Source organism: Nerophis lumbriciformis, linkage group LG34 (genome assembly GCF_033978685.3).
Source record: "Nerophis lumbriciformis linkage group LG34, RoL_Nlum_v2.1, whole genome shotgun sequence".
Taxonomy (NCBI): Eukaryota; Metazoa; Chordata; class Actinopteri; order Syngnathiformes; family Syngnathidae; genus Nerophis; species Nerophis lumbriciformis.
The window spans coordinates 1066166-1132500 of NC_084581.2; the positions used below are offsets into that span (position 1 = coordinate 1066166).

Here is a 66335-nt window from a genome sequence, read left to right on the forward strand (position 1 = left end):
GTGACGTCCAAAAAGAGTCATGATACGGGAAGGGAGGGGGCGCACCGTGCGGGGGTGTGGGGGGGTTAATGTTGTAACAAATAATATTTCTATTATATAGGCTTTACTTTGCATTTTAATTAACGAGGGATTATTTTTTGTATTTAGAAATAATAGTACCAACTTTTTTTTTTTCTCCAACATTTGTGGCACTGGCGTGGCGCCCCCTGATGGACGGCGCCCTTAGCATTTGCCTATACGGCCTATGCCACGGGCCGGCCCTGCTGAATCGTATCGGCAACCAACCACAAACATCAAATCGAACTGTTACACCCCTACTTGTGTCCCACTAATGCCTTCTCCTCTGCTGTGATATATGTCCAGTCTCATCACAATTAAAACTTACTGTGGAACGCTTCGCCTGCTTCATCAATTGCTCCATACTTGTGAGCGCCATTTATGTACTTTTTGCAAATAGTCTTTTTTTTTTTTTTTTTTTTTTTTTTTTTACTACACAGCGATTGCCTACCTATTTTCTATTCCGTTGTCTTTTTGGCACTCATATTGATTTACCCAGTGCTTCTCAATTATTTTCTGTTACGGTGTGACAACAAATGGTATCCTTTGTCTATAAAATTGTTATAAGTACACCTCTGCATAACATTCTATCCTTATGAACATAAAAAAGAAAAACAGAAAAAATATAGATCAACTTACAACAAAAAATAAGTTATTTAACTGTCTTTAACAGAAAAGATTTTAAGTGCATCAATTTGCCTGAAAAAAAAAAAAAAAGCACCCTTATTTTAACTTTAAACATCTTTTGGCCGACTTGAACCATTTGATACTGAAAAATAAAATAGAATTAAATCAATTAATGATGATACATTCAAATTAATCAGCTGAGCTGGAGCTCAGCGAACTACAAGGATCTGGCGAGAGTCAGGTTAGGGAGTCAAAGTGAAGGACACAAAAAAGCAAACTGACAGGTAAAAAGGAGCAACATATAACAGTTGCTATTTTACAAGAGAACAATATGTTGTTGCTTGTAGTAAGTGCAGTTCAGTGGCATTGTGTGACATTTTGCAGCACCCAAAATTCATGGACACTGAAGTTCTGTCAAGGATCAATACTGTACACAATACACTTGTGCCAGCTTTTTTGAAACATGTTGGAGGCCTCAAATTCCAAATAAGCTAATATTTGCAAACAATAACACATTTTACCAGTTCAAACGTAAAATATCTTGTCTTTGCCGTGTATTCAATTGAATGTAGGTTGAAAAGGATTAGCAAATCATTGTGTTCTTTATGATTATTTACGATTTACACAATGTGCCAACTTCACTGGTTTTGGGTGTATATATATATATATATATATATATATATATATATACACACACACACACACACTATATTGCCAAAAGTATTTGGCCACCTGCCTTGACTCACATATGAACTTGAAGTGCCATTCCATTCCTAACCCATAGGGTTCAAAATTATGTCTGCCCACCTTTTGCAGCTATTACAGCTTCAACTCTTCTGGGAAGGCTGTCCACAAGGTTGCGGAGTGTGTTTATAGGAATTTTCGACCATTCTTCCAAAAGCGCATTGGTAAAGTCACACACTGATGTTGGTCAAAAAGGCCTGGCTCTCAGTCTCCGTTCTAATTCATCCCAAAGATGTTCTATTGGGTTCAGGTCAGGACTTTGTGCAGGCCAGTCAAGTTCATCCATCCACACCAGACTCTGTCATTCATGTCTTTATGCTTGCTTTGTGCACTGGTGCAGTCATGTTTGAAGAAGAAGGGGCCCACTCCAAACTGTTCCCACAAGTTTGGGAGCATTGAATTGTCCAAAATATTTTGGTATCCTGGAGCATTCAAAGTTCCTTTCACTGGAACTAAGGGTCCAAGCCCACCCATCCATCCATTTTCTACCGCTTATTCCCTTTGGGGTCGCGGGGGGCGCTGGAGCCTATCTCAGCTACAATCGGGCGGAAGGCGGGGTACACAGCCCAACTCCTAAAAACCAACCCCACACCATTATTCCTCCTCCACCAAATTTCACACTCGGCACAATGCAGTCTGAAATGTACCGTTCTCCTGGCAACCTCCAAACCCAGACTCATCCATTAGATTGCCAGATGGAAAAGTGTGATTTGTCACTCTAGAGAACACGTCTCCACTGCTCTAGAGTCCAGTGGCGACGTGATTTACACAACTGCATCTGACTCTTTGCATTGGACTTGGTGATGTATGGCTTAGATGCAGCTGCTCTGCCATGGAAACCCATTCCATGAAGCTCTCTGCGTACTGTACGTGGGCTAATTGGAAGGTCACATGAAGTTTGGAGCTCTGTAGCAACTGACTGAGCTGAAAGTCGGCGACTTTTTTGCATTATGCGCTAACCCCTCTCTGGGTCAGGGGCCTACCACTTCATGGCTGAGTTGCTGTTGTTCCCAAACGCTTCCATTTTCTTATAATAAAGCCGACAGTTGACTTTGGAATATTTAGGAGCGAGGGCATTTCACAACTGGATTTGTTGCACAGGTGGCATCCTATGACAGTTCCACACTAGAAATCACTGAGCTCCTGAGAGCGGCCCATTCTTTCACAAATGTTTGTAGAAACAGTCTCCATGCCTAAGTGCTTGATTTTATACACCTGTGACCGGGCCAACTGATTAGGACACCTGATTCTGATCATTTGGATGGGTGGCCAAATACTTTTGGCAATATAGTGTGTGTATATATATATATATATATATTTAGTTCTGCATGTGCATTAAAACATTGCTATATGTATGTATGTATATGTATATAATATATATATATATATATAGCAATGTTTTATTGCGCACGATCATCAGTACACACACACATATATATACATGTATATATATATATATGTATGTATGTATGTATGTATATATGTATGTATATATATTTATATGTATGTATATATATATGTGTGTATATGTATGTATATATATGTATATGTGTGTGTGTGTGTGTGTATATATATATATATATATATATATATATATATATATACATAGAGAGAGAGAGTAAGCAATGTTTTAATGTGCATGCAGAACTAGATAAAGCTGTTGGATGCCGACCATATTTAAAAAAACAAAAAACAACTTGAGGTTGTCAAAAAACAATGGCATTAGCAGCTACGACTGTAATGGCAATGTTTTTTGACAGAGTTAGAGACCCTGGCGGTTATTTTCTTTTGTAGACACTCACTATAGGTGACTGGTTAGTTGAAAAGATTTAATTGCAACCTTCTTGTTAATTTTTCTACATGAATAAACTTGTTTGTGTTTTCAGAGCTGCCCACAAAGAAACAGCAGCTGCAGGCTCTTAACCTGCTTCTTCTTTTGTTGCCTGAGGCCAATCGGGATAGTTTAAAGGTAGCGGAATAAACGATTCTTTGATTTTGTCTGTTAAGTGCTCTATGTTTAATAGCAAGCTGTTTCCCTTGGCAGGCCCTGATGGAGTTCTTCCAGTGTGTGATTGACCACCAGGCCAACAACAAAATGACCCTCAATAACGTCTCGGTCGTCATGGCGCCCAATATCTTCATGTTCAAGGGCTGCCGTTCAAAGGTCACAGAGCAGCAGGAGTTCTCCATGGCGACAGGCACTGCCAACATCGTGCGGCTGCTCATTAGATACCAGAACCTGCTGTGGACTGTAAGGTTCTAAAGGGCCTTCAATGTGTTGTTGCATACCATGAGTCTTACGTGTGTATGTGCATGTGTGGTAGATCCCCAAGTTTATCCTGACACAGGTGCGACGGCAGAACATGGAGAGCCAGCGCAAGCAGAACAAAGAGCGAGCGATGAGGAAACTACTGAAGAAGATCACCCCTGAGAAACCACCTGACAAATCTATACCCGAGGTAGGCAGGGCTACTGCTTAAAAGCGATCACATTTGATCAGTAGCATTAAAACAATCTGCCAGTCTTGGTATTGAAGGTATAATGCTGTGTGAACTGTTTGATATAATCATAGGACATAACATTAAATACAATCCAATACAACAAGATTTGTGTAAAAAATTCAAACATCTTTTATATGCCAATGAACCATATTCGTAACTTGAATTTAGGTCAAAATGTACACCTCAGTTTGTAAAGCCATGTAATTTTCCCCAGTCAATCAGCAAAGAAAGAGGTTATTACCAGATACACTGTAAATCAGATAATAAAAGTAAAATACTAAAGAAAAAAATTCTGAATAAAAAGTTGTATATTATAAATACAATAGTCAAATAAAAATACACAAATATTGTATTTATTAAATTACAAATAAATTGTCCGAGTATACCTATAACTAAAGGAAAGGTCATGGTGATTAAAAACTTTATAGTAAAAATACTGCTATATCGGTGATTTAATTATTTTCAAACGTTCTTCAGTAAAATAAATCAAATTTTTATAAAGTGTCCTATAACTACTATATAGCGTTGTGGATATCAGTGACATCTAGTGGCCAGGCATAAACAAGCATGTTATATTTTAATTATGTACATCAGAATCAGAATCAGCTTTATTGTCATTACGCAAGGTAACGAGATTGAGGCCATGCCATACAGTGCGATGTGTGCATGCTAGAAAAACAATGTGCAAATATATAAAAATATAAAAAATGTAGAAGTGCAATGAATATGGTGTGAAATGAATATATACATGAAAAAAACAAAACAAAAACAGGGTGGTTGGTGGAATGGGTTATTGCACCGAAGAGAAGGCAGTTATGAGGGACAATGGGGCAGTCCGTTCAGGATGGTTATGGCCCTGGGGAAGAAGCTGTTCTTTAGCCTGTTTGTTTTGGTTTTAATGCACCTGTAGCGCTTCCCAGAGGACAGCAGGTGGAACAGGTCAGGTCATGAAATGTAATGTTGCAAATATACAGAATAACATTAAATAGGTCATATTATGATTTTTTTTATACATTTATAACACTTTCTTGTGGTTGAAAATATGTAATTGTGGTTCTATCGTCAAACCGTTTTCTGGCCGGTCTTATTCACGTGCCTTCACTTGACCAATGTCATCTCCCTGTCAGCAATGTTGTAATTTTTAGCGCCTCCATATTGAGTCTACTGTTCAATAAAAGTTAGGACAATACGCTACTTTCTATTAGAAATTACAACAGTGGCGGATGCATGTGCATGTACAAGCCAGTCTACCCCACAACAAGAGGATAGAGAAAAAGAAGGAACTTACTGACCTCAGTGGCAGACTTGCGCAAAGCTCCCTGGATACAATTTTACCATACATGGAGATATCCGTTGATGTCACATGTTGGACAAACATCCCAAATGTGTCAAATTCCAAACGGCTCAGTTGGAGGAATGCGAAGGCAAGATTGTTTTATAAATATCTTTACCATGCCACCATGGTTTGATTTCAAATTTTTGGGACTTATGCAGATCCCAAATGCACAAAAACATGTTCCAATCCGTAAGAAAAGTTGGTCTTGCATAATAGGTGCCCTTTAACTAGAATGTAAAAATATATTTAAATTTTGGGTGTTTTCTGTCATTGAATGGTGAATTCCTCTGCACTTCAATGCTTAAACTGCACTTAACTGGTTGAAGGAACTCACCGTTTGTCACTGTGTGTGTTTGTATGACAGCAGGAGAGCTCGCAGGGCTTCATCCGCGTCCATGCGCCACAGTTCAGCAAAGTGTCCATGGCTGTTCAGCTCACTGAAGACTTGCAGGCGGCCGACGTCCTTACGCGCTTTCTCAGCCAGGACAGGTAGCGTGTTGACCTTCAACTTTAACTTAACTTCATACAAGATCTCATTTGCATATGTCACCATCTCTGTTCTGTGTTGACATAGTTCTGTGGCGGTGAAGCAAGAGGAGCTTTGTCTATACGAGATTGGCGGAAACATCAGTAAGTCCGGCTGCCATTGCAAAGAGCAATTAGTGGTTAAATGATTCTGCTAGTTTAAATAACAAATGTCAAACGTGTTGCTTCCCCTGAGCAGAAGAGCGATGCCTGGATGGAGAAACTTACATGAAAGACCTCTTCCAACTCAACCCTGCAGCGGAGTGGGTTATTAAATCAGCACAGTGACGACCCCTCACACCAAAATATGCAGATTCCAGAACAAGACGTCCTCTAATTGCTCATTTACTTTTAATGCCTTTAAACCATTTGAACCGTTTTTTTAAACAAAATATTATTAAAAGGGAGGGTCAGGTCACTCTTTTCTAAATCTTAGCCCTTAACACTTGAGCCATCCTATTTTGATTGTGAAAATGTAAAATTACCACTAATCTTGTTTTTTGTGGACATGAATGGTACGCACACACCTTTTGGAGGTTGGAAGCAGTGACCTGCTGGTCGTGTTACTCACAAGAATGCACCACTTCATCTCAGCAGTGAGCTTCAATCTTAAAAAACTGTCTCCATTAAAAGGAGCATGCAGTGAATATTTTGCAAATTGATCATAACACACTGCAGGAGGCAAACCAACAACAATTTATGTTCAAAATAATGATCGAAATAAGCCTTGTATAACTTGTTTACTGCGATTTATATTGTCTTTTATCTGCTTTTGAAACAACCACTTAACTGCCTGTGAATAAATATTTACTTATTCCAAAGTGTCTTGTGTTTTTTTGTGATTTGTCAATAATTAGGTCTTGCACATAATTAATGTGGGTGTGAATGATTTACAGCTTTGGATAGATAGACAAATAGTTGCCTAATGTAAAACTCACACGTATAAAGGGACTTTTTAAAACGTTTTACAAAAAAAATGTTTTAACATCTTGAATGCTATTTTTTTGGCAGCAAGGTAGAGCAGTGGAGTGGTTTGAGCCCATGTCTCACAGCGGCTTCCTGGGTCCTGGATATTAAGGTGTGATATGTTCATGTTCTCCACGTGACTGAGTGGGTTCTCCGGCTTTCTCCCACCGCCAGAGACATGCACCTGAGGATAGGCTGATTGGCAACACTAAATTAGCCCTAGTGCGTGAATGGGAACCTGAATGCTTGTCTTGTGTTAACCGTGCGACGAGATGGCAACGTGTCCAGGGTGTAAACTGCCTTCCGTCCGAGTGCGGCTGGGACAGCGGGAGGAACAAGCGGTAGAACATGGGTGGAATAACCGTCCCTAATGTGTATTGTGTAACACTATTTAATACATTTTTCACCAGCGTGTTCGCAGTTTTGGGACTAACGCGTTACAAAGTAACACGTTACTGTAACGCCGTTAGTTTCGGCGGTAACTAGTAATCTAACGCGTTATTTTTTTATATTCAGTAACTCAGTTACCGTTACTACATGATGCGTTACTGCGTTATTTTACGTTACTTTTTATGTAGTATAAAGTGTGTTTTATCGGAGCGCTGCGTTCTGATTCTTCTTGTGTCACAAGCCGGAGAAGAGAGAGAGACATGCGCTCTGTGTGGGTGTGTCTGAGTGTGAGTGTGGGGAGCGAGGGGGGGGGGGGCGTGTCTGATCATGGCGGAGCCAGAAGTCGAGTTTGCTAACATGGAGATATTTTCACTACTTTTCTTTTGTCGAGCACAAAGAAAATAACATTTTAGTTAAATGTAAATTGTGCTTTGGATCAAAGATGCCATCTACTGCCCAAAACAGCAATTCAAATCTGCTGAAACAAGCTACATAGCAACATGCTTCGACGAAGCTAGTAAAGAGAGACAGAGACTCTGATGCCACTTCACCTCCACCACCACCACCATTCACCGCTGAAGGTACACACTCTGTCAATCAATGTTCCCTCTAATTGTTCATGTCTGAGCAAACGCAAAAAGTCCCTGAGCATTGAGTGGAGTCCATGTGAGCAACTTTAGACGTGCACACTGTGGCTACACCAGCAGCACACCTGTCCCAAACCTCACTAAATAACAACTTACATCTCCATCCATCCATCCATTTCCTACCGCTTGTCCCTTTCGGGGTCGCTGGAGCCTATCTCAGCTGCATTCGGGCGGAAGGCAGGGTACACCCTGGACAAGTCCCCACCTCATCACAGGGCCAACACAGATAGACAGACAACATTCTCTTATTATTATAATCAAATGACAGCAGTCATTTCCATTTCTAATATAAGTGTTTAGGCCCACTTATAATGACAATAACAAAAAATATTGTTTTTCATGAACTGTGTACTTGTATTGTTTGTCTGGGTGGAGGTCCTGCTTTGGAAATAATTTGTACCCCTTTCAGACATTGCATTTAGTTCCCATTAAAACATTCACATGTTGCACAATGAGATGTAAGTAGGGGATCATGTGTACATTCCTGCAACTTCCTGTTTGTAAAAAATATATTTTTATTAGTATTTATTTAATATACTAACAGCATTTATTGATTAATATTTATAAATTAAGATTCCTAATAAATGACACTAGAATAAGCACACATTTGATTGGTAAATCATAGTGTAACGACCTGGAATGACACTTTATGTGTGGTGTTGGAGTTGTCCGACTTTTTGTGTGGCTGTAAACGCATCACTGGCTAAGTGCCATATGTGCAAGTGTTGGCGCACGTGAGAGAGCGAGCGGCTGCTGTTGATATAACAAAGTTGCTTTTGGTCTGGTTTGTACTGCAGAAAATGACCAGTTTTGCTAGATATCACGCGAGGGGGAGGGGCGGGGCGTAAAGTGTAGGGCAGGCTGTTTGAGAAGATTTAAAATAAAAATAAGAACTAATGTATGTATAGGCTATTATTTATCTTGATTTTTATATTATTTAAGCTATTTATTTTCTTTTTTATTGCATATTTAAGTTAATATTTCCATTTTTATATTTTTAAATGTAAGCTACAGAAATTTTAGTTTTAATGTTGGCTTTTCTGGCACTTGGTTTAATATTTGTTTAGTTTTATTTAAGGTAGCCTATTTATTTTCTTTTTGTTTGCACATTTAAGTTAATATTTTCTTTGTTATATTTTTAAACGTAGGCTACAGAACATTTAGTTTTTATGTTGGCATTTCTGGCTCTTAATTTATTTGTTTTATTTTAAAGGAATTTATTTTCTTTTTGTTTGCATATTTACAGAACTGCTGCTGCAGAAGTGATTCGGTGATTCGCCGACCTGCGCACAGAACTGGAACTGCAGAAGTGATTCGGTGATTCGCCGACCTGCGCGCAGAACTGGAACTGCAGAAGTGATTCGGTGATTCGCCGACCTGCGCACAGAACTGGAACTGCAGAAGTGATTCGGTGATTCGCCGACCTGCGCACAGAACTGGAACTGCAGAAGTGATTCGCTGATTCGCCGACCTGCGCACAGAACTGGAACTGCAGAAGTGATTCGGTGATTCGCCGACCTGCGCACAGAACTGGAACTGCAGAAGTGATTCGGTGATTCGCCGACCTGCGCACAGAACTGCTGCTGCAGAAGTGATTCGGTGATTCGCCGACCTGCGCACACTGTACTGCAGTGCCGGCCCAAGCCTCCATGGGGCCCTAAGCAAAATTTGATTTTGGGGCCCTCTATTTCTGCCAATAATATATAAATAATATATAAACTCATTGCGGCTCTGGCAGTGTTGTTTACATTATCCTATTGTCAGCCTGGCATGTCTTTACAAATGACATGTCATTTATAAAGATATGGGGGTGGCCCAGTTAAGAACATAAATAATACCAATGAATGAACGAATGATGTCCAGAGTGCCACATATGGTTCCTAATCTTAAAATGTAGAAAACATTCAGCTACAAGAGTGGCCTGGGGTTGAACAGTCCAAGTGATAAAGCTTTGTATTTACAGTAAACGTGTCATCTTGTCTCATCAGTCTTGTACATATTAGTCTTTAATTACTAGTTTATATTTTTAGATAATTGTTCATATTTAATGTTTACTTTGTACAAAGAGAGCGCAGTCTACTGAAGTTAAATTCCATGTGTGTTAAACACAGTGTTGGGACTAACGCGTTACAAAGTAACGCGTTACTGTAACGCCGTTAGTTTCGGCGGTAACTAGTAATCTAACGCGTTATTTTTTTTTATTCAGTAATTTAGTTACCGTTACTACATGATGCGTTACTGCGTTATTTTACGTTACTTTTGATGTAGTATCGGCTAGAAACAGAAGCGCTGCGGTGTCGTTCTTCTGAATCTTCCTCTGTCACAAGCCGGAGAGAAGAAAAGAGGCGCGGTCTATGTGTGTGTGGGTGTGGGTGTGGGGAGGGGAGGCACACAAGTGATCCGCGGTTTGATATATGAAACAAACAAAAAACGTTGTTGGCACGTTCAGTCCACACACAGCGTGGTCATGGCGAGCAGAGTAACGGAGGAGCTTGAAAGCCCCACGCCATTGAATCGGTGTGTTTATAAGTGCAGACTCGGTTGTGCAAAACGAGAGTTTTAAACACATGCTGAACGTGCTTGAACCACGTTACGACATCCCGTCGCGCACCCACTTCAGCAATAAGATTGTGCCAGATCTTTATGAGCAGGAGAAGAAAAAAGTTGTGGATGAACTATCCCGAGCATCATCTGTTGCGCTCATGACAGACGGGTGGACGTCCAGCGGAACTATAAGCGCTCACTTCATCACAGCAGACTGGGAGATGAGAAGACACGCCCCCTCTACGAGAGTCACCTTGCGCAGGTACTGACACAAGCAGTGGAGGAATGGAAGATAAAGATATCCCAGTCACACGAGATAATGCCAAAAATCAAATAATTACAGAGAATGAGGCAGGACTGGGACCACAGATAGGTGCTTTGCACATGTAGTGAATTTGGCATCACAGAAGGGAATCTCAGTCAATAGGATGGAGCGCCTCTTTGGGAGGATCAGGAAGGTTTCCTACTTCCACCCAAGCACAACAGCTGCTCATGTGCTTAAGACAAAGCAAGAAATGCTAAAGCTGCCTGCTCATACATGATGTCCCAACGAGGTGGAACTCCACTTATGATATGTTGGAGCAGCAGGCAGCTATATACTCTGCATTGACCCACAACACCCTGAAGACAAATGTCACCCTGTCTGATGATGATGTGAGAGTGGCAGATGAGGTCCTCCAGGTGCTTAAACCCCTCAAAAGTGTTCCATCTCTACTGAGCACTGGTACTTCACCATCTGTGTCAATGATCCTGCCACTGAAAACAAGTATTCTACAATCCATGGCTCCAAGTGTGGAAGACAGCAGCATCACTCCAGATGTCAGCCTTTATTTCACTACCTATGTTTCAAGGAAGATGATGTTTCTTCTTATGTTGCACTTAAACTTGTTTGTATTAATGGTCATTGGTCCAAGTTTAAAGAAAGGAGGAATGCCTTTTTATGTTGCACTGTTTTTCATTAATTATGTTAAAAGGAAAATAAAAATGCATGTCAAGTTGATCAACAGATTGTATTATTCTCCAGTGCAATAACAGTACTGAAATGAAGGCAAAAAGGGCATTAATGGGAGCTTTAAAAAAAAAAGAAGAAAAAAAGAAGTAACTAAATAGTTACTTTTCACAGTAACGCATTACTTTTTGGTGTAAGTAACTGAGTTAGTAACTGAGTTACTTTTGAAATAAAGTAACTAGTAACTGTAACTAGTTACTGGTTTTCAGTAACTAACCCAACACTGGTTAAACATAACTGGACAATAAAGCTGATTCTGATTCACTTTATTATTTTTGGTAACAAAAACCTGAAACAGCAATGTGCAAAAATGTTTACCTAAAATTGTGTTTTTGTACAATAATATATCTTTGATCATTTAGAAATCATCAGTCAGACTCGTACATGCAAAAAATAAAAAATAATAATTTTTTGTTAATTGCTTTTGGGGGCCCCCTGGTGGCCGCGGGGCCCTAAGCAAGCGCTTAGTACGCTTATGCCTTGGGCCGGCTCTGCACTGTACTGTACTACGCACCCCCCTCCTATTTTGAACGAATCAATTTAAGGAACTGATTGTAGTGATTCAGTACAGTCAAAAGAACTGCCGATCCCATCACTAATGTGGTGGACCCACCCACCTGCTGGAAGTATAACTGTGTACTTACCCAATTGGCCAATAAATGACTATATTCTCCTGATTGGCTACTGTCCCACATACTGTGCAATGATTGGTCAAAATAATGGGAACCGGAAGTGCCGCTCTAATGTAGTAAGAGCTTAGTAGGAGCTAAGTAGTATGTTGCTACACGTCAATTTGCATGCTCTTTAGCTCCACGTCGTTAAACGTGGACATTTAAAAGCGCGACGAAGTAGCCGGTAACGTATTTACAATTGAGCCGTGACGCCAATGTACCGCTTCGTACGGCAAATGTATTAGCCTGTTTGCTAAACGTCACTCCTGCGTGCGTTAGCATCTTTTTTGACAGCTACAGCGGCCGGTTAACATTTAACCAATGTTACACATTGAGAAGAGCGTGTTAGTACCTTTCCTAAATTGAATGTGCGGTAGAGATAGAGACAGAAGCAGCTACACCTAGTAGCTTGTGCTGTTAGCTAGCCGCCGAAATAGCAATGGCTTCTTTAAAAGGAGGTTTAAACTCCTTGAGAGCGATTTATTTCTGCGCCTTTCTGCTCGTAGTCTTCGCCAATGCAGCAACATCTGGTGAGTGTATCACGTTAGACTTATCTGGGTTTGTTGGCAGTGGCTGACGTGATAAGCGAGCAGCTGGCATACAACGGTGTTTATCAAGGTTGAACTGTCAGATTTAAACTAAGTTGGTTTGTTGGTGTTTTCCAGACGAGGAACAAGACGGCAATGAAAGACCAGAGCTGAAGGTAAGCCTGTGTCATGTTTTATTCCGCACAACGATGATTATGCAATTTTCCTGCAAACAATATTTTGCCATGCACTTGTATATCATGTCTGCAGCCCTACCATGATCCAGAATCTGAGGAGGATGACGTTCACTTGGGTTCGAATATTGTAACTGGAACATCTACCACCTCCGGTCATGAAGCGTCTGTACCACAAGAAGAAAAAGACAGCAAGCAGCCAGCTGAAGTTGCTCTGCTGGGAGAAAAGAAGGAAGAGCTGCCAGAACAACATGTATCTTTGGACAGCCCTAAGAAAGGCAAGGGAAAACTAATAACTGACACTCAGTGCAGCATGCATGAGGGTCAGTGTATTTTGGTCATTGAATTTTTGTTTCATAAATGGGAAGTGAAAAACAAAATAACTATGAAAATTAAAATTACAAATAAAATATTATTTTTCAGTGTTTAACAACTAAATAAAACAAAGTCATACAACAAATCACCAGTCGGCAGAAATGGAAAATAAATAATCAAAACCAGATTTTTTTTTAAAAACAAGACTGCAGACTGACCTGTGTGTGGAAACGCAGTGGTGTTGTATCCTGTGTTTATATATAAAAACATATTGATCCACTTCACTTTTACAACCCGAGGGTCCCTGGTTCAATCCCCACCTAGTACCAACCTCGTCATGTCTGTTGTGTCCTGAGCAAGACACTTCACCCTTGCTCCTGATGGGTGCTGGTTAGCGCCTTGCATGGCAGCTCCCTCCATCAGTGTGTGAATGTGTGTGTGAATGGGTAAATGTGGAAGTAGTGTCAAAGCGCTTTGAGTACCTTGAAGGTAGAAAAGCGCTATACAAGTACAACCCATTTATTATTTATTTACCTGTATAATGGATGTTCTGATCTTGTTTGCTGCAAAACCAAGGTTACTTTCAGATACCAATAAAATAACCTAATCATCTGATCGTTCTGACGCGGGATACAACACCATTGTTTTTTCCCCCTATAGGCCAGTTCGCGTTCTAGTCTTTGAATAGCAACTTTCAGTTCTGGTGTAAATATATGAAACGCTATACACATATTAATTGGGAAAAGTGGCCCTAGTGTGCGAATGTAAGTGAATGTTACCTGTCTGTGTTGCCCCTGCGATAAGGTGGCGGCTTGTCCGGGGTGTAACCCGCCTTCCACCCGAAGGCAGCTGGGATTGGCTCCAGCACCCCCGTGACCCCGAAAGAGACAAGTGGTAGAAAAGGATTGGAATTTTTACACAAGTCAATTCAAAGTTATGTACAGAAAATCACAAGAAGGCAAAACCAAAATAAAATTGATAATAAAATTAATCATAATTCAAATTAAAAACAAGATAAGATCATCATAACAACTATTATAATTCAAATTAAAATCAAAGAGTAGATATAGTACTGTCAGTTATATGCACAATTAAAGGTGTTTTTACCCTGGATTTGAACATTTCCAACGTCTCACATCTTTAGGAATACTATTCCATATTTTTGAAGCATACAACTAAAACACACAGCCTCACCACGTTTGGTCCTGACTTTGGGCACCAGCAGGACGACTCCCTGAGGTTTCTCAGAGCTTGAGATGATTCATTATGGTTCTAACATGTCAGAGATGTACTTTGGCACAATATCATTAAATTACTTGTACACAAGGAGAGCTGTTTTAAAGTATATTCTCTGAGCAACAAGAAGCCAGTGCAATGACCTAAGCACTGGACCAATGTGGTCGTATTTCCTGGTTCTAGTCCGGATTCAAGCAGCAGCTCGTTTAGAGAGAGCCCAGTGAGAAGGCCATTACAGTAATCTAACCTGCTGGAGACAAAGGCATTGATTAGTCCTACTAAGTCTGATTTAGACAATATTCATCTGATTTTGGTAACGTTAAACAGGTGGTAAAAAGATGCTAATCTTATTGGCTTAATGTGGCTGTTAAAGTTTAAGTCTGAGTCCATATTACACCTAAAATTATAACCTGATCATTATGTTTTAGAGAGAAGATCTCAAGGTGACTAATAATTATGTGGGCCCAAGACAATGATTTCAGTTTAGTCTGAGTTTAGCTAAAGAAAATTGTTTTGCATCCACACACTGATCTGTTTGATGCAGCGACAAAGTAAATCAACAGGCCAATGTTCACCTTCCGTCAGTGACACGTATATCTGAGTGTCATCTGCATAGTTGTGGTATGACACATTGAAGCTGCGTATTAGCTGACCTAGTGGCAGCATATACAAGTTGAACAATAAGGGGTCCCAGTATCGAACCCTGAGGAACCCCACAGGCCATAGCCTTTGGTCAGAGACACAGTTACCAATTTCAACAAAGTATGTCTTGTGATCAAGATAAGACTTGAACCAGTTAAGTTAGGGCAGGGTGATAGGGCTGAAAACTGTATCACAGTATAAGTTTTATTTTATATTGGTTGATATCAATAAGTGTTGATATTTTATGACCTATGAAAAATATGGACCAGGAGAAATATGTATTAAATGTTAAGGTTTTTATTTCAAATATAACTTCCATCTGATTATATTCCTCTCAACTATCAAGGCAAGAAATGAAATGTCAACACAACCATGGAAAATACTCAATCAATGTAAACAAAATTCTAAAATAATAAACGTAAAAATAACCTCTTCTAGTTCATTTAGTGTGACTGTCACCCATATTCAATGAAAAAATGTGATATTCTAGGGACACAAATTACTGCCAGGACATTAAAATGTCACTTTTAGCTAATAGGTGAAAAGCTTCTAATATAATGAAATTTTTTTGTCACAGTTCCTGTGGTAAACGGCGGTACAGCCGACGGAGAGCCTTGCATGTTCCCCTTCACCTTCCAAGGCAAAGAGTACGCCGACTGCACCACCAACGGACGAGGCGACAATCGACTATGGTGTTCCACCACTTACGACTACGACCAGGACAAGAAGTGGGGGTTCTGTGAGAGTAAGTGTGTGTTGCAACATCTTTTTGAGTTGTTTTTTTTTCTTTCCTTAATGGCTTTCCTGTGCTTTTTTACTGTAGCTGAGCAGCAGGCACAGCAAAGGCTACAGGCGGAGGAAGCGGAGGATCAGTACCAGACGGTCATGCACATGCTCAATGCTACCAGCAAGAAGAGCTGGAAGAGGGAGTGAGTGCCCCAAGTTACTGTTCCATCCATCCATCTATCTATCCATTTTCTACTGCTTGTCCCTTTTTAAGTTTGTGTTAACAGTGATGCCATCTACTCGCCTGACAATCATTGTACAGCACCATAAATTACATTTCTGTCAAGGCTGTTATCATGCAAAGTTGCACTAAAATATTCTGATAAGACTGTAGACTGTGCAGCATTCAACCTGGGAAGCATCACTAGCTGAGATGTCGACAAAAAAAAATAAAAAATAAAATTGTGTGTGTGTATATATATATATATATATATATATATATATATATATATATATATATATATATATATATATATATATTTTTTTTTTTTTACGGTATTTTAACTTTTGATTTCTGACATACTGTCCAGAAATATAATTAAACACATGTCAAATGTTATTTTTTCTCTCTAACTAGCACATTTTTAAACTATAATCAAAAAAGCTTCAGGTTAGTTTGATAGTGAAATATGAGGATGAACCCAAAGCTTACTGTTAGAAAAGCTCTCTCTTTGCTGTGTTTCTATTATTACCTGCATACATCAACATTTTACTGTGCTTATATCACCCAGTTTGCTCTGTCTGGTTGTGTTGTATTGTAATTTGTCTTTTTTTATGTGTGCAGTGGTATTTGTCAAAATAATGCTGACTTTTGCTACCCCAGTCTGTACGAGAAGCTGCTGAAAGTGGCAGAGAAAGGCCACCAGAAGGCTACGGAGAAGGTGGCGTATGCCATGTTGTTTGGAGACTTCATGAGCCAGAACATCAGCAGAGCCAAGGAGATGTTTGAGAAGCTTGCTATGGACGGTTCCCCCAAAGGGCAAACGGTACATCCTAGTTGTACATCACATGACAACAATTTGATTTGGGATCTTGTTAAACTCTCTTTATTTCAATTCTCCTCGCCATTCTATGGAAAAATTTATTACTTACAATATAAAAAAATATATAAATATTTTGTATGTATTATTTGCATCAAAATAATGGACTACAGTACCATAATAAACAATTTGGGATATAGTAAGATGTTTCCCACAGAACAACAATTTATTAGTATCGAGATGATTTCAAGAGGAGTATTTCACACTTTTGTACAGCAAATATTACCAACTACGTAACAATATTATTTGCTTGAGCGGCTGAACTGGACAGATTTAAAAAATTAAAAAAATGTACTTTATGCGTCCCCGCGAGCTGGGTTATGGACGCTGGCGATTTGGCCGTGGTTTGGGGACCCCTGTAGTGTATACTGACTGGTCACTAGGTGTCAGTAACGTCACATAGGTGTAGACCTAGCGGCTACATGGTGATTCTTACAAAGTTAAAGTTACTTCAAAGGAATGCAGTTTTTTATCTCATTTGGGAATTTTTTAACTACAGTTTAGGTCCTTTAATTTTTTTAGGGTGTAAAACTAATTGTTCGAGTCAGAAATGCTATTTTTAATTACCAACTATTTAGTCTACATTGAAATATCTTGTAAAATATATAATATAAATAAATAAATTGCTTTTTTTTTCTCTCCATAGGCGCTTGGATTTCTGTACGCTGCAGGACTTGGTGTTAACTCCAGTCAGGCTAAGGTATTTCATTTAATTCTATGAAGCTGAAGATGGATTCCAGCTACAAAAAGTGCTGTTACAGTAGTGTATTTATATTAGATAATTCTTTAAGTATAAACATTTTTACTTTTTGAAATTTTTTCGGGGCGGGGGTTCTTTTTTTTCACCCATAGATTTGTTGGTACAGAAAACATGCCTCTTTTTTCCTGACGAAAAATCAAAAGTGGGACAATTTAAAGAAAGCGTTGTCATGACATTATCAAAAGATAATAGCATTTAGCCTTAATATACTGTTCATAGCCATGTATTTTAATCCTTCATGTCGTACTGCTGCAGGCTTTGGTTTATTACACCTTTGGTGCCCTGGGAGGAAACCTGGTTGCTCACATGATTCTGGTGAGTAAAGCTAAAGTGACAACATGCTCGCATAAATATCAAAATGATGTTTGCTTTTTATTAGGGCTACAGATATTGGGGAGGCGTGGGTGTTCCCCAAAGCTGCGAGTCGGCGCTCACACACTACAAGCTGGTGGCAAATCAGGGTAAGAACGTGTTATATTTGTTGACTCAAGAGTTTTAGTTATTTTCAGCAAACATAACTGGATCCACATCACAATTGGGGATTAAATCATACCAAAGACTATAAAAATGGGACCCATTACCTCCCTGCTTGGCACTCAGCATCAAGGGTTGGAATTGGGGGTTAAATCACCAAAATGATTCCCGGGCGCAGCCACCGCTGCTGCCCACTGCTCCCCTCACCTCCCAGGGGGTGATCAAGGGTGATGGGTCAAATGCAGAGAATAATTTCGCCACACCTAGTGTGTGTGTGTGACAATCATTGGCACTTTAACTTTTAACTTTTAAATCACCAAAATGATTCCCGGCCGCGGCCACTGCTGCTGCTCACTGCTCCCCTCGTCTCCCAGGGGGTGAACAAGGGGATGGGTCAAATGCAGAGGACAAATTTCACCACACCTTGTGTGCGTGTGTGTGTGACAATAATTGGTACTTTAACTTTAACCTGCACAGTGGCCAGTGATGTGTCCCTGACGGGCGGCTCAGCTGTACAGAAAATCAGGCTCCTCGACGAGCTGGAGAACCCAGGATCCACCAGTGGCATGCTGGAGGAGGACCTGATCCAGTACTACCAGTTCCTCGCTGAGAAAGGGGATGTGCAGGCCCAGGTGTGAATGAATGTACTCTATGTATAATTGTACTACATAATCTGTTGTAGGGTCAAACCATGAAAACCTTTTTTGACAAAAGTAGAGATGCTTGATATTTGTTTTTCTTACCGTTTACTGTTTGCCAATATCAAGCGATACAGATGCATCAGCTCTTCCCTAAAATTAACGTCATCCTACGTCTCACAAGTACTAAAGACAGACGCCTGATTCTGCCCTTGCATAACCAGCGCTTTACACTGATTGTAATTATCCATTAATTTGGGTGAAATCCAGGCAATATCTTATCCGATATCATTATCAGCCAAAAAAGGCTGTGTACATTTTTCACATTGAATTGATACCGTTAATAAACGGTACCAATTTTAAAACCCTGTTTAGTGCTGTTAATTGATTATATGTCTGAATAGAACTGAATTATAAATACAATAATTTCTTAGCTATAGCATAAACAACTTTTAACATTATGAGAGCCTTTACACAACCTATAAAAGTTCCGAATTCAGTTTCCATTACCTGGTAACATTTACATTCTTAACTGTCATGCAAGTGTAGAAATAAGTTAAAATAGAAAAAACAGTAAGCCTTTTTTTGCATTTTGAACTGCCAGTAAATAAGTAAAATTGGTGAACCACTTTTGAGGCATCACTTAAATTAAAATTAACTGTTTTTTTGGTGCCCTCATTAGGTGGGACTGGGTCAGCTTCACTTGCACGGAGGACGTGGCGTAGAACAAAATCATCAGGTATCTTGTTACTGAGGCATGTGGTTAACAAACACTGAAATAAAAATGTGAATAATGTCAGGCTTTGTGTCCACTAGAGGGCGTATGACTACTTCAACCAAGCTGCTAATGCAGGAAATACTCATGCTATGGGTTTCCTTGGCAAGGTGAGTTACCTTCCGAGCTTGCAGTGGGCATTATGTCACCCACAGGACTGGAGAGAAACTTATCAAACTTTCAACAGTTTAGGGCTTTGCTTTTAAAATGGTTTAATTTTTGCGTCTTTTTGCAGATGTACTCAGAAGGCAGCGAGTTCCTGCCTCAGAACAACGAGACAGCCCTGCAGTACTTTAAGAAGGCTTCAGATTTGGTGAGTCTTCTTTTTTTGTCATTTGAATATCTCTTATTCATTTGAATAAGAGAAAACGTGCTGATTGTTCTGCAGGGAAATCCAGTGGGACAGAGCGGCCTAGGCATGGCGTACTTGTACGGAAGAGGCGTTTCAGTGGTAAATGACATAATCTTTCAAATTTAAGAACTGTATTACAAAAATCTGTTTGCATGTTTGGTTTCTTGGAAGAACTACGAACTGGCCCTGAAGTACTTCCAGAAGGCGGCAGAGCAGGGCTGGGTGGACGGTCAGCTGCAGCTCGGCACAATGTACTACTGTAAGTCACATAACCTCTCTTTGCCGGTGTATCCTAAGTCTGTTGTTTCTTCTGATGTTTGATGTTCTTTGTGTTGCCATGTCTGCAGATGGCATTGGCGTAAAGCGTGACTACAAGCAGGCACTGAAGTTCTTCAACTTGGCTTCGCAGGCTGGCAACATCATGGCCTTCTACAACCTGGCACAGATGCACGCCACCGGTACTGGCGTCATGCGCTCGTGTCACACGGCGGTGGAGGTGAGGAGAACATACAGAACATTAACCTGACTCTCGCTAGATCCTTGTAGTTTGCTGAGCTCCACACAAGGATCTGGGTTCGAGGGCATTGCAAACTCCTTTAAAATAGCAAAAAATAATGAACCAATAAGGATCGCCGGGCGGGATTTCAAAGATGTGACATAGCGCCGAAGCAACTGTTTGATTCAAACAACAGTGGCGGCACACAGCGAGGAGTCGTGTGCTGACATTGATTCTGCTATTGCAACTGTTTTGTCGAAGATCGATCGTCTCCTGACATTGCTGCGTTGTTTCAGTAAACGTTCTCTAACTTTTCGCTCTGTCGTTATCCAATATGTTTGCTGTTCTGTTTTGGATTCCCCAGCGTCGCTCTCATCAGCGTCACGGTTTGATTTCGATGTGAGTGGTTGAAGTAGCACCTCATTCAAGATATCGGACAAGTGGTTTATCCAATCACATACAATGTTTTTTTTACAAGGCTCGCCTTCTGAAATACATCTCCTATTGAGAAGTCCCAGATCCTTGTATGGAGCTCAGCGAACTACAAGGATCTGACGAGAGTCAGGTTAACAGAACATAGTCCGTTCACTGCTATTTTCATTGTCTCCGATTACTAGGACACTTTAAAATTCATTTTGATAAGTAGAATTTGAAAGGCAATCCATTGTGGTTGTTATCCATTATTTGCTGAGCAACTCAATGGAAATGCATTTATCATATTAATATTATAACCTTAGTTTTTGTATGCCCACTTTCTGCATGAGTTGGTTTTCAACGAAAACTTTCACCAAAATGTATTCCCGTTCTGGTTTTCGTACGACCAACATTGTGCGTAACAAAATAGTCCCTTTTTATCTGTGTGTCATTTCACAGAATGGGGTGGCCAAACAATCAAATGTGTTGGTAATTCAGTGTCTGTACATTAAATAATTATTGAGGACAATTGAAAAATAATCCACCATGGGACCAAACAAAGTTGTGCGTTTTGGCACTTGGATAAAGAAGGTAAGTAACTACTGAATTCAAGAAAGAACTTGTAGCAAAGTACAAAGGTCAATATATTGCATTATATTGGACAACAAGGGTCTTCAATAAAAATGAGTGATGTTAAATGTTTATTTATACACTTCATTCGTCATTTATAAGTAGTCTTCCGTCGCAACAACACGCTTCAGAGTTTGCTTCACTCTACCGCTGATTTTTTGAAAGTATACATACATACTTTTAACCTAAATTGAGCATTTTCAAGCATATACATGTCTAAATTAAATAAAACTATCAATACTACAGTAATATTGGCAAATAGATGAGACCAAACCAATCAGCCTTCAGTTTAGAATAGTGGCCACTAATTGGCTCACCCTCCGCAGCATTACTATATTGCAGGGATTCTCAACTGTGGTACGTGTTCTACTAGTGGTATGTGGGCTTCATCTAGTGGTACACCAAATAATCACTTGATTACAGTACAGTGTTTTATTTTCCTGTACTCAAACTGCGTAATGTTACATTGGCCAAAAATATAAGCTATAATTGTTAAATAAAAACAACCCTAGTTGGCCAAAGTGCTGTACTGACATAAACAATTTGTAAAAAAAAAAAAAAAAAAGGGGGATGCAGTGTCACACTTACATTGTAACACAGAAGGATGAATAAAATACAGTAGTAAAATATACCTTAAAAGAATTGCAAAATATATCACCTAAAACTACTAAAATGTAATAAATAAATAAAAAATGCACAACACAACAAAAAAAAACGACCAAGATATCCTGCCGAACTGGATTTGAATGCCAGGGAGTAAAAATATGTTTTTAAATTGGCTCTGAGACTGGGAGGATCTAATGGATATTGGAAGGCTGTTCCACAATCTGGGCCCAGCCACTGAGAAGGCTCTATCTCCTCTGGTTTTGAGTCTGATTTTAGGGACAGGAGGAGCTGATCTGAAGAATTCAGGGTCCTGTTGGGAGAATAAGGCTGCAGCAGCTCAATAAGATAGGGCAGCTCTACTTGGTGCAAGCATTTAAAAACAATAGGTACAATTTTAAAATGAACTCTTAATAGTAACTGGGAGCCAATGAAGGGAGGCGAATACAGCGGTAATGTGCTCAGGTCATTTGGTTTTGGTTGAAAGATGAGCAGTAGAATTCTGCAAACGCTGTAGCTGCAGGAGAGAGCCCTGATCCAGGCCTACATACAAAGAATTACAGTAATCCAGGCGTGACGTCACAAATGCATCGGTAGCTTTTTCAAAGTCAGCCTGTGGAAGATACTGTTTTATTTTTGCAAGGAGGCGTAGCTGGATTTAATGACAGAGCTGATTTGTCTGTCCAGCTTAATTAAACATGCTGTGAAAAATAACTCCAAGGCTCCTTGCTGGTGTGTGGCAATATGAGGACAGAGGACCAATAGCACTGTCATGTCCTTGCAGCGTGTTTGTTTGACCAAATACGACGATTTCTGTATTATTTATTTAAGTATAAAAGATTGCCACCCCAACCATTCCTGTATATTATGCAAACAATTCTGCAGAGTAGTCATAGCAACCTGGTTATTGCTTGCCGTTGTAGATATTAGAATATCATCTGCGAAACAGTGACAAGAGACATTGTGCTTTCTAAAAACAGCACCCTGAGGAAGCATATATAAAAAGAGGACAGGTGCCATAATTGAACCTTGGGGTACACCATACTTAAGGGCAGACTCAGAGGAGGAGTGGGATGAATAAAGCCTATTGGCCTAGGGCAGGGGTCGGCAACCCGCGGCTCCGGAGCCGCATGCGGCTCCTTGATCACTCTGATGCGGCTCAGCAGCTTACTTGCTGAACCCCACAATTTTTCCGTGAGACTTCCGGATTTCAGTGCCTCACGCAGAAAACTCCCGGGATATATATTAACAGATTATCACCCTTACAACTATAATAAGGGCGTGCCAGGATGGTACAACATTTGGCACCCTCTACAATCTGTATTAACAGCGTGCCTGCCCAACACTTGTTATACAATATACATCTTCAGCTTGCACACGTACGTGACAGCAAGGCATACTTGTTCAACAGCCACACAGGTGGCCATATAAAACAACTTTAAAACTCTTACTAATAATGCGCCACACTTTGAACCAAAACCAAACAATAATGACAAACACATTTCGGGAGAACATCTGCACCTCAACACAACATAAACACAACAGAACAAACACCCAGAATCCCATGCAGCCCTGACTCTTCCGGGCTACATTATACACCCTGCTACCACCAAACACCGCCCCCACCCCAACCCTGCTCCCTTACACATCAACCCCCCCCCCCCCCTCTCTCTCTCTGTGCGTCGGTTGAGGTGGGCGGGGTTTGGTAGCGGGGGTGTATAATGTATCCCGGAAAAGTTAGGGCTGCATGGGATTCTGGGTATTTGTCCTGTTGTGTTTATGTTGTGTTACGGTGCAGATGTTCTCCCGAAATGTGTTTGTCATTCTTGTTTGGTGTGGGTTCACAGTGTGGCGCATTATTAGTAAGAGTGTTAAAGTTTTTTTTATACCGCCACCGTCAGTGTAACCTGTGTGGTTGTTGACCAAGTATGGCTTGCTGTCACCTACGTGAGCAAGCGAAAGCCCATACAATGCGTGGCCGATCAGGCACGCTGTTGGTAGTAGTCGCTAAATGCTGTACCATCACGGTACGCATGACGCTGACAAGCGCCACTCGATTAAAGTCCGCGTGCCGCACCAGCTATCAAATTCCACATAAAGGTGTGGGCAGCGTGTCTGAGACCCCTAGTTTATACAAGCACAAAGCAAAAAAAAACATTTGTATGCAGTGTTATTTCATTTAAAATTTCAACATATTTATGCGGCTCCCATTGTTTTCTATAATTTGTGAAACTGGTCAAAATGGCTCTTTGACTTGTAAAGGTTGCCGACCCCTGGCCTAGGGTAACAGAAAAACTCCTGCTGGTCAAAAATGACTGACACCATTTTAGAGCTATAATCTTAATACACAAGACTCAAGGCAAGTTAAAAGAATGCTGTGGTCTACTGTATCAAAAGCAGCAGTCAAATATAAAAGCACAAAAACTGCAGATTGACCTGAGTTCACAGCTAAAAGCGGGTCATTTAAAAATTGTTAAATGGGCAGTTTTTGTGCTGTTATGATTCGAAACGAGACTGACATTTCTCCCCAATATCATTTGAGTTAAGATAAGAAAGAAGTTGATCAAAAACAACCTTCTCTAGGACATTGGATAAAAATGGCAACTTCGAGATTGGTCTAAAATTTGATAAAATGTTGGAGTCAAGGTTATTCTTTTTGATTAGTGGCTGGACCACAGCATGTTTCAGGGAGGTTGGGAAACATCCACACCTCATGGAATAATTTACTAGATGGACAATGTAGGGCCCAATAGAGTTAAAAGCATTTTTAAAAAGCCGACGTGAGATAATGTCTAATAGACATGCAGAAGGTTTTATCTGTTGAACTATTTTTGTTAAGTCAGGGAGGGACACTGGCTCAAAACACTCAGTCAGTAAGACCTGTTTCCACTGAGACTACAGAAGCAGGAAGAGACAGTCTAATCATTGATATTTTCTCTGTGAAAAATTTCAAAGATTGTTCGCAGAGAGTACAAAAAGGCACCACGCTGTTGGAGTTCAGTAGATTAATAAGCAAGTTTAAAGTGTTGAATAGCACCTGTGGTTTGTGGCTGTTGGACACAAGATTTGAAAGACAGGTGCTTTTTTCTGCTTTGACAGCCCTTTCATATTCTATAAGACTGTCAATATTTGTAGAGAGATGCAAAGGTTGTCTTTTTTCCACTTCCGCTCATTAATAGTATGATGTTCTCTTATTATTCCATAAAACCTTTTAACTATTTTTTAAAATTGTATCCTGATTAAAAAGTGTCCTCCAGTTTGTGGTTTGTAAGTCATACTTTCAGAGGCTATGCATTTTGCAGCATGTTTAAAAGAGATAACGTTTAAAAGATGCTAATTTTATACAGGCATTTTCTGGGTATATTATATCGATCAACTAAATCATTGACGTCGCAGCACCTGAGCGGGTTTATTTGACAGTGGAATTACATGAATGCACATTCTTTATTTCAGTACGTGCAGGCGGGACAGACCTGCAATTATCTTCCACACGTTTTTCTGTGTATAGTAGTGGTTGTAGTAAATATTGGCAGTACGTGCAGGCGGGACAGACCTGCAATTATCTTCCACACGTTTTTCTGTGTATAGTAGTGGTTGTAGTAAATATTGGCATCTGAAACGACACTCACTTTAATGTTAACTCTTATTCATTTACACTTTAGTTCTAATTCACTAGAAAGTAACAGTTTTGCATTCTAACATCGTTTTGGGTAACTCAAACGCGTTTCAGCACGAAACACGTTTTTAGTTTTTAATGCACAACACAATGCGATAGTACGCCAATCTGTACTAACTGAAAAACATGAACAATCATATTATAGTATTTGTAAAGTATGAGCCCACATTTCATGTTTTGTATGTACACAGCTAGCCAGACAGCGTATGCTGTTTGTCATGATACACGCATGACGTGCTGCGTACATCATGTTCAATATAAAGTGTGACTCACTTGGAGAGTTGTCTCTTTGGTCCAACTGGCCGGGGACATTTTTTCCTGTTTATTTGGGTTAAGTACGCCATTTATGCCGAAATATACTGTCTCCAAATTCCACATTTGCTGCTTCGAGTCACTTTCACCTCACTATCGGTTTCTGTCTGCTCCGTTTCACCTTCTTCTTCGTGCTGGCTTCTAGAAGCAGCATTTCATCCTTTGTATGTTCAGCTTCAAAAATATAAGGTTGTGATTCCTCATATGTCCAACAATAGTTGTCTTCATTGTCTGTTATCAGTTCTACCATGATTAGTACACACTGTCATTTTGTTTCCAGAAGTAGGAACACACATTTTTTGCCAGAAGTCGGATGTGCTCTACTATGGAAACGGAAATCAATGTCCGGAAGAAGTCAGTTAGTTCCGGCTTTGATTAAAATGATCAAAATTACGGTAAATATAGAAAATATTACATATTGTTATGAACATGTCTGTTGCTACATTATATATAGTTATGTTCATAATAATGGCAGTGTGTTTAAAAAGGTGAGTAAACTTCAAAATTCTTCAAATAAATTGTATTTTAATGAACACAAAAACATAGGGCACACTGCACATTTTATTTAAAAGCAAAAACATTTGAATACGTAGATTTTGATATTTTACATAAATTCAAGAAATAAAATTATCAAAAAATAGCAATGTTGACATTTTTCTTTACAAATTCATAAATGAACTCTATAAACTAAGGGATTCTTGAAGATTCAGTTTTCCCGATTCCCGAGCGAGGCCACCGCTGCTGCTCACTGCTTCTCTCACCTCCCAGTGGGTGGAACAAGGGGATGGGTCAAACGCAGAGAGTAATTTCACCATACCTAGTGTGTGTGTGTTTGTGTGAATATCAGTGGTACATTAACTTTAACTTTTCTAAGAATCATAAACTATTATTTATTGCATAACCACAGTTTCTGATAACCATGATTTTGCTCGCTTGCTGATTTGTTTGGCGTCATTGTCTTGTTGAAACACCCACTTCAAGGGCATTTCCTTTTCAGCATAAGCCAACATGACGTCTTCCAGTATTCTAATGTACTCAAACCGATCCATGATCCCTGGTATGCAATAAATAGATACCAACACCATAGTATGAGAAGCATCCCCAAATCATGATGCTTGCACTATCATGCTTCACTGTCTTCACTTTGCACTGTGGCTTGAATTCAGTGTTTGTAGGACATCTGACTAACTTGTCTGTGGCCCTTAGACCCAAAAAGAACAATCTTGCTCTCCTCCATCCACCAAATATTATGCCATTTTTTTCTAGGTCAGTCAAAGTGTTCTTTGGCAAATTGTAACCTGTTCAGCACATTTTAATTTTTAACAATGGGACTTTGCGGGGACTTCTTGCTGGTAGCTTGGCTTCACATAGATGTCGTCTGATTGTTTCTGTACTCAGACCATCTTAGATCTTCTTTGATCCTCCTAGAGCTGATCATTGGCTGAACCGTTGCCATTATAGTCGTTTTTCTTTTTCTTCCTCACCTTTCTGGTTTTCACTGTCAGCTTAAAGCGTTTCATATCACTTTTGCTAAACAGCCTATAATTTTCGGCACTTCTTGAAAGGTTTTCCCCTCTTTTATTAATTTCTTAATCAAAGAACACTGAACAATGTCTTGAGCGACCCATTTTACCCTGTTCCTTAAGGACAAATGCACAATATGTAATTATGCAGCGTCAGTTGCCTCGATCCTTAAATAAGGGTCACCTGTTTAACACCTATTTTTTCATATAATCAATGACCTCACTAATTTTACTCGGCACTTCTATTTTTTTGAACACGCTCCTTTCTGTAAATGATTAAGTTTCACAGAATCAGCAGCATCCATGTCATACCTGTTAGGTCTGTTGGTTTTCTATACCTTTACTAAACCTTCTGGAAACGTACTTGTCATGTAGAAAATGAAATTCTAACAAAAACAGTGATTTATCTTGCTAGTGCTGTGGCACTGCTATTTTAAACACAACTGTATAGACTTGCAGTTTGTATACAAAAAGTTGGAGCGTTTTGAAGTTGTCCTAGGGGGCTTTGAAGGCTACAACGGTGACTCACATTAGCCGCATCTTCCAAGTGTCTTTTTATCATCTTTAAAATCCTAAAAAAGAAAAAAATGATTGTGAACGATAGGCAAAATTCTAAAAAAAAAAGTGAAGTTCCTCTTTAAGGGGCAATAAAAAGCATTACATTAGAGTTGCTGATTTCTGGGTAATATTTCATTGGATTTACACAATATATAAAGGGAAAAATTTCTTCACCTTTTGTCAGATGTTTTGGAAGTGAGGTTGGACAGTATGTTACGTATTAAAGGACATAGAACAAAAACTTCCTTTTGCAAAGTCAAACAGTCCTGGATATGCATATTTATCCAGGTTTGCATGAACAGTAACAATACTTTTTTGTTTGTTTGTGCTCACAAATTAAGAGATTGTCTGCTTTGCAGCTTTTCAAGAACGTGTGTGAGCGCGGCCGCTGGTCCGACCGGCTGATGGCGGCGTACGGCAGCTTCAGGGAGGGCGACAGCGACTCTGCTCTGGTACAATACCTGCTCCTGGCTGAGCAAGGCTACGAGGTGGCTCAGAGCAACGTGGCTTTCATTCTGGACCAGAGTAGGATAATTTTATTTCCAACATTTGTTTACATTTGCAACTTTTGTGATTGATTTGGGTTTGTTTTTTGCCAGAGGGTGCAAAGATTTTTAACGAGAATGAGACGTATCCTCGGGCTCTGCTTCACTGGACCAGAGCTGCAGCTCAAGGTGCTTTTACACGTCTTCTTCTTTCTCTTTTCCAACATGCACTTGTCATCAACGGAACACTCTGCTAGGTTACCCCGTAGCCAGGATCAAACTCGGGGACTACCACTACTATGGTTTTGGTACCGATGTGGACTACGAAACGGCAGTTATCCACTACAGGCTGGCTTCCGAGCAGCAGAATAGCGCCCAAGCCATGTTCAACCTGGCCTACATGCACGAGAAGGGCCTGGGTATCAAACAGGTGTGCGATTATTTTCTTTTTCCACCATAGAACGAGACAAAATAATGACAGGTGTAATGCAGGACATCCACCTGGCCAAGCGCTTCTACGACTTGGCAGCAGAAGCCAGTCCTGACGCCCAGGTGCCTGTTTTCTTGGCTCTGTGCAAGCTGGGCCTGATCTACACACTGCAGTACCTGCAAGACCTCAACGTGAGTCCTCATCTTTCAGTATGACACACCTTTATTTTAACTTACTCAAAACTTTCATTCTTTTAGCATTTCCACTGTACAAAGTTCTGAAGGGTGCCAAAAAACAATCTATACTGATCCACAACATGTTACTGGGTACATTTACTAAGTATGAAAAACACTAAGCTGTTTATTAACAGTATACCTGTATATAAAGCCCTTAAAAAAACTTCTCAACACTTCCATTAACAATTTATATACACCCTGTAAGTATATATGTAATGTAGTAACAGGTACATTCATAATAATATTAAATATTTACTTATCAGTGTTGGCGTTAACACACTTTTTGTGTCTTTTTACGCATTTAAATCAGAAAGGACGTGAAATTCGGGAAGTCCAGGACGCAGTTATTTTTTAAACCGATTTTTTGCTGCTGTTTTGTTTAACGTATTTTCCGGACTATAAGGTTGAGCTCACCTACCTCAATACTTTTGTAGTGTTGGAAGGTGTGAGAATAGTTTTTAATTGCAGATGTCAAGAAAAGCTGTCATTCTGTATGTTTATAGCCAATTTAAATGACCATGTTGCTTTTGAACATCCCATGTACAAGTGAATGAAGGGCATTCTTACTCAACAGCCATACATGTCACACTAAGGGTGGCCGTATAAACATCGCCAACACGGTCATAAATATTTGCCATATTGTGAAACTAAACAACAATGACAAACACATTTCGGGAGAATATTTGCACCGCAACACAACCTAAACACAACAGAACAAATATCCAGAATTCCCTGAAGTACCAACTCTTCAGGGACGCTGCACGATTTTATTTGTCACAGGATGTAACTATAAGTGTGACCAGTAGATGGCAGTCAAACATAAGAGAAGTCTCAAGTAAACAACACCAACATTTTGAAATGTTCCATTGAAAATATAGAACATTACACACGGTGCTCAAAAATCTATCAAAATGTTTAGTAGTAAAATAATTTTTTGTGTCATTTCTAATATAAAGTAGTGTAAAGTTATTATATCTGTCAGTAAACTCACCATGAAAGTGCTAAAACATACCGGTGTAGTGAGTTACATTATTCACCCAAGGAAATTTAGTTATTAAAGTTCCGGTCGGACGGTTTTTCACGGGACACAATTCCGGTGTTGTTTTCGGATGAGGAGATGTTGCTTCGTTGTTGATTTAAGTAAAGTCTGAATGTCATTAAAATAGTTAGCTCCATATTTTGACACTTCTTCCACACCCGTCCTTGCACGCTACACCACTACAACAAAGATGACGGGGAGAAGACGCTGTCGAAGGTGAGCCACGTAAATAAGACTGCCCACAAAACGGCGCATCCGGAAGAGACTCAGAAAGCGTCTTGAAGATGATCTGTAAAACATAATCTATGCAACATTTTGACCAAAGAACCACCATTACATGTTATGTAGACCAGTGGTCCCCAACCTTTTTGTACTTGCAGACCGGTCAATGCTTGAAAATTTGTCCCACGGACCGGGGGGGGGGGGAATTTTTATTTATTTATTTATTTTTTTTTTTTTTCATAAAGAAATACAATCATGTGTGCTTACGGACTGTATCCCTGCAGACTGTATTGATCTATATTGATATATAATGTATATATTGTGTTTTTTATGTTGATTTAATAAAAATAAAAAAATAATTATTTTTTATTTTTTATTTTTTGTGCGGCTCGGTACCACTGATGTAGACCACAAGGAAGTGTTTTACATTTAGAAAAAAATAATAATAATATGACTCCTTTAAATGCGCTCTATAATTCGGTGCGCCTATTATATGAAAAAATATAAAAAATAGAGGGCAGTGCGCCTTGTGGTGTGCCCTATGGTCCGGAAAATACGATATATTTGCCGGGTCAAATTATTTATTATTGGGCGACTTCAAAGTAATGCACTTTCCGGTACAGTTTCTTAAATTTTGATTTGCCGAAAGTTTTATCGATCACAAATACTGCAGTTGTTTTCTTTGGTGTTATTTTTTTTATGAATTAAAACGTTTATGACAACCTTTTTCCAAAAAACAATATAAAATGTGAGATATAACAGGATAATGCATGCATTTATTATTTGTTTTCAAAACGGTTGCAAATAAGTGAGACCCCATTTTTATGACTTGATGGGGTCCCTAAGACCCCATTTTGAATATTCCTAGCGCAAACATTTCGTATTTTGATTATTTCAAGCATACATTGGAGTATTAATTTCACAAACACATAACTACGTTTGCTTTTCCCCTTGACAACAACACTGATTACTACCCACTGCTGACTTCCTGAGAGCCAATAAACAAAATAAAACATCACTAACTGTACAATGTCTACTGTTACTGGGATGGCAACTGTTAGGCTGTTCATGTATTCCCGTTTAGATGAAGAAATCACTCATAAGCCACGCAGAGAAAAAAAAAAGTGATGGAACCAAGCATATTTTTGTGTCTTTCTCACTATTTCCGGATCTAAATTGGATGCAAAAGTTAACCAACTTGTCAGATTATGTCTTTATCTTTCTACTATCAAGGTGGGAGACATTATTTATGATCTAGAATAAACTCATGAGCTCCGAGACGAGAAAACACCTGATGTCAATATAGTAGCACAAGCTAGGTAGCTCTCTGTGATCACGGCACCGCTATAGTTTGTCTGCCTTAGCTTTTATAATAACAAAATCACTAATACTTGGCACTAATACTAATATTGAGGTCAAGAAATGTAAATGTAGGATTAAGAACGCTTTATAGGCGGAATAATGGACTGACTATTGAGTCTATTTTAAGCGGACTTTTAATTACCGTATGTTTATTTCCAAGTTAGATGCATTGAAAAAATACATCTGTCTTCTTGTTTCTCCTGATTGTGAACAATAGGAAAAATTCCAAAAAAAAGTGGAGTGGTAATTTTGTTTTTTTGTTTTTTTACTGACACCTTGTGGTCACAATAATTAATGAAGTGATGCGGATAGACAAAGTTGCTCCTGAAGTTTGTAGGCCTGGAGCTGTCCTTTGAATATCATCACCAACGCTGAGCCTGTGGAGACGAACAAGTTCAAATACAATCATGAAGGAATCTAAAATATATTTAAACAAATCCTATCCTGCTCATTTCAGAGAGTTATAAAGTGATACTGGATTCAATTTGAATCAAATTAAGGGTGTCCGGATACAACTTTTGCCCTTCTGATACGATACTGATATTGGAGCGTTGAGCATTGGCCAGCACCAATATTGATAGTTACAATATCAGCAGGAATCATATAGTACATACCTTTTTATTATTTAGTAGCATGTAATGTTAGAAAAGGTTTTATCGAGTGAAATGAGTCAAACAGAAAACAATGTTAGGTATGACAAACAGTAACCTATTTATTATTACCATCTGGAATGGACTTATGCTGTCCTTAAGTTGAAGTGGAGTGTCATTTTTTTTTTTTGACAAACACCTAGTGGCCACAATAATTTGAAATTAAGTATGCGGACATGTTTGTTACTGGATACATTCTAAAACACTTCTGCCTTGGATACTTTGTATGTGTAAGTAATATGCAAATATAATGATTTAATACTTGTTTATATTGACAAAGGTGCTGTTTTAGACTGCAATATTGTTTATTGAAAGAGACTTATTATGTATGTCTAGCTTGTGTGCTGAGCTGTTGTGTAGCGGCTAGCTCTTATAGTAGCTGATGGCTTACCATGTTTGCCTTTTTGTAAATGACTTGACTAAAATACAAGTAAAAAGCAACTTTGTGTGCTTATTGGAGGACATTTAAATGTTAACTCTGTCCAGATTTGCACAAGTAAACACGCTGCAGGACTGCTTGTATTGGACATTATATCACACATTTTTACATGCAGGTTCATATAACCCTATACTTCTCTCTTTACGGATATTGGACCAATATTTGATATTTATATAGTATTTAGACACCCCTAATCTTAATTACATTTACTAGCATTTCCTTTACCCCTCCATCTGTGCTTTTCAGCTGCGGGAGCTTGTTGCTCAGGTGGACCTGGACCAGCTTTTGGGCCCTGAGTGGGACCTCTATCTCATGACGGTGATCGCCCTCCTGCTGGGCGCGGTCGTCGCCTACCGACAACGTCGGCACCAGATCATAATCCCCCCTCGGCCCCCGGCACCGCCCCCTCCTCCACCTAGACCCCCACAGCAGCCTCAAGCAGAAGAGGCGGCGGACCCTCCTGAGGAAGAGGAGCGACATTGAGAGGAAGCCCAAATCAGGTAGAACAAACGGATGCTCTCTTGGAGAAGCTCTTGCTTGCTGGCAGAACACTCTGGCCGAGTCAAAATGGCCGCCGACATGTGAAGTGTTGCTAGGTTGTGGGCTGCTGGAACACAGATTTGAGATTTGCTGGTGTGCCTCAGGATCCTTCCTTCCACATTTTATCCTCTGAGACTTTGCTGCGCTTGATGGACAAAAACCAACCAATCAACACAGCTTGAATTTGAGGTGCAATTCATTTCTCATTTCTGCTTCTTTTGAACATTTTTGCATCCTTGGGAAAAAATGTATCTTATCCTGAAGAAAAGTTTTTGCATGTTTTCTTTGTTTTGCAGACTTTGATTTGAGAAGTATTGTGTGTTGTGCTAAAAGTATGCTAACATCATCAGTTTAATTTATAGAAAAGCTGCACTGGATATTCCAGACTTTTTGGGGTTAATTTAACTTTAACATGTTTTTCTTTTTTTTCTGGATGGTTGCTCGATGGGAGAATGTTAATGAGTTCTTGGAAATACGTTTTTCTCTGCACTACTTTGTATGTTGTGAGCAGCAGTCACCGCCACTCAGCTTCAACACCACATTGATAACGAAATTGGGTGGGGCTCAACCAAAACACAAGATTTTGATGATATTGATTTTCCTCATGGCGCCAATTTTAGTTACACTGCATGAACACATCCACACATCAAAATTACTGGTCATTTTTTAACGTCTTTATTTTCTCAAATTTATACATTAATAAATGAAAGGACAACATTACATAATAGTTTTGTTTCATATATTATTTCAGTTAGTACTGTATTTGTTTTGTTGTAAATTGCACAATCAAATCTTAAACTAGACAATGTCACATCTTGAAGGTCCTGGAAGGTAAAAAGGTTCCGATCAATTGATTGATCATAATTATTAGTCTCAATTAAGCCAACAAATGAATTGCAGGCCTCTCATTGGTCCTGCTTGGCTGTCAGTCATCCTTTGTTGGCAGGGCCTTAAAAAGTGCTGAAAAAGGCAAAGGGATTTTTTGCTGCATGGTGCCCCACTGATTTTTGGCCCGTTCACACTTACTATGGGGTGGCTTTGCGTCGCCTTGGTAACGTGCATGCTGGTGTCTCGTGTCAAAGGTAAGGTTCTAGAACATTTTGTATTGTCAAGTGCATTGTCTGCAGCATTACACATCCAATGTGTAATACACATACTATGAGACATTTATGTTTTAGTACACATGTAAGTATACATTTCTGTATGTTAATATACTCTTATTACACAAATGTATACAAGCATTAACTATACATTTATGCACTGTATGTTACCACTAATATTAGGCAACGACTGGTGGTGGAAATATGAAGAAGGAATACGACAATACAGCAAGGAGGCCCTAAACAAGGTACTTTTTTTTTTTTTTTTTATCTTTTCAAATTGTATATCGCCATGGTTTGTTGTCTTTTTTTCTGTTGATATGAAATCCTAAAACGTTTAGGAAGTGAGCACTAAACTGGTGGTGCCAAGACCATGTTGTAACTGCTGTTTTGTTAGCGTGTTTCTTCACATTTAAATGCCTAATTATGTGAAGTGTGTGCAGTGAAGTGAATTATATTTATATAGCACTTTTCTCTAGTGACTCAAAGCGCTTTACATAGTGAAACCCATTATCTAAGTTACATTTAAACCAGTGTGGGTGGCACTGGGAGCAGGTGGGTGAAGTGTCTTGCCCAAGGACTAGGATATTCAGAAGAGGGGATTGAACCTGGAACCCTCATGTTGCTGGCATGGCCACTCTACCAACCGAGATATGCATGACGGCTCATCAAGTCAGAAGAATGGTAGCGCCCGCATAAATGTTGCGTATATTAGCCCCAGCTACAAGTTTCACCCATCCTCCCAAAAGGATGCACAAAAACGTCTCAAGAACCCATGTTTGAAAACAAACAGGAAGTCGGCCATCATGGTTTGAACTGCTTAAAAACAAGAGAAACTGTGACCGTTTATTTCGAACATGCATAGGTTACAATGTAATGCATCACATATTTCCAGTTGTTTCATTACAGCATGTCCGAAAGGGAGTAGGGCATTTATTTGTTTTATGTTAGTAACAGAACAGTAAATAAATTAATAATAAAATACATTTACAATAAGTAAGTAAACAACTATTAAATACATCAATAATCATTCTTTTTTTTTAAAGGTTCAATATATTATCTTATATATTAATTATGTAATAATTGTTCTTCTTTGTACTTTGTGAACACTTGTAGTTTGAACAGTTTCTTAAAATGAATGATATTAGTGCTTTGATTTCCTTGCTTAATCCATTCCATAATTTAATTCCACATACTGGTATGCTAAAAGTCTTAAGTGTTGTATGTGCATACAACTGTTTTAAAATAATTTTCCTCTAAGATTATATTTCTCTTATGTTATCAATAAAGTGTTTGTATGTTCTCTATATCGAACATTATGTATTATTCTAATTGATCTTTTTTGTAACACTGTTAGTAAATGAAGCTGAAGTTTTGTAGTTGTTTCCCCAAAATTATGCATAATAACTCAGATATGGTAACACTAGTGAGCAGTAGGGAATATGAAGTGATTTTTGTCCAGAATATATTTTGCTTTATTCAATATTGACGTGTTTCTTGCTACTTTATGTTGTGTATATTTTTACATGAGGTTTCCGGTACATTTTATCATATACCCAAAAATGTGTTTTCTTTTTATAATATATACTCATCTAATTATATTTGTGTTTGACTTTCTCTTCCACTGTTAGCATTATTTTAGTTTTGCTGAGATTCAAAGATAGTCTTTTTGTCAAACCATTTTTTCAATTTGTTTATTGCTTCTGTTATAATTTGTCTTAACTCGGGATGTCTGATAATGGCTTTTTGCCGATATCCGATATTCCGATATTCAGAGGTGTGGACTCGAGTCACATGACTTGGACTCGAGTCATGAATTTGATGACTTTAGACTCGACTTGACAAAATGTAAAGAGACTTGCAACTCGACTTAGACTTTAACATCAATGACTTGTGACTTCACTTGGACTTGATCCTTTTGACTTGACATGACTTGACATGACTTGCCACTTTCCCCAAAATCCAAAGCTTAAAAAGTTATTTGGGAGCGCTCCGTATTTTTCATTTTCGTCGTCTGTCTATCAGCGTGTTATTCCTGTCAGCTGGTGTGCTGTCAGTACAACAGCCAATCAAATTAGAACTACGTTGTTTTCATCACACAGCATTCATCCAATCAAATTGCAGGACAACCAATGAACAAGAGTTGTCCAACAACGTGCCAGTGATAAACAATTATGTTAAAGTTGGTTTCGTTCGGGTATAAAAACTACGACTTGGTCAACAAAAAACGAATTGCCGTATGCAAATCACGCAGTTCGAATATTACAGACGGAGACGCAACAACTTCCAACTTAGTTCGACATTTGAAGTTGCACAAAGAAGGGTAAGTTTTGAATGTAAGATAACGTTTATTGGCTAAGTAACGTGACTTTTATTTGCTGTGTAGTTAAATCAGTGAGGCTGCAAACTCACTGCTAATGTTATAACCATAGACATCTTATAAGTAGACGCAGCATGGAGCGCTACTGCCAACTGGCGCAGACGAGGCGCGGGGCCGCCATCTTGGAGTGGTGATCCGCTCCACTCAGTGCAATTCATTTGGCAGGAGCAATGAACTGTCAGCGCATTTAATTCATTTTACCTCACTGAATACCACTGATTTTCACGCGCTTTTTTGTCATACGTGTGTAACAGACACATGTTTTGGCGTGTTTTATTATTCATAGTTTGCTTAACAGTAATATAATATTCTTATACGCTATAAGTGACCAGACGTCCGAGATCGAAACTGGGAATATAATCTCAGAGAAGGGGAAAAAAAACGGTAAGCTATTTTTAAATTGAAGAAACAATATGATTAGGTTATATATACATATGCGTGTATCCTACATAAACAATGTATGAATACATTAGATATCTATATATCTTAGGGACCTATAGAATGTATCTCTGTTGCTTCAGCAGCAGAGAGTTTATTCTGTTTTGACACTTTGTATTGATATTTTCTATTACATTCTTCCCTTAAATGATAATGTTTGCAGTGATTGTTTTATATGTATTATTTTATGTAAGTCGCTTTGGATAAAAGCGTCTGCCAAATACTTAAACATATATAAACACCTGAAAGTCTTCATATCAGCTAAAACCACCAATCTGTTTCACTGGATTCAGAATAAAACCAAATTCTGTTTAACCCAACAATGTTACTATTTGAATATTGTTACTTGAAGACTGATTCCTGGTTACAATTATACTGTTAAGAAAGTATTGTCTTATACTTTGCCTAAAATGAGAATGCATCATAATCAGTAGTGGCTGGTGAATTTTGTTTTAGGTGGGGCTGAAAGTTTGTAAACCAAACCCCTGTAGGGGCGTCATCCTCCCCCAGAAGATTTCTTTGTGATTTTCACATACAAATATTGAAGATCTTTGATCCTTCTCAACTCTGTGGTAATATTATTTTCATAAAATACAACCAATAGTACGTTAATGTTAAATCTTACTTGTGAAAAGTAATCCCCCGATTCCTATTTTCAACAGTCCGCTCATTTGAGCAGGAAAACGCTGAACACCATCTTTGTTTTCTACCTTTCAACTGTCAGTTTAGGCTGCTCGCCGGCTCCTCATCAGCACTTCAAGATGGCGGCCAAATTGCTCACGTCACAGCAACCAATGCTGCGTCTACTTATAAGATGTCTATGGTTATAACGTCATTGCAAACACGGCAATCTGTTGCGTCCACTGCAGTTTGCTACCTTATTCATACTTTTGTCCAATATATATTGTCCAACTCTTTAATTACTGATACTGATATCCAGAGGTGGGACCAAGTCATTGCTTTGCAAGTCACAAGTAAGTCTCAAGTCTTTACCCTCAAGTCTCGAGTCAAGTCCCGAGTCAAGACAGGGCAAGTCCGAGTCAAGTCCAAAGTCAAGACTGGAAAGTCTCAAGTCAAGTCCCAAGTCCTGCATTTTGAGTTTCGAGTCCTTTCAAGTCATTTAACCACAGACCAATATATTTACACAGATTGTGTATGCTTTTAAAACGCTGTATTTATTTATTAAAACAAGTGCATTTGAAATTGCAGGGAAAAAGATAGTGCTGACATTGCACTTCAAAATAGCACTATTAACCAGTCATTTTAAACATGTAACTCATTCCTTTACAGAATAAACACATTTGAAAAAAACAAGTGCAACTGTACTTATTTGCACAAAAGTGTTAACATTGTATTTCCATGGCATATTGCATTGTAACTAGTTCCACAGCAGTTTCTATCCTGTTCTTACCTTATCTCATTGATCTCATCTCATACTGTATGTGTGTTTATGTGTGCGTACACATGAAAAACATAACAAATATATGAACATAACAATGAACAGAGTTGTACTTTTTAGATGTCAGGACCCTATGCAATATGTACACATATTCTTAATATAGTATACATTTTAACTGACCTTTATTTGACTATGTTTGTCTTTTTGTAGGTGGCTAAAATACGCGGTGCTGCTGACTGCCGTCTAACGTTACGTTACTGTGTGTGATACATTGACTAACGTAATGTTACTGTGTGTGATACATTGACTAACGTTACGTTACTGTGTGTGATACATTGACTAACGTAATGTTACTGTGTGTGATACATTGACTAACGTTACGTTACTGTGTGTGATACATTGACTAACGTAACGTTATGTATAGGTACCTCATGAAACCCTGCTTAAAAAAAAATCACTTGACAAAAAGTATGAATAAGGTAGCAAACTGCAGTGGACGCAACAGATTGCCGTGTTTGCAATGACGTTATAACCATAGACATCTTATAAGTAGACGCAGCATTGGTTGCTGTGACGTGAGCAATTTGCCCGCCATCTTGAAGTGCTGATGAGGAGCCGGCGAGCAGCCTAAACTGACAGTTGAAAGGTAGAAAACAAAGATGGTGTTCAGCGTTTTCCTGCTCAAATGAGCGGACTGTTGAAAATAGGAATCGGGGGGATTACTTTTCACAAGTGAGATTTAACATTAACGTACTATTGGTTGTATTTTATGAAAATAATATTACCACAGAGTTGAGAAGGATCAAAGATCTTCAATATTTGTATGTGAAAATCACAAAAATCTTCTGGGGGAGGATGACGCCCCTACAGGGGTTTGGTTTACAAACTTTCAGCCCCACCTAAAACAAAATTCACCAGCCGCCACTGATTATGATGCATTCTCATTTTAGGCAAAGTATAAGACAATACTTTCTTAACAGTATAATTGTAACCAGGAATCAGTCTTCAAGTAACAATATTCAAATACTAACATTGTTGGGTTAAACAGAATTTGGTTTTATTCTGAATCCAGTGAAACAGATTGGTGGTTTTAGCTGATATGAAGACTTTCAGGTGTTTATATATGTTTAAGTATTTGGCAGACGCTTTTATCCAAAGCGACTTACATAAAATAATACATATAAAACAATCACTGCAAACATTATCATTTAAGGGAAGAATGTAATAGAAAATATCAATACAAAGTGTCAAGACAGAATAAACTCTCTGCTGCTGAAGCAACAGAGATACAGTCTATAGGTCCCTAAGATATATAGATATCTAATGTATTCATACATTGTTTATGTAGGATACACGCATATGTATATATAACCTAATCATATTGTTTCTTCAACTTAAAAATAGTTTACCGTTTTTTTTCCCCTTCTCTGAGATTATATTCCCAGTTTCGATCTCGGACGTCTGGTCACTTATAGCGTATAAGAATATTATATTACTGTTAAGCAAACTATGAATAATAAAACACGCCAAAACATGTGTCTGTTACACACGTATGACAAAAAAGGGGGTGAAAATCAGTGGTATTCAGTGAGGTAAAATGAATTAAATGCGCTGACAGTTCATTGCTCCTGCCAAATGAATTGCACTGAGTGGAGCGGATCACCACTCCAAGATGGCGGGCCCGCGCCTCGTCTGCGCCAGTAGGCAGTAGCGCTCGAGGCTGCGTCTACTTATAAGATGTCTATGGTTATAACATTAGCAGTGAGTTTGCAGCCTCACTGATTTAACTACACAGCAAATAAAAGTCACGTTACTTAGCCAATAAACGTTATCTTACATTCAAAACTTACCCTTCTTTGTGCAACTTCAAATGTCGAACGAAGTTGGAAGTTGTTGCGTCTCCGTCTGTAATATTCGAACTGCGTGATTTGCATACGGCAATTTGTTTTTTGTTGACCAAGTCGTAGTTTTTATACCCGAACGAAACCAACTTTAACATAATTGTTTATCACTGGCACGTTGTTGGACAACTCTTGGTCATTTGTTGTCCTGCAATTTGATTGGATGAATGCTGTGTGATGAAAACAACGTAGTTCTAATTTGATTGGCTGTTGTACTGACAGCACACCAGCTGACAGGAATAACACGCTGATAGACAGACGAAGAAAATGAAAAATACGGAGCGCTCCCAAATAACTTTTTAAGCTTTGGATTTTGGGGAAAGTGGCAAGTCATGTCAAATCAAAAGGCTCAAGTCCAAGTGAAGTCACAAGTCATTGATGTTAAAGTCTAAGTCGAGTTGCAAGTCTCTTTACATTTTGTCAAGTCGAGTCTAAAGTCATCAAATTCATGACTCGAGTCTGACTCGAGTCCAACTCATGTGACTCGAGTCCACACCTCTGCTGATATCAACCGATATATACAGTCGTGGAATTAACACATTATTATGCCTAATTTGGACAACCAGGTATGGTGAAGATAAGGTACTTTAAAAAAAAATAAAATAAAAATAAAATAAGATCAATAAATTAAAAACATTTTCTTGAATAAAAAAGAAAGTAAAACAATACAAAAACAGTTACATAGAAACTAGTAATTAATGAAAATAAGTAAAATTAACTGTTAAAGGTTAGTACTATTAGTGGACCAGCAGCACACACAATCATGTGTGCTTACGGACTGTATCCCTTGCAGACTGTATTGTTATATATTGATATATAATGTAGGAACCAGAAAATTAATAACAGAAAGAAACAACCCTTTTGTGTGAATGAGTGTAAATGGGGGAGGGAATTTTTTTTTGGGTTGGTGCACTAATTGTAAGTGTATCTTGTGTTTTTTATGTTGATTTAATAAAATAAATTAAAAAAACCATACCGATAATAAAAAAAACAAAAAACCATACCAATAATTTCCGATATTACATTTTAACGCATTTATGCCGATATTATCGGACATCTCTAGTCTTAACTTCTGTATGTTCTCTCCTGAACAAAACACAGTTGTATTATCTGCAAATAATACTAACTTTATGTCCTTGGTAACTTTACAAATGTCGTTTATGAAAAGATTGAACAATTTTGGTCCTAGTATTGATCCCTGAGGTATGCCACAAGATATTTTCAGCGCTGTAGACGTGTTTGCCTAGCTTCACTTATTGCTTCCTGTTGGTTAAGTAGCTTCTTACCCAGTTCAAGACCAACCCTCTGAAGCCATACCACTCTAATTTGTTTATTAAGATTGATTGTGTCAAAAATGTTTTGTTAAATCCATAAACACTGTCTACTATCTATTGCATTGGTGCTCTCCTTTATTGCTAAAATAAAATTGCTAAGGGATTTTATCTTGGCTTGTACTACGTGGGAGGAGCCTTTGATAACTCTCCAAGCTACACAAAACCAAATTAAGTTGGTGGTTCTACTTGTATGATAATTGATGTCTATGATGAAGATGACACCCTGAATATAGTCATATGTTTCATAATTAATATATTTATAATTACTATGAATAATATATTATTCCTAGTAGTAATATGTATACATATTACTACTACATAATTATTATTACTGTGTTTTCTGACCACTAGTTTTGTAGTTTGTTTTTCATGGAAAACTTAACCTGAAGATGCATTTTGTTATTCGTAAGAATGTTGCTTCTCATAGTGTCAGCATGAAAGTTATTTTAGGTCATTATATTAAACAAGTTCAATGATAAAGAGATCTCTGACTCGCTCTTTAGGAGTTTCCTGAGAAAACTCGTCCAATTGGCTTCAAACATCCAACCTTCCAGTGTCCGGATATGAGCCCTTCGGCTACAGCACCCTCCTCAGGTGTGTCGCTGCGCACACACACACACACACACACACACACACACACCCACACACACGCGATGTTGATCTTTTATTACTCTTATTTTTGTTGAAGTGGAGCTGGTGAAGGCGGCCGACATCAAAGTCATCGCCGCCCTGGGAGATTCTCTAACAGTAAAAATGTTGCTTTTACTTCCTCCTCTCCTCGTTGCAAAGATTCTTCTAGAAAATAATCATTGTGACTGAGTTGTCATTTCCTCTGGTTCCAGACAGCCATCGGCGCCAACGCCACGACCGTCCTCGGGATACCCATCGAGTTTCGCCACGTTTCCTGGAGGTAAACCAGGTCACTGTAACACATGCGCCATCTCGTATTAAAGGATTAGTAGACTGCAGAAAGTACTTGGCAGTTGTATGAATGACAGGCTTTTTATTTGTCATGATTAGATTTGGCTTAATAACATAAACACAAACATTTAGAGAGACTTAATGGCACTTTTCTGCTAAACGACGCTCTTCATCAAATCATCTCTAACAATTATTGAATACATGTATATTAGATAATTTCAGTATTTCATTACTGATTAAATTATTTTATATATATATATGTATATATATATATATATATACACACCAGTGACGTGCGGTGAGGTTGATGACTGGTGAGGCACTGACTTCATCACAGTCAGATTTACAAACATATGAACCCTAAAGACTTTCTTATTCACCATTTGATTGGCAGCAGTTAACGGGTTATGTTTAAAAGCTCATACCAGCATTCTTCCCTGCTTGGCACTCAGCATCAAGGGTTGCAATTGGGGGTTAAATCACCAAAAATTATTCCCGGGCGCGGCACCGCTGCTGCCCACTGCTCCCCTCACCTCGCAGGGGGTGATCAAGGGGATGGGTCGAATGCAGAGGACAAATTTCACCTTAACTTTAACTTTACACATACAAACTGTAGCACACAAAAAAGCACATTTAATTAAAAAAACGTTACTATGGTCTTACCTTTACTTATAAGTGCGGGAACAGGGGTGTTCGTGTTGGAGGAGTTGTGAATGAATGAAATATAACACCCTTGCTGCAGTCTGCAGGTGTACCTAATGTTGTGTCCCTGCAGTCGTTCACGGCTCCTCCAGTGCGAGCATTGTTGTTTTTTCACTTTTTGGCTTCTTGTTAAGTGACTTTTTTTGGATGGATTCGGTCTTGCACGTGGAGGGTTTGGGTGTGGGCTTTGGTTGGTGTGGCGCTCCCGTCGGGGGGTGCAGTCTGTGGCGGAGGTGCATTAACCGGCACCAGGAGGCGGGGTTACTGCGAGCCTCACACAGTGCGTCTTTGCAGTAGTTTTATGATTGCTCAGCACAAGAAATACGTTACACACATACAGTTGTTGACAAAATACACTGTACATTATATACCTCAGCTAACTAAACTATGGAAATGTATAATATAATTCATATAGCAATACGGTCTCACTGCACAGCAGGCCAGCATTTAGCCGAGTCCGCAATCCATGTTGAGGCACAACTGAGTGATGTGCCTCAACTGGCTGCTGATCACCGCACCGTCTCTTCTCAGTATTTGAACTGCAAATGTGAAAATTCAGCGATTTTGAATAAAAATAATCTAAAACTGGTGAAGTTAAATGGAAAATAACTTTATAGTATAATCACTGAATACATATAACAATTTAATTAATTTGTTTTCTTTTTACATTTTTTTTCTTTCCATGATGGCAGGTGAGGCCCCGCCTCACCTGCCTCTAGTGACCGCACGTCACTGGTATGTATGTATGTATACATATATATGTATGTATGTATACATATATATGTATGTATGTATACATATATATGTATGTATGTATACATATATATGTATGTATGTATACATATATATGTATGTATGTATGTATACGTATGTATGTATACGTATATATGTATGTATGTATACATATATATGTATGTATGTATGTATACATATATATGTATGTATACGTATGTATGTATGTATACATATGTATGTATGTATGTATGTATGTATGTATGTATGTATGTATGTATGTATACATATGTATGTATGTATGTATACATATGTATGTATGTATGTATACATATGTATGTATGTATGTATACATATGTATGTATGTATGTATACATATGTATGTATGTATGTATACATATGTATGTATGTATGTATACATATGTATGTATGTATGTATACATATGTATGTATGTATGTATGTATACATATGTATGTATGTATGTATGTATACATATGTATGTATGTATGTATGTATACATATGTATGTATGTATGTATGTATACATATGTATGTATGTATGTATACATATGTATGTATGTATGTATACATATGTATGTATGTATGTGTATGTATGTATGTATATGTATGTATGTATACATATGTATGTATACATATGTATACATATGTATGTATACATATGTATACATATGTATGTATGTATGTATACATATGTATGTATGTATGTATGTATGTATACATATGTATGTATGTATGTATGTATGTATACATATGTATGTATGTATGTATGTATGTATACATATGTATGTATGTATGTATACATATGTATGTATGTATGTATACATATGTATGTATACATATGTATGTATGTATGTATACATATGTATGTATACATATGTATGTATGTATGTATGTATACATATGTATGTATGTATACATATGTATGTATGTATACATACGTATGTATGTATGTATACGTATGTATGTATGTATACATATGTATGTATGTATACATATGTATGTATGTATACATATGTATGTATGTATACATATGTATGTATGTATACATATGTATGTATGTATGTATGTATGTATACATATGTATGTATGTATGTATACATATGTATGTATGTATGTATACATATGTATGTATGTATACGTATGTATGTATGTATGTATACGTATGTATGTATGTATGTATGTATGTATGTATGTATGTATACATATGTATGTATACATATGTATGTATACATATGTATGTATACATATGTATGTATACATACGTATGTATGTATACATACGTATGTATGTATACATACGTATGTATGTATGTATACATACGTATGTATGTATGTATACATACGTATGTATGTATGTATACATACGTATGTATGTATGTATACATACGTATGTATGTATGTATACATACGTATGTATGTATGTATACGTATGTATGTATGTATGTATACATACGTATGTATGTATGTATACATACGTACGTATGTATGTATACATACGTACGTATGTATGTATGTATGTATGTATACGTACGTATGTATGTATGTATACATACATATGTATGTATGTATACATACGTATGTATGTATGTATACATACGTATGTATGTATGTATGTATACATACGTACGTATGTATGTATACATACGTACGTATGTATGTATACATACGTACGTATGTATACATACATACGTACGTATGTATACATACATACGTACGTATGTATGTATGTATACGTACGTATGTATGTATACATACGTACGTATGTATGTATACATACGTACGTATGTATGTATACGTACGTATGTATGTATGTATACGTACGTATGTATGTATGTATACGTACGTATGTATGTATGTATACATACGTACGTATGTATGTATACATACGTATGTATGTATACATACGTATGTATACATACGTATGTATGTATACATACGTATGTATACATACGTATGTATGTATACATACGTATGTATGTATGTATGTATACATACGTATGTATGTATGTATGTATACATACGTATGTATGTATACATACGTATGTATGTATACATACGTATGTATGTATACATACGTATGTATGTATACATACGTATGTATGTATACATACGTATGTATGTATGTATGTATACATACGTATGTATGTATGTATACGTATGTATGTATATGTATGTATACGTATGTATGTATATGTATGTATGTATATGTATGTATACGTATGTATGTATATGTATGTATACATACGTATGTATATGTATGTATACATACGTATGTATATGTATGTATACATACGTATGTATGTATGTATACATACGTATGTATACATACGTATGTATGTATGTATACATACGTATGTATACATACGTATGTATGTATGTATACATACGTATGTATGTATACATACGTATGTATGTATACATACGTATGTATACATACGTATGTATGTATACATACGTATGTATGTATACATACGTATGTATGTATGTATACGTATATACGTATGTATGTATGTATACGTATGTATGTATACGTATATACGTATGTATGTATGTATACGTATATACGTATGTATGTATGTATACGTATATACGTATGTATGTATGTATACGTATATACGTATGTATGTATACGTATATACGTATGTATGTATGTATACGTATATACGTATGTATGTATGTATACGTATATACGTATGTATGTATGTATACGTATATACGTATGTATGTATGTATACGTATATACGTATGTATGTATGTATACGTATATACGTATGTATGTATGTATACGTATATACGTATGTATGTATGTATACGTATATACGTATGTATGTATGTATACGTATGTATGTATATACGTATGTATGTATGTATACGTATATACGTATGTATGTATGTGTACGTATATACGTATGTATGTATGTATACGTATATGCGTATATACGTATGTATGTATGTATACGTATGTATGTATGTATACGTATGTATGTATATGTATGTATGTATACGTATGTATGTATGTATACGTATGTATGTATGTATGTATACGTATATACGTATGTATGTATGTATACGTATATACGTATGTATGTATGTATACATATATATGTATGTGTACATATGTATGTATGTATGTATACATATGTATGTATGCATATTTACTGTATGTATGTATGTATGCATATGTACTGTATGTATACATATGTACTGTATGTATGTATGTATACATATGTACTGTATGTATGTATACATATGTACAGTATGTATGTATGTATGTATACATATGTACAGTATGTATGTAGTATGTGTGTGTGTAGTTGGGTGTTCCAACAGGACAATGACCCCAAACACATGTTAAAAGTGGTAAAGGAATGGCTAAATCAGGCTACAATTAAGGTTTTAGTATGGCTTCCTAAAGTCCTGACTTAAATGTGTGGACAATGCCGAAGAAACAAGTCCATGTCAGAAAACCAACAAATGTAGCTGAACTGCACCAATTTTGTCAAGAGGAGTGGTCAAAAATTCAACCAGAAGCTTGTGGATGGCTACCAAAAGCGCCTTTTGCAGTGAAACTTGCCAAGGGACATGTGACCAAATATTAACATTGCTGTATGTATACTTTTGAGCCAGCAGATTTGGTCACATTTTCAGTAGACACATAATAAATTCATACAAAGAACTAAACTTCATGAATGTTTTTTGTGACTAACAAGTATGTGCTCCAATTACTCTATAACAAAAAAATAGGAGTTGTAGAAATTAGTGGAAACTCAAGACAGCCATGACATTATGTTCTTTACAAGTGTATGTAAACTTTTGACCGTGTATGTGTGTGTGTGTGTGTGTGTGTGTGTGTGTGTAAGCTTATTTTTGTTGTCTACAATAAATAAATATTTCTGTAAATTACATTTTATTTTATTTATATTTTAATTTTTTTCCCTGTATTATTTTCTACTCAATTCTTGTGACAAAGAAACACTATAAATCTCAAACTTGATATGATTTTGTGCTAAAATAGAAAAACCCCATCAAGTCAAATTCCTTGTGTGTTAAACATACTTGGCCAATAAAGCTGATTCTGCTTCTGATCACCATTTAACATTTGTATTTATTTTATTACGAAATTTACACAAAAAAAAAATCATAATTGAATTAAAATGCTAAATATAAATATGAAATGTTTTATAAGAATTAACCGAGCGGACACAAGATACTGATACAATGTTGATTATACATTCATGTCCTTTACAACTGACTTTATCCATCCATCCATCCATCTTCTTCCGCTTATCCGAGGTCGGGTCGCGGGGGCAGCAGCCTAAGCAGGGAAGCCCAGACTTCCCTCTCCCCAGCCACTTCGTCCAGCTTTTCCTGTGGGACCCCGAGGCGTTCCCAGGCCAGCCGGGAGACATAGTCTTCCCAACGTGTCCTGGGTCTTCCCCGCGGCCTCCTACCGGTCGGACGTGCCCTAAACACCTCCCTAGGGAGGCGTTCGGGTGGCATCCTGACCAGATGCCCGAACCACCTCATCTGGCTCCTCTCCATGTGGAGGAGCAGCGGCTTTACTTTGAGCTCCTCCCGGATGACAGAGCTTCTCACCCTATCTCTAAGGGAGAGCCCCGCCACCCGGCGGAGGAAACTCATTTGGGCCGCTTGTACCCGTGATCTTGTCCTTTCGGTCATAACCCAAAGCTCATGACCATAGGTGAGGATGGGAACGTAGATCGACCGGTAAATTGAGAGCTTTGCCTTCCGGCTCAACTCCTTCTTCACCACAACGGATCGATACAGCGTCCGCATTACTGAAGATGCCGCACCGATCCGCCTGTCGATCTCACGATCCACTCTTCCCTCACTCGTGAACAAGACTCCGAGGTACTTGAACTCCTCCACTTGGGGCAAGATCTCCTCCCCAACCCGGAGATGGCACTCCACCCTTTTCCGGGCGAGAACCATGGACTCGGACTTGGAGGTGCTGATTCTCATCCCAGTCGCTTCACACTCAGCTGCGAACCGATCCAGTCTCGTTGACTTTAAAACAACGTTGCAAAATAGTTGTATTTGTAAATTGAGACATCAACGTTGGTTCGGAAATGACCAAATTTTAATGGTCAAATCAACGTCAACCTGACATTGATTAAATGTTGTCAAAAAGCATGTTTTAAGATTATGTTTGAGCTGCTTAACATCAGGACCTAATTCAACAAGTTCTCAACGTTGTTTCAATGTCTTGTGCCTGCTGGGAATGATTAGTTGCCGTGTTGTACACTGATGAGCTGTTTCTAATATTTTGACCCCTAAGTCAGGTGACAAATGCTAGAAGTGATCAATAATATTTTTCGATGTGACTGCATGTCTTGGCAGTGTCGATCAAAAAAAAAAGCGTGGATTTTGTAATGGTAGATTCCTATTGACCCGTGCTGGTATACCTAATGAACTGTCCAGTGTTGATGTCTGAATTCCTGTTTTGTCTCCCAGCATCGGAGGTTACGGCTCGTTTGAGGATGTCATCACTTTGCCCAGTAAGTTTGTCGTCCCCGTGACCTGCCCCCTCGCCAAGCGCTCAATTCCTGTGCGTGCTGTGTGTGTCAGACATCATCAAGCTCTTCAATCCCAGCCTGCTGGGCGCTGCTCGGGGGAAGACGGTCCACGGCATGGAGGCCCACATCAGCCAGACAGGCCTCAATTTGGCTGTGACAGGACACAACACTTTGTAAGGTTGCAGCCTTGAAGTCCGCCTGCTTTTTTCTGTTGCCATGGCAACCGACACACTTGCTGGTTTGCCTTCTTCATCGTGTTGTCAAGCTAAAATGTATTTGTGTGTAATTTATAATAATAATCTTCCTCTTTTTCCGTCTAGCAATCTCCCCAGCCAGACGAGACATTTGATTGACACGCTCAGAGGTTACGAGGTTCGTGGGCAAATGAAAGATGTCTTCAAACAGTGCAAATACAATCGGGCTGTTTCAGGGTCACACTTTGTCCATTTTAAGATTTCAATGTCCGATACATGAATCATGCAAGTGTAAAATGAAGTGGTACAAAGCAGTGGAACTTACTTTGTCATAGAAATGATCTGTCCCAGATTCAAACTTTCTTCATACTACACATGAATACTAAATATAAGATTGTAGCTATATTATTCATGATGTAGAAGTGCCAAATTTTATCAAAATAAATCAAAACTGTGGTTGTCAAAGTGTTTCTAAACCGCTCAAAAAATATTGGAACACTTTTAGAATAAAAATAAAAATACTCAGACAGCACATAAGTCATTTTTACTATCTCTACTTGACTTACAAGTGTAAAAATAAGTTTACCATAACAAAGAATTGTTATTTTTTAATTTCTGTTGTTTTTTCACTCAGAATTCTGCCCACTGATCTCTTTTTTGAAAGTGAGAACAGAAAAACAAAAAGCAATTTTTTTTGGTGTTCTTAAGTTTGAGTTTTAATCAAATCTGAAGTCAAAATTCAATCAAACAAATATGATGGCAGAACTATTATATTATTGCATGTTACATTACATATTTACAGGTAAAAGCCAGTAAATTTGAATATTTTGAAAAACTTGATTTATTTCAGTAATTGCATTCAAAAGGTGTAACTTGTACATTATATTTATTCATTGCACACAGACTGATGCATTCAAATGTTTATTTCATTTAATTTTGATGATTTGAAGTGGCAACAAATGAAAATCCAAAATTCCGTGTGTCACAAAATTAGAATATTACTTAAGGCTAATACAAAAAAGGGATTTTTAGAAATGTTGGCCAACTGAAAAGTATGAAAATGAAAAATATGAGCATGTACAATACTCAATACTTGGTTGGAGCTCCTTTTGCCTCAATTACTGCGTTAATGCGACGTGGCATGGAGTCGATGAGTTTCTGGCACTGCTCAGGTGTTATGAGAGCCCAGGTTGCTCTGATAGTGGCCTTCAACTCTTCTGTGTTTTTGGGTCTGGCATTCTGCATCTTCCTTTTCACAATACCCCACAGATTTTCTATGGGGCTAAGGTCAGGGGAGTTGGCGGGCCAATTTAGAACAGAAATACCATGGTCCGTAAACCAGGCACGGGTAGATTTTGCGCTGTGTGCAGGCGCCAAGTCCTGTTGGAACTTGAAATCTCCATCTCCATAGAGCAGGTCAGCAGCAGGAAGCATGAAGTGCTCTAAAACTTGCTGGTAGACGGCTGCGTTGACCCTGGATCTCAGGAAACAGAGTGGACCGACACCAGCAGATGACATGGCACCCCAAACCATCACCCAACCATGCAAATTTTGCATTTCCTTTGGAAATCGAGGTCCCAGAGTCTGGAGGAAGACAGGAGAGGCACAGGATCCACGTTGCCTGAAGTCTAGTGGAAAGTTTCCACCATCAGTGATGGTTTGGGGTGCCATGTCATCTGCTGGTGTCGGTCCACTCTGTTTCCTGAGATCCAGGGTCAACGCAGCCGTCTACCAGCAAGTTTTAGAGCACTTCATGCTTCCTGCTGCTGACCTGCTCTATGGAGATGGAGATTTCAAGTTCCAACAGGACTTGGCGCCTGCACACAGCGCAAAATCTACCCGTGCCTGGTTTACGGACCATGGTATTTCTGTTCTAAATTGGCCCGCCAACTCCCCTGACCTTAGCCCCATAGAAAATCTGTGGGGTATTGTGAAAAGGAAGATGCAGAATGCCAGACCCAAAAACGCAGAAGAGTTGAAGGCCACTATCAGAGCAACCTGGGCTCTCATAACACCTGAGCAGTGCCAGAAACTCATCGACTCCATGCCACGCCGCATTAACGCAGTAATTGAGGCAAAAGGAGCTCCAACCAAGTATTGAGTATTGTACATGCTCATATTTTTCATTTTCATACTTTTCAGTTGGCCAACATTTCTAAAAATCCCTTTTTTGTATTAGCCTTAAGTAATATTCTAATTTTGTGACACACGGAATTTTGGATTTTCATTTGTTGCCACTTCAAATCATCAAAATTAAATGAAATAAACATTTGAATGCATCAGTCTGTGTGCAATGAATAAATATAATGTACAAGTTACACCTTTTGAATGCAATTACTGAAATAAATCAAGTTTTTCAAAATATTCTAATTTACTGGCTTTTACCTGTATATGGTTTAATCAAGCAATCTTGCTGTACTTTATGCCCACTCTTGCTTTATTCATGTATTATTGATATGATTAGGATTATTTATGTCCTGCAGGGGTTGAACTTCGAGAAGGACTGGAAGCTTCTGACCATCCTTATGGGCATGAACGACATCTGTGACTATTGCAAAGACAAAGTAAATCTTTCCGTCATCATATCCATCAATATATACATCCATCCATCCATTTACTACCGCTTGTCCCTCATGATTCCATGAAATCATATCTTCAAAATTGAACATCCATCCCATGAAATATAATTTTACATAATTCAATGGAACCATATCATAGTCAATATGAACATGATTCCTTGAAATCATGTACAGTAATTATTTTAAATACTTTCATTAAATCATGTCATCATTAATATTGAACATAATTCCATTAAATCATATACTGTACTTTTTTTTACATATTCCATGAAATCAGAATCAATATTGAACATGGTTCCATGGAATTATATCATACTTAATATTTTACATGATTAGAAATTATATAAGCAATATTGCGCATGATTCCATGAACTCATATCAATATTTTACATTATTCCATGAAATCAAATTATTATAAATAATAGTATAAATTCAAATCATAAGCAATATAATATAATCAAGAGTGTGCATGCTTCCTTGAAATGATATCAATATTTTACATGATTCTATTAAATCATTTCAGTATTTTACATGATTCCATTAAACCATATAATTATTTGTACATGATTCTATGAAATCATATAATTAATATTGAACATGACTCCATGAAATCATATGATACGTATTAATATTTTACATGATTTTGTGAAATCATAAAAGCAATATTGTACATGGTTCTATGAACTCACATCAATATTTTACATGATTTAATGAAATATGATTATTTTACATTATACTCTGAAACCATATCATAATCAATATAATAATATAATCAATAGTTAGCATGGTACCTTGAACTGATTCTTTGAAATTGTATCAATATTTTACGTGATTATATAAATTCTTATCAATATTTTACATGATTACATTAAATCATATAATCATTTTACATGATTCTATGAAATCATATAAATATTCAACATGATTCTATTAAATCACATCATTATTTTTACATTTCCATTAAATCATGTGATTAAAATGTGACATCACTTTGTAAAACCATGTCATTATTGAACATGATACAAGGAAAATCATAACATCAATATTTTACGGCAGTGGGTGTAAACTTTTTTTTACCAAGTACCACTTCAGAAAACACTTTGCTTTCATAATGACCAACCTCAAAATACAGTAGCGTAGTAGGCCTAAGTATTCATTAAAAACAAGGCAGAGGTTTTATTTAACAAGTATATTTAATATTTTGGATAATGTAACATTTCAAACAGTTTGAACAGCAACACTGTGTTTGAACATAGGAAAATATAACACTGTACTTAAAAATCAAATAAAAGTTTTGGCCTACCACAGTTTGAGAATGACTGTTTTACGGAATTTCCATGAAATACTACACATATTGAACATGATTCCATGAACTCATATAATGATTTTTCATGATTACAGTAAAGCATATAACTGCTTTATGGTTCCGATAAAGCGCTGACGTTCCCTGCAGGCTCTCTTCTCAGCGGAGAACTTCCTTCACTACATGAGCGTGTCGTTGGAGATGCTTATGAATGAGGTCACCGAAGATGAAAACTTTTAATAATTAAACTGTTTTGTTTCATTTGCAATAAAAGTGTTGTCTTTGTGCTCCTTGAGGTTCCCCGAATGATCGTGAACGTGGTGCAGATTCTTCCCATGCAGACTCTCAGAGAGGTGCACAAGCCCACACCAGGCTGTCTGTTGCAAAGGTGAGTTTGCACCAACATACAGTACATCCTCATTAGCATATAGTACATACTCATGCTTGATTTTATTAACTGTATATTTAACACATTTATATAATTAAACCCAACAATTCCTCTGTAGCCGTCGGGTGTGTGGTGTACAAAGGTGGTTGGAGGCAACCTCTTCTTGCAGTTTTTAATGAACTCCACAAGATGGCAATAGCTGCATTTGAAGTAGGATGAAGGATCAGCACGCAGCAGCTTTTTTTTTTTAGCTCTGCATGCACTATAAAATGTTACTACTCAGCTTGTGATTTGAAGTTGTTTACAATCCACTTAATGCTGACTCAGCACGTTACTCCTAATACTGTACAACATTGTTTGTGTTCATAAATGAGCATGTTCAGCACTTGCTCACACACCCCAAATCATTTGAAAGAGAATTCACTTGCTCAATATGCACGGATGAGCCAATGAGAATTGATTTCAATGAAAATCTCTGCTTTGATTGGAGTGTCCATGAAATCATATTATCAATATTGAACATGATTTAATCAAATCATATCAATGTTGAACATGATTCCATCAAATCATATCAATATTGAACATGGTTCCGTCAAATCATATTAAGACTGACATGATTCCATCAAATCATATAATGATCTTGATTCCATTGAAAATCATCTAGAAAATAATTGCATAAAATCATATCCTTAATATTGAACATCCATCCATTTTTCTACCGCTTATCCCTTTCGGGGTCGCGGGGGGTGCTGGAGCCTATCTCAGCTACAATCAGGCGGAAAGCGGGGTACACCCTGGACAAGTCGCCACCTCATCGCAGGGCCAACACAAATAGACAACATTCACACTCACATTTAAACACCTAATTCAAGGAAATCATATCAGTATTGCCATGATTCCATGAAATCATATCAATATTACACTTTATTCCATGAAATCATTTAATCAATATAGAACATAATTGCATGAAATCCTTAATATTGCACATGAATAAATACAATCACATCATCATTAGAAAACATAATTCCATGAAATGATATTAATATTGAACATGTTTCGTTTAAATCATATCTTTAATATTGTACATGATTCCATAAAATCATTTCATCAATATTAAACTTGATTCCATGAAATCATATCAATTTTGAATTTGATTACATGAAATCATATCAATATTGAACATCCATCCATCCATCCATTTTCTACCGCTTATCCCTTTCGGGGTGGCGGGGGGTGCTGGAGCCTATCTCAGCTACAATCAGGCGGAAGGCGGGGTACACCCTGGACAAGTCGCCATCTCATCGCAGGGCCAACACAGATAGACAGGCAACATTCACACTCACATTCAAACACCTAATTCAAGGAAATCATATTAGTATTGCCATGATTCCATGAAATCATATCAATATTACACTTTATTCCATGAAATCATTTAATCAATATAGAACATAATTGCATGAAATCCTTAATATTGCACATGAATAAATACAATCACATCATCATTAGAAAACATAATTCCATGGAATGATATTAATATTGAACATGATTCGTTTAAATCATATCTTTAATATTGTACATGATTCCATAAAATCATTTCATCAATATTAAACTTGATTCCATTAAATATCAATTTTGAATTTGATTACATGAAATCATATAATCAATATTGAACATGATTCCATGAAATCATATCCTTAATATTGAACATAATTGAATGAGATCATATACCGGTAATCGATAGTGGACATGATTCATTGAAATCAAATCATTAATATTGAACATAATGATTCAATGAAATCATATCAATACTGAACATGATTCCATGGACTCATATCACAAATATTGAACACTATTACGTTGACGTTGATGTTCTATGTTGTTCAGATCTTTCTGCTCTTGTCTCATCGAGCCAGCGAGTCGTTCTGCTGAGCTCGGGGAGCTAGTGGAGGTCAATCTGGAGTTCCAGGTAATAATTCTTAACGAGGTGATGCTGATTGTCATCATTTGATGACACTCATGTGGCGCTCTCCTATTTGCTGCTGGTCCTCAGAGGAGATTGGAGGCGTTGCTTCATGGTAACCACTTCTTCAGGGAGGACTTTGCTGTGGTCCTGCAGCCCTTCTTGAAACACGCCGACCCTCCTCGCCTCCCGGTAAGGCCGCACACGCCGTGACGTCACGGCCTCTCCTCCAATCCTCTTCTTTTTGTGTCTGTGAGCAGAGCGGCAAGATCGACATGAGCTTCTTCACACACGACTGCTTTCATTTCACCATTAAAGGCCATGAAGAACTGGCCAAAGGACTGTGGAACAACATGGTCAGACTTGTAAACACTTCTTTTACTTTTTACTTTACTATTGACTTTTTTGCTTTTGGTTACTACTTACATTTGATTTACTACCTAATTATTACTTTCCTTTACTACTTACAGGTTTTCTTTCATTTTCTACTTACTTTCAATAACTATTTACTGTTTTACTTTCATTAACTACTTTGTTACATTTATTTACTGCCATTTATTATTTATTTTCATTTACTAGTTTATTTGTACCTTCATTTACTACTTACTTTTTTACTTCACTACTTCCGTTTTTTAATATAATTCACTCGTTTCTTTTTTAATTCAATTTACGGTACTACTTTTTAAAAATGTACTAGATCTTTCTTTTTTACCTTAATTTACTACTTATTTTCACGTACTAGATAAATCTTATTTACTGTATATTGTTTCTACTCTCATTCCTACTTATTTTTCATTTAGAAAGTGAAGTGTTTGTGTGGACAGTTTCAGGCTGAGGGAGACAAGACGGTTGTTAGCAGTTTTTCTGACCCCATCAACCTCGTCTGTCCACCCATGGTGAGACTTGTCTCGATGTGAACTTTGACCCCATGCATTCTCCATCATATTATATACATTGCCATCTATAGCAGAATATAGACATACATATACTGGATATATATATGAATAATATTATGTCGTAAATACTAAATATATTAGTATTAAAAACATTACTATTATGTTGTTTTATCATTATTTTGTATAGTATATGTAGTCAAATATGTTTGTATTGGCTATTTTATGTTGGTAACCATTTTATAGTATGATTATTATTCAAACTAATATCTACACCATTAATTATAATAAAATAAAACACAAATATCTATTTAAAGATTTGTATGCAACTAATTTTACTGATTAGTTGTCTTTTAAATTATATTATTAAACATAATAGTTATCATTTAAAACTATTAAATAACTTGACTCTAAGAAACAAAAGTTTCTCAATTTATTTAATATCACAAATACTGTACATTATACATGTCTTTCTGTTTACTTGCCATATTCAATAATTAAATTTTTAGCAGTGTGAAGTGAGTCATTCAAAATATATTTTTTTACAAGAATTATGTAAAATATATGAGAATTATTTCAAATCGTAACCAGCTGTATTTGGGGGTTTTTTCCAGCAAAATTTTGCATATTCTGTGAAATATGCTTTAATATCGGACATTGCATAGAACCCTAATTCAAGACTTTCTGTCTAAATTTACCAAAAGAAGTGTAAGTGTAAGAGCACATACAAGCAATTTAATCAATGTGTATTTTGTCAAATTTCATAGAAAATCTATAGGAATATTTATCTGGTTGTAAAGTGAATCCAAAATCAATAGACTTCCCCTCTAAATGTCCATAAAGTAGTTCAAAGCTGAATGTCTAAAATTGATCATCTCACATGCTGCATTCATGAAAGCTTGGGTTCAAGAGTGTTATATTTTGTCCATAGGAACATCCGTACATCTTCACCCGATCGACCTCTGCCAGGTCAGCCCAGCCCGGACTTCACCGCAGGCTTCAGGTTCTTTCGCTGGCGGTCATCTCCTCGCTGCTCTGGCTTCTTGTGGCGTTTAGGCGTCATGTTTTTTTGTAACTTTGCACAGCAGGTGATGATGACACAGGTAGTCATTCCAGCCGTCTGGGCGAGAAAGCTTTTTACACTCATGTCAAACCTCATCACGAAGTGTCCAGAATGAAATCCACAAGACGAGAAACAACAGTCAATATAACATCAACAATAACTTTTATATTGTGTTCATCTCGTAAAATCCACCTTGAGGAAAACATTCTATTATATTTATGAAACTCTATTTTGACTGTTTTCTTTTTAAAACCAAAACATTCTGTAAAGCAACGGTACGTTCCCAACTTTAGGGAGCGCTCATGATTTCAAGGCTACTGAGAAAAAAAAGATTAAAACTTTACTTCTAGATTTAATGACCGAAAGTAAAAAAAAATAATATATTTTTTAGACTATAATATGATCACATCGCGCTTCAAAGTTTGTGGTTTCATTCCATCACAGATGTTTTTTGGTTTGTTTGTTTTTCTTTAAGCATATTCCACATATTTTAGCCTAAATTAGGCATTTTAAACATAAAAATGTCGAAATGTACTAAAAATGTCAATACTACAGTCGTATTGACCACTATGTGAGACCAAACCAATTTGAGTGTGCTGTTCAGTATCATGACCACTAATTGGCTAATCCACTAACAGCAGTACTCTATTGTATTAACAGAGTGTAAAGGTGACTATGTGGGTTTTATTTCATGTCGAGAGAGCTCTCATAATGTTACAAAAATATATTTAGTAAGTTGTAAACAGGTTTTTTATGATCAAGCTATGAAAATAATAGATTTTGGGCATGTTGTAATGACAAACTGTAAATATGCGATGGACCACATTGTAACTGTATGCTTGTTTTAAATAAACTAAGACCATAGCAATAAATACTAGTTCTGCTGAAATTAATTTACCACTGTCAAACCTGGAACCTTTTAACAGTGATAAACAAAAAAAAGAAATATTATATAGTAATGATAAATAATCAAAGTTAAAAATAATTATACTGTATTATTTTTAACTATTTAAGTTTTTTAATGAGATCAATGTTTCATTCACTTGAAAAAAATTATTCATTATAATACGTGACACAGTATATGCAATAATACAAAAAAACCTATTCATTGTTTGTGATTTAATTTGATATTTATAGGAGTTGACATTTAAATGAAACAAATGTGCTGAAGGTTGGTTTTGTCGTCCAAGCCCGTCTCATCCTCTCATGTGCTACTTCTTTACTTTTGTCTTACTTTTCACTTCTTTTTCTTTCCACTTCAACTTAGTTCAAGTGAAAGTGAATTATTGATGAGGTGAAGTTTGCCTTCAGCTTTTTTTTAATGCTACAGTCCCCCATGCGCTCTACATAACATTCCCACCATATAATGTAACAACTTGATGAGAATCCAGGCAATATATGCTTAATTCATAGCAACGCTTCACTGTGTGCACTTCAAATGATGATGATGATGATGATGATGATGCAGAGGTGTTTTATATGCACACATGCATCCTCTGTCACATCATTGCTTTAAAAATGTGCCTGTGCGATGCAGACTCTCCCTGAAACTTGTCACCAGAGACGAATGAGTCACACACACACACACACACACACACACACACACACACACACACACACACACACACACACACACACACACACACACACACACACACACACACACGTCTATTGCTGGCCCACTTATTCCGAGATGCTTGTGTGTTTCCTCTGCATTCCAAAAAATACACTTGACACTTTTTAAGCAATCAAGACATCAGCAATAAGAGTCAATATTGTACTGCACTGTTGCAGACCACCACCATGCAACCCCGCCTTACATCTGGATCACGCAGGCATTATTTTGTCATGCAGACACACACAAATTTAAATATTAAGAGCCCAAAAACACTCTCAGTAACCCAACCAGCAATCGGGAGCTGTTTTTGAAGATTTTGTCCCCTTTTATAACCAAAATATTAGAAAGCCTTTGTGTTGGATGTCATTCTATGGTGCACCTGTGTGTGTATATATACATAACCCCTATGCAGTCTGTTATTGTATGCTCGTTGTCAGGTTGCTTGCGTTTGCTTAGGAATACAGGACTGTCCATATTAGCAAGTTAACTCATGGGATTAATCACAAAAAATATTGTATTAATCATGCAGTTTATTTTGACCATACAAGCTCTTTCACCATAACCGTTAAATGATCGGTGATCGGATCGATATATATATATATCATTAGAAAAATGAGTGAGAAGACTCTGACTGGTGTGCTTGCTGATAAATTTCACTCCAAAATACAGCCGGAAAGAACTTTGGATAAAACTGTTACCAAGTTTTGTGCAAATAAATAAAACGCGTCCAAGCAAAATGTTTAAAAATGTTCCTGGATGACATTCTGAAAATAAAATTGCATTTTAACAAATATTGGGGTCATTTCTAAGCCATTTTAAATTATGCAAGCAAGTAATTACCTACGATTAATCTAAATTCCAAAATGTGATTAATCTTATTTAAAAAAAATTATAATTTGAAAGCTAATAAGATATCAACCTAATGTTTTCTAAAGTGGTTTAGCACTTCTTTTAAACAGACTATAACTCCTCTTGTGTTTTAATGTATATTTAATCTAATAGGAATGTATTTTTGTACATATTTCTAATCATGATGTTCCATCAGTGTGTTGACAATCCAGTGCACCTGCATGCCACCTGGTTGCATAATGCTCTTATTATGAGCTTGACAGAAAACCTCATTCATGGTTTAACAAAAAGGACGCTGCCGCCTCACGCAAAACAAACAGTGATGGACCTCTGACGCACACTAGCCTTTTATTGTCCCTTTAACAAAAAAATCAAAATAAAAAGGAAGACAGTGGAGTCGTCTGTGGACGCTGGAACCAGCAAACAGTCTTGACGCTTTGTTCTCTTTTAATGAATGTGTCAGTATAACCAATGAGGTCCACTCAGGAGCATCAATGGAGCAAAAAGGGCTGCAGTGTCAACAACAGTGTGTGTTTTATATTTCAATACAAACTTCATTTATGTTGTGATTAGTCAACACTTGTCTGTTTAGTATTTTAAAAAAACATGACAGAAATGATAAACATCAATAAAAACAAACATTCCACAATAATTGTATTAATATGATACAGAAAGTTAATCGCTATAAATGCAATATTTGTATATTAGAATATTTTCAATTTGTCTGTTTACTAAAATGTCACTAATCTAAATATGCTGCAGTACTCTGAAATATTATATCATGGCTAGAAAAAAAAAAGATTAAATACAAATCCAAAGTTTGGACACACATTTCCACCCTATTAAATAAAGTGTCACTTTTGTATGTCATTTTATTTTAACCTTTGAAAATATTTGCTTAGTTAGTGCAATACATTACATGTACTGTATATAGTACATTATACAGTATACATTACTTGTATAGTTACAGTATATATTTATATTTCTAAATATTTTATTGACTATTTATGCACATTAATATTTATAGTATCTTATCTTAACTTGATACCATTAAGTGGTTAGGGCATAGGTGGCCAAAGTGCTGCATGGGGACAATTTGTGTCTTGCAGTTTGTTTGTTTTTAACCCACGGTACATTGTGAAATTAAAATCAAACTGCAAATAAATAGAAAAAAAAAAAAAAAAATATATATATATATATATATATATATATTTTGTCCAGGGTGTACCCCGACTTCCGCCCGAATGCAGCTGAGATACTGTAGGCTCCAGCACCCCTCGCGACCCCAAAAGGGACAAGCGGTAGAAAATGGATGGATGGATATATATATATATATATATATATATATATATATATATATATATGAGGTGGCGACTTGTCCAGGGTGTACCCCGCCTTCCGTCCAAATGCAGCTGAGATACTGTAGGCTCCAGCACCCCCCGCAACCCCGGTAGAAAATGGATGGATGGAGATATACAGGTATGTATGTATGTATGTACAAACCCCGTTTCCATATGAGTTGGGAAATTGTGTTAGATGTAAATATAAACGGAATACAATGATTTGCAAATTCTTTTCAACCCATATTCCATTGAATGCACGACTAAGACAAGATATTTGATGTTCAAACTCATAAACTTTATTTTTTTTTAACGAATAATAATTAACTTACATTTTCATGGCTGCAACACGTGCCAAAGTAGTTGGGAAAGGGCATGTTCACCACTGTGTTACATGGCCTTTCCTTTTAACAACACTCAGTAAACGTTTGGGAACTGAGGAGACACATTTTTTAAGCTTCTCAGGTGGAATTCTTTCCCATTCTTGCTTGATGTACAGCTTAAGTTGTTCTACAGTCCGGGGGTCTCTGTTGTGGTATTTTAGGCTTCATAATGCGCCACACATTTTCAATGGGAGACAGGTCTGGACTACAGGCAGGCCAGTCTAGTACCTGCACTCTTTTACTATGAAGCCACGTTGATGTAACACGTGGCTTGGCATTGTCTTGCTGAAATAAGCAGAGGCGTCCATGGTAACGTAGCTTGGATGGCAACATATGTTGCTCCAAAACATGTATGTACCTTTCAGCATTAATGGTGCCTTCACAGATGTGTAAGTTACCCATGCCTTGGGCACCAATTCACCCCCATACCATCACACATGCTGGCTTTTCAACTTTGCGCCTATAACAATCCAGATGGTTCTTTTCCTCTTTGGTCCGGAGAACACGACGTCCACAGTTTCCAAAAACAATTTGAAATGTGGACTCGTCAGACCACAGCATACTTTTCCACTTTGTATCAGTCCATCTTAGATGAGCTCAGGCCCAGCGAAGCCGACAGCGTTTTTGGGTGTTGTTGATAAACGGTTTTCGCCTTGCATAGGAGAATTTTAACTTGCACTTACAGATGTAGCGACCAACTGTAGTTCCTGACAGTGGGTTTCTGAAGTGTTCCTGAGCCCATGTGGTGATATCCTTTACACACTGATGTCCCTTGTTGATGCAGTACAGCCTGAGGGATCGAAGGTCACGGGCTTAGCTGCTTACGTGCAGTGATTTCTCCAGATTCTCTGAACCCTTTGATGATATTACGGACCGTAGATGGTGAAATCCCTAAATTCCTTGCAATAACTGGTTGAGAAAGGTTTTTCTTAAACTGTTCAACAATTTGCCCACGTATTTGTTGACAAAGTGGTGACCCTCGCCCCATTGTTGTTTGTGAATGACTGAGCATTTCATGGAATCTACTTTTATACCCAATCATGGCACCCATCTGTTCCCAAGTTGCCTGTTCACCTGTGGGATGTTCCAAATAAGGGTTTGATGAGCATTCCTCAACTTAATCAGTATTTATTGCCACCTTTCCCAACTTCTTTGTCACGTGCTGCTGGCATCAAATTCTAAAGTTAATGATTATTTGCACAAAAAAAAAAGTTTATCAGTTTGAACATCAAATATGTTGTCTTTGTAGCATATTCAACTGAATATGGGTTAAAAATGATTTGCAAATCATTGTATTCTGTTTACATTTACATCTAACACAATTTCCCAACTCATATAGAAAAGGGGTTTGTATGTATGTATGTATGTATATATATATGTATGCATGTATATATATATGTATGTATATATGTATGTAAATATATATGTATGTGTGTGTGTATATATGTATATATACACTATATATATATATATATATGTGTGTGTGTGTGTATATATATATATATATATATATATATACATATATACACACACACACATACATATATATTTACATGTATGTATGTATATATATATATATATATATATATATATATATATAATATATATATGTGTGTGTATATATACAAAATTTAAAAAATCAGCAAAAAGGTACAATATAAAAAGACATAAACTATTACCAATAACGTATAATTTGTTTTTGCTGCATTTTCCTAAAAATAAAATGTAATTGTTAAAGGGGTCTTCACATACTTTGATTTTTTTTCCCAAAATGCGGCAAAAATAGACCAGATTTGATTGAATTATAGCGCTAATATTTTGTATAAGAATGCATGCGCTACACGCCCTGACCAACATGGCGGTTACGAGCAGGTGCCGCTTGTCGTCACTTCCGGCTTCAGCTTTCCCATTAATACGCGTTGGATGCTGCTCGCAGTGTCCGCCAAAAGGAAGGGGGAAAAGGAATTCAAGAAAGGAGGCTGCCGGGTCCATTCTTGCTCTAGGACATTTATATTGTCCAGAATGCATCCATAACCCTTTGATATTCTGGAAAGTGAGGATTAAAATCGTGGAAAAAAGCTTTTTTCCCGGAGTGATTTTGACGTTTTTTTCGTCCCCAAAAATGATTGCTCTGCTGACTGTGACGCTCCTCATCAAAGGCGGTAAGATGATGGCCACTTTCTCGTTAATGTTGCTTTCAAACATTAAATACAAGCGGTGTGTTTATTTGTTTTTGTCTAATTTCGTACAGTTTTGACATTGCCTGTGACTCCACATGAGCCGGAGAATGACGATGTCAAGGTACAAAAAACTATTTTATTATACGTCCTTGACGACACACTCCACAATATTAAACCAAATCATAAACTTCGCATAAAGCTTACTTTTAAATGTATTACTTTATGTTGACTGACTGGCAGTGTGTGTGGCTGTACTTGTCGGTCGGTGAACGTGTACCTAATTATGTGGCTTTTGTGGTCCATCCAAGCACGTGTTAGTAATTGTCCACTAGGGGGCGATGTGATTTTCAATGCATTATGAAAAGGAATATTCCAGCTGCAAAGTGGAGAGCCTTCACCTCGATCTTTTATTTTTGTACAGGGATAAAAATATACTGTAAACCAGTCATTCTTAAATTATGACACACACACACGTTAAAATTCCTTTCGTCCTTTTTAAAGACAAGAAGAGCCATACAATATTATAAATAATATTCAACATATATAACCTTTTTCGCGCAAATAATCGAGTCAAACTGTAATGCTTTCATCGTGTACAGGTGATGAAATGCGTGGTGGAGGCGCTGGCTGACGTGCTGTCCAGGCCACGCCCTTCACCTGTCAGCCAGGAGTGTCTGCAGACGCTGAGGACAAGTAATAACTTCTGTTTTTCTTGTAGAATGCATGAACGCAGCTGTCTGAGTATTAATTTCAGCAAGTTTTTATGACCGTGAAAGGTGTTTTACAAAATAAATGTATTATTGTCATTATTATTACTAGGGATGTCCGATAATGGCTTTTTGCCGATATCCGATATTCCAATATTGTCCAACTCTTTAATTACCGATACCGACATCAACCGATACCGATATATACAGTCGTGGAATTAACACATTATTATGCCTAATTTGGACAACCAGGTATTGTGAAGATAAGGTCCTTTTTAAAAAATAAAAAATAAAATAAAATAAGATAAATAAATTAAAACCATTTTCTTGAATAAAAAAGAAAGTAAAACAATATAAAAACAGTTACATAGAAACTAGTAATTAATGAAAATGAGTAAAATTAACTGTTAAAGGTTAGTACTATTAGTGGACCAGCAGCACGCACAATCATGTGTGCTTACGTTACGGACTGTATCCCTTGCAGACTGTATTGATATATATTGATATATAATGTAGGAACCAGAATATTAATAACAGAAAGAAACAACCCTTTTGTGTGAATGAGTGTGAATGAGTGTAAATGGAGGAGGGAGGTTTTTTTGGGTTGGTGCACTAATTGCAAGTGTATCTTGTGTTTTTTATGTTGATTTAATAAAAAAACAACATACCGACGATTAAAAAACCGACACCGATAATTTCCGATATTACATTTTAAAGCATTTATTGGCCGATATTATCGGACATCTCTAATTATTACTATTATTTATGCCTGGTCTCACTTGATTGGGCACATGTTGCTAGGCAAATGTATTTGACTTAATAGGCATTATTTGTGAGACATTTACTGTATTTACGCAAATAGTGGCCAGTGTTTAGTGAAGCCTTTATTCGGCTAACTGCATTTTTATAATCAGATTTAATAATACTCTTATACTGTTCCTACTGCAAATAACAATTATGGTTGAAATAGTTTATATAATTTATTATACATTTACTATAAATGAAAAAAAAAAAAGTAAATAAATAATATCACACGCAATTAT

At 37.4% G+C, this 66335-nt stretch overlaps 4 protein-coding genes across 8 annotated transcripts in view; all 4 read left to right on the forward strand.

The window, feature by feature from the left end:
* The window catches only part of arhgap18 (Rho GTPase activating protein 18), a 48033-nt gene extending 41865 nt beyond the window's left edge, over positions 1–6168 (forward strand). For 4 of the 5 annotated variants that reach the window (XM_061929238.1, XM_061929239.1, XM_061929237.1 and 1 more), the window contains exons 13-18: positions 3315–3397; positions 3473–3679; positions 3753–3887; positions 5630–5754; positions 5840–5895; positions 5990–6168. In XM_061929238.1, coding sequence (XP_061785222.1) covers positions 3315–3397; positions 3473–3679; positions 3753–3887; positions 5630–5754; positions 5840–5895; positions 5990–6078 — 695 coding nt within the window. In that variant the 3' untranslated portion in view covers positions 6079–6168. The remainder of the gene's footprint in view (positions 1–3314; positions 3398–3472; positions 3680–3752; positions 3888–5629; positions 5755–5839; positions 5896–5989) is intronic. The other variant, XM_061929236.1, reaches the window with a different exon arrangement.
* Positions 6169–12067: 5899 nt separating this feature from the next.
* Positions 12068–34096, forward strand: sel1l (SEL1L adaptor subunit of SYVN1 ubiquitin ligase). The gene is made up of 21 exons (XM_061929887.1): positions 12068–12547; positions 12683–12720; positions 12815–13016; positions 15509–15676; positions 15755–15860; positions 16541–16703; positions 17404–17457; positions 17773–17832; positions 17897–17978; positions 18469–18623; positions 19312–19368; positions 19446–19514; positions 19640–19717; positions 19793–19855; positions 19928–20015; positions 20104–20252; positions 28328–28493; positions 28568–28642; positions 28711–28883; positions 28946–29074; positions 33078–34096. The coding sequence occupies exons 1-21, from the start codon at positions 12457–12459 to the stop codon at positions 33312–33314; spliced, it is 2403 nt and encodes an 800-aa protein (XP_061785871.1). The 5' UTR covers positions 12068–12456; the 3' UTR covers positions 33315–34096.
* A 580-nt stretch (positions 34097–34676) lies between these two features.
* On the forward strand, positions 34677–60500 carry LOC133576353 (phospholipase B1, membrane-associated). The gene is made up of 15 exons (XM_061929513.1): positions 34677–34719; positions 42427–42517; positions 42612–42670; positions 42766–42833; positions 49774–49817; positions 49888–50008; positions 50156–50207; positions 52513–52593; positions 54062–54127; positions 54208–54299; positions 56184–56265; positions 56350–56451; positions 56520–56615; positions 57084–57155; positions 58084–60500. The coding sequence occupies exons 2-15, from the start codon at positions 42487–42489 to the stop codon at positions 58225–58227; spliced, it is 1110 nt and encodes a 369-aa protein (XP_061785497.1). The 5' UTR covers positions 34677–34719; positions 42427–42486; the 3' UTR covers positions 58228–60500.
* A 3822-nt stretch (positions 60501–64322) lies between these two features.
* chga (chromogranin A) overlaps positions 64323–66335 on the forward strand; it is a 12437-nt gene continuing 10424 nt past the window's right edge. The window contains exons 1-3 of the mRNA XM_061929908.1: positions 64323–64567; positions 64657–64706; positions 65185–65278. Of these exons, the coding sequence (XP_061785892.1) occupies positions 64528–64567; positions 64657–64706; positions 65185–65278 (184 nt within the window). The 5' untranslated portion in view covers positions 64323–64527. The remainder of the gene's footprint in view (positions 64568–64656; positions 64707–65184; positions 65279–66335) is intronic.

Coding starts and splice junctions, on each gene's coding strand:
- sel1l (XM_061929887.1), top strand. CDS start 12,457: ATGGCTTCTTTAAAAGGAGGTTTAAACTCCTTGAGAGCGATTTATTTC. Junction 17,458..17,772: donor TTAACTCCAGTCAGGCTAAG/GTATTTCATTTA, acceptor GTACTGCTGCAG/GCTTTGGTTTATTACACCTT. Junction 28,884..28,945: donor AGGGCCTGGGTATCAAACAG/GTGTGCGATTAT, acceptor GGTGTAATGCAG/GACATCCACCTGGCCAAGCG.
- LOC133576353 (XM_061929513.1), top strand. CDS start 42,487: ATGAGCCCTTCGGCTACAGCACCCTCCTCAG. Junction 50,208..52,512: donor ACACGCTCAGAGGTTACGAG/GTTCGTGGGCAA, acceptor TATGTCCTGCAG/GGGTTGAACTTCGAGAAGGA. Junction 57,156..58,083: donor ACCTCGTCTGTCCACCCATG/GTGAGACTTGTC, acceptor TTTTGTCCATAG/GAACATCCGTACATCTTCAC.